At 41.3% G+C, this 72,089-nt stretch overlaps 1 protein-coding gene across 3 annotated transcripts; it reads right to left on the reverse strand.

The window, feature by feature from the left end:
* Nucleotides 1-3,477: 3,477 nt before the first annotated feature.
* On the reverse strand, nucleotides 3,478-53,498 carry runx1 (RUNX family transcription factor 1). 3 transcript variants are annotated; one of them, XM_053417044.1, is made up of 10 exons: nucleotides 53,033-53,498; nucleotides 51,760-51,843; nucleotides 28,770-28,899; nucleotides 21,311-21,462; nucleotides 21,067-21,177; nucleotides 18,318-18,474; nucleotides 13,392-13,496; nucleotides 11,592-11,789; nucleotides 5,731-5,877; nucleotides 3,478-5,642 (listed from the first exon to the last, which is right to left on the reverse strand). In XM_053417044.1, exons 3-10 carry the CDS (start codon nucleotides 28,855-28,857, stop codon nucleotides 5,095-5,097), a joined length of 1,506 nt encoding a protein of 501 aa, XP_053273019.1. In that variant the 5' UTR covers nucleotides 28,858-28,899; nucleotides 51,760-51,843; nucleotides 53,033-53,498; the 3' UTR covers nucleotides 3,478-5,094. The 3 variants fall into 3 exon arrangements, with proteins under 3 accessions (XP_053273019.1, XP_053273021.1, XP_053273020.1); XM_053417046.1 differs by lacking the exon at nucleotides 28,770-28,899; XM_053417045.1 differs by lacking the exons at nucleotides 28,770-28,899; nucleotides 51,760-51,843; nucleotides 53,033-53,498 and adding an exon at nucleotides 23,786-24,412.
* Nucleotides 53,499-72,089: the final 18,591 nt, after the last annotated feature.

Here is a 72,089-nt window from a genome sequence, read left to right on the forward strand (position 1 = left end):
CCTTCCGCACTGAAACAAATTTGGCGCGTAGAGTGCTGACGTAAGGGGCCGCGCGTGATGCGGATTGGCTCGTATGAAAAACGGAACTTCCGGTTTAAGACGTCAGACATACAAATAAAATGCCATCATTTAAAGGTTATAATAAATATTGTTTACCTCGACGTAACCACCCCTCGAAAAACTAAAATATAAATTAATATGGTGTGTTACAATTCAATTATATTATTTAAAAGATACTTCTCTTATCTACTGTTGAAAATTACTGAACAATAATTTCATTTTAACAAAATGTTTGAGAATATTTTGTTATTATAACTTCTGTAAAACAACACGATTCATTATTTTAAAATTTAAGTTAATACTTCTTCTATCTTCTTATCTGTAGGCTATGGTTTATGTGTGTGGGATTTATGCTGTTCTCCCTCCCTGCCTGAGGGTGGTGCTGTACACCGTGTCCTGTGTTTTCGCCTGTGTGTTGAGTGCTCTCCCTGATACCGATTTGACCTGATTCATAAAAAATATGAATTTGATAGGACTGCAATCTACTGGGGCACTGGTCATCCTTGAGAGTGGAGAAAAAGGATCCATTTTATGTTAAGCTCAGGTCTACCCTAGGCCGGGCGTAACAGGGTGATTTAACTTATGTTATGATACTTAACAAGAGTTGTGTACCTTTAATACTCACATATGAATATATATACACATTCCCAGTGTTATTGATTGTGTAATCATGTGTTAATTAAACTAAGCAGATGAGTTACAGGGAATTGGCTTAATCAATTGGGGGCGACTTTTCGTGATAGTTAGGACAAAGGATTCAATTTAACAATTTAGTCTGCTGAATAAAATAAAAAAGCTAAGTTGTTGCAATTAATTATTATTATTATTATTATTATTATTATTAAAGGTTCAGTGTGTAAGATTTAGGTGAAAGGGATCTATTTGCAAAAATTGAATATCAAATAATCCTAGTGATGTTTTCACTACTGTCTAATCATCTAAATTGTACTAATTGTTGTTTTCTTTACCCTACAATGGGCCCTTTATATTTAAAAATGTTATATTTACATCGGGAGCAGGTCCTCTCTACAGAGGTCGCCATGTTTTTTACAGTAGCCCAAACTAAACAACTTTAGAGTTTGGATAGGGATGGTGAGGTGATGGGTATTCAGCTGCAACATGCAACTTCATCACTAGATGTCACTAGATTCTACACACTGAACCTTAAAAAGTTTGTAATACAGCTGAACTTGCCATACCATTGCAGACTCCAGGGACACCCTGATTCACGACTGCACACAAAGGTCTCCGGTTTAACCATCGCCCACATATAAATAAATCATTTTTTAACAACTGGCCTGGTTTGTTGCTACCCCCCCCATTTTCTTGCCATCACCACCTCTGTCCTGCTGTCACATTGATTAATAGGATATTATGTAAATTCTTGCTCCCTGTTAATTTCTTCCACATTTGTCAATAAGCTGGGTCATCAATCACATCTGAAGCTCAGCCAGGCACCAAACGATGGCTGCTGTTGGGAAATCAATTGCTGTCTCCCTTGGTCGGCTGGAGGCAGGAAACTAGCGCCTTAAGCATCCAAAACGGTGATGGGTTTGATTGCTGATGAGTTTGAATGAAAGTATTTTGACCCCCACATGGACCTGCATCATAGCTCATGAACCGTCAATTAATAAGACTCAGTCGGAGGAATGCAAATTCCTTTTCTTCAACTTCTGGTTTAACCAGATTTGTCAGAATGGGAATAAAAAAACTAATTCATGAGAAAAAAGAGACCACATATTGAATTAGAGATATGTGTAAACTCTCAGCTTTACCTTCTTATCTAGAATACAGAAGATTTAAAGGTATTTGAAGCTGAATCACATTTCGGGACCAAACACTGGGATTGCAGTTTGACCTCTAGATGTCAGTGTAATCTAAGGCTGCATGGCTATCCCGTTCAAACTTACAGTTCCATTCTCCTCTCCAAACAACCATGCACTTAAATGTCAAGACGATTTTCTTTACCTTTAAAGCAGTGCTCAGTTTATTTTGAGAGGAAAAATTGAAATGAATGTCAGCAGCTGTCAGTTTAAGGAAAAAGTCAATTGACTGATTGCGATAATCCCCCCTAATATCCAGAGATTTTCCTTAATTTATACATTTTACAGTTATATATTTCTAAGAAAAAAGAGGGGATTTGGTCTTTCTCATGAGCTACACTTTCTGTCAAGGTTAAAAAAGAAAAATAATGAGAATCTCAGAATCTTGAGTAAACTTCTACTCTGTTTGAGAGCTTGATAAAATTCCAGCTTGCCCGTGGGGTTTTTTTTATCCCATAAACAGTCACCAATGTATCAACACACTGGGTCACTGGTAGCTAGGCATGCCAAAGTGTCCTTGTGCAAGGCGTTGAATCATCACTGCCCCTGATGGCTGTTCTGACAGAGGGTCAACGATGTGAGGAAAAACGTAACATTTATCAGTCCTATGGGTAGATGATTCGATTTTTGGTAATGTTTTTCCTATTTAGGAAAGGTTTTTCAACTTATTTATCCTCATTCGTCCTGTGGGGCACAAAGACACGGACGCCATGGTCCCCTGTCAGTAGCTGGTCAGAAGAGTCCATGCCAGGGGCCATCCCACTGAGCCACCTCTTTGTTATTTTAGTGAAAATACGAACTGACATCTGCGTAAGAGCCATTTTGGTTTTGGGAGCCTCCCACCATTTGAGGGGAAGGGGTGCTGATTTGAAGAATTTGTTGTTTTATATTTGTAAAATATACCCATTACAGGAGTTGAGTGTACTTTGGTTTGTCTGACTTACGTAAATATATTTTCTTTTGTTTATCATTGCTGCACACGTCAAAACAAAGCCACCAGTGGCTGTGTGGCCTTTTTGGCAATGGAGTCAATCCAATCTGTTTCTGGTTTATATCAATGTGACAGTCTGCTTCAAACAAAGGATCATTAGTTTCTCAAACAGCATCAGACCTGCTCTCATTCAGAGTCATTAAGGGTGGAGGGTCATCATTACAGTCTCTCATGAAAGGGAATTCCCAGTGATGCACTTAGAGTCCTGTGTAGTTCTGTGAAGGACAATGGAGACAGTTTGAGAGGATGTCAAATTCCAGCCCACTGTCTCACCTCCATGCAATTTGATCTCAGGTGGTCTGTCTCAGATGGTTAAAATAGACAGTCACCGCCAAGTCATCCACATACTCACCCTTTATTTATTTAAACTGGTGCCACAGGAGTTGTATAAAATGGTTTATCATGTGCGTCACCTGAGTTTTTGGACGAGGCTTCTATGATGGTGTCTGTGTGAACTGGTAGAGAGAACAAGCTGGGGCTTGTGTGTAGAATTCCTTCAGGTTCAGGAGTAGGAATTGTGTGTGTGTGTGTGTGTGTGTGTGTGTTTGTGTAAAATAGATCAGTATGAGACAAATTATCTGACAAATAACCACAGGACAACAGTTGCATTTTCCTCAAGAATATTTATATAAATCACAACCAAATGTGAACTATCAACAGTTTCAAAATAAAACACGTGTGTGTGTGTGTTTGTGTGTGTGTGTAAGAGAGAAACAGAGCAAACAAGGGATGATGAAACCTGTCCTTTACAGCAATGGCTATATACAGTACAAAAGTAACATACACATACTCAACCACACACACACACACAAGAACAAAGACATAAAACGCTACCAAAAATGGCATTGTGGGAATAAATTAACACATTGCAAAACTTCATACTGTAATGACTTCTCAGTGCAGTGAGGAAATGAGTCATTGAACATCGAGCAGAGACTGGTCTGCAGGCCAGAATACAAGTCATCTCGGAGTGAAGCTGCTGTTGAAACACAAACACAGTTTAAATTTTATTCTCATACCAAGTGTTGCCCCTGTAAAAACATCTGAGTCATCATTTAGAAACTTCGGAAGATGAACAATCTTCCTGGAATCCAGGGCCATCTCTGATAAATATGGAATTAATCAAGCTGCTTAACCAACGTTGGGCAGTTCAGCCAGCTTTTCTCAATGTTGCCAGTTTCACCCGGGTTCTTTACTCCTTGAGTAAGAAAGGATCTGTCGAATAAATGTAATGAGCATGTGGCAAATCTCAAACTGACCACAGTTGTTAAACATAATAATCCAAGCCTCGTCTTAAAGAGAGGATTTACTAGTTGTTTTGATGGGTGAGGCTGACGTACACTGTCCCCGTTGTTTTCTGTCCAGATTGGATTCAGAGGCCATTTGAACAACTTTAATGAGTGAAGTGATCATGTTTCATTCATTTCTTTAAAAGGCGATGGGCTCAGTTCTTCAACCATAAACCAAAGAGGCGTGGTAACAGCATGGGGGGAGAAAAAAAAATGGATGGAGGGGGGAAGGAAAAACACAAACAGGCCACTACAATATTCGGGATGAGCAAATCATCAAGTCACAACAACAACATGTATGAGGGAGAAGTCCTGTTAATGTACAAGAGGGAAGCTGAATTGAGATCAGTCCAGTGCTGCTGCATGCACCTTGTCAGTGTTAAACCAAAAATGTTTCCCTGCTGCTGTTCATGTCCATGGTTAGATCCTTTCTGTTTCATAGAAACTCTTCTCTTCCGCAGTCCCGTGTGTCTCTTTTTATCCTGCAGTGAGGCTGGGGTGGGATCAGTCCCCCCACTGCTAAACCTGTCAGTCACTCTGCTTGTTCTTCACTGACCTAACAGTGTTTGTCAGTAGCCTTTTTTTTAAAGTGGCCGCACCCTGCATATGGCGCCTGGTCATGTGATGACGCACTGTAATGTGGTTTTTCCCGCATAAATAGAAACCAGTAACCACTGTCCCAGTTTCGAAACAGAACTCCAAAAGTGTTTTCAATTAAGCTCAGCAAACCCAAGTTTGAATTTGTTCATTCCACTGATGTGCCATGAGTGTAAGTCTGTTGATATTCAATATTTGTGTTACTGTCAACAAATCACATGTGTTGATGGAAACCACGTAATGTATTCAGATTGGTGTGTATTCATGTGTTCAGTGTTGTTCAGCGTCTGCCATCACATGACCACTTCATTAAGAGCATCCTCCCCTGGCTGTGTCAGTACGGTCTCCAGACAGCTTCGGCAGCCGCCATGTTTGTCGGGGAGCTGCTATGGCTCGACTCCACCTCAACGCCCACTCCTTCATTCTGATTGGGCAAGGACGGGTGCAGGAGGGAGGAGCCTGTGGAGGCGTTGGTGCATGGTGGCAGGATCCTCGGAGGGGAGCGTGAGTCGCTGCTGCCGCCTCCTCCGGCCATCATGGAGAACTGGTACGATCCGGCAGCGGTGGAGTAGTACAGGTGGTACGGGGAGGAGGTGGACTGGAAATGCCCATTCTGAGCCTGGTGCGGCGTGTTCGCAGGATAGGGAGGAGGCAGGTAGGTGTGGTACCTCCCTGCTGGGGTGGTCGCCATGGCCGTCGCCATGCTGATGCCGAGGGCGCTGTTGGAGACAGGGTTGTGGGAGGGGCCGTAGGTGAAGGCGGCCGCCGTGGGAGGGTAGTGCACACGGGGGTCGGAGAAGCGGGAGTCAGGCAAGGAGGGAAGAGAAGAGAAAGATCGTTCCAAGGTCATCCTGGGGTCTCCAAAGGCTGTGAGGTCAGGGCCTGAGAGAGGGAAGAGGAAAAGGTTACAATCCACCAATCTAGTCACTTAGGTCTGCTTTCTGTTTGTGGGCGTGGTCGTGTGTGTTACCTGTGAGTCGAGAGGACAAGTCGCTGAGGGAAGAGCGGCCAGGCGAAAGGGGGTTGGCTGTATGGACAGTGGGTGCGGTTATCTGGCCAAGGTAGGGATACGACTGGTCGTAGGACCAAGATGGAGACGACTGCATCTGTCTGGAATCTGAGAGAGAGAGAGAGAGAGAGAAAGAGAGAGAGAGAGAGAGAGTTTAATACCTGACACTTTTAAAGTCTTAGAGCAGTCCGTCATCTCATGAGATGGCTGTTTCCAGTGGAGCCTAATGGGGAACCCCAGAGGTTTACTGTCACACCCCTATAAAGTTGGGAGACTCGTCATTTTTTATAGGGGAATGATAACATGTGAGGTAATGATGCAGATGACATCATCAGGCTCTTCTCCAAAATCACAGAAGACATTATTTAATTGTTCTAAGAGGCGAGGTGATGGACGCGTGTACAATTGTTGAAATGATCTGGGTTATTTTATTCTACTTTGACTAACTTTAATAAATGGGCTATTAAACCTTAACTTTAAAATATTTTTTTTAACTTTGTATGTAAAGTGACAATCTACTGATACCATGATTTGTGGAGAGTATGTTGTTTAAATAAAGGCTGATTCACATGAACTTGGTCGTGTGACAGAAGCTGTTGACGCTGAAAGAAAAAAGAAAAAAGAGAGATGGAGGAGAGGAAGCAATTAACTTGGTGTGGGGGTGGATGGATGAAGGGGAGGGCTGTGTGTGCGCATGCGTGTGCGTGTGTGTGTGTGTCTGTGTGTGAGTTCTTTCATTCAATCCAGCCTTTTTCCCCACAGTCTAATAAATGGCACTGATCATCCGCAGACTTGCAGACAAGCGTGCATATGTATGTGTGTTTGTGTGAGTATGTATGTGTGGATAGACGAGGAAGCAAATTGTACGCAGCAGCCGAGACGCCAGTGAAGGCTTTTCAAGTCTTGCCAAGAGCTCTCCCAAGCACTGACGTAAGTATGTGGTGTTGTGTGGGTGTGTGCGTGTGTGTGGTGTATCTGGGTGGTGGTAAGGCCTAGGCCCCGTGCCAGGCCCCCTTCCTTTCCTGGCTCCTCTCCCCAGGCTGAGAGCACTAATGTGGGCCAGAAGTCATCCAGTAGATGGCCGGGCTGTGTGGAAATTGAGGTAAAACATATAGCCGGCTGCATAAATGTCAAAAACAATGTGTCTGACACATTTATGTTATTAAAACTCATTCATTCCATGTGACTGAAGTCTGATATGATGCATGCAGGCTTATTTTGCCATGTATCAGGGCTGAAAACAGTGGGTGTGTAGCCCCCAGCCAATAGCAGCTCACAGTGTGCAACGGCGGGACACTATAAAAACAACCACCTCCACCTTTCTCCTCCGCACTTTAGAACATAACCACCATGAAACAATCAGCTCCTGGGGGGGGGGGCTCTTTAATGTTTCTCCCTTCGTTGTGGATTATGTTGCACTGCATGTTATCAGGTTTACTGTAAAATCTAAACTCAGAAAAATGCATTTGAAGTTCTTAATGCTAGATCTTTTCTTTACAAAAGATCCATTTTAAAGTCAGGGGTGCCAGATCAGGTGATAAAACCAGATCCACCGTATAGGAAATGATGATGTCGGTATATATTAGGGTTTAGCTTAACCTATGCTATAACAATATATAATGTGGCTATACAGAAAAACACCTATGTGTATGGAGATGGGGAATTTGCATGAGCTGAACACAAACAAACATGGAGGAGAGCGAATTGACCCAGAGGAGAAGGACTCCGACCACCTACAGACAAAATGAGGAGTAGGTGCTCACAGTAGGAGCTTTACTTCTGCTGCAGGGACATGAACCAGAAAACTGTTCTTTTTGCAAATTATGCTGCAGACCTCACAACAAACTCAAAAAGTCCCCGACCTCTTCTTTCAGCGGAGTAAGACTCAAATCAAATAGTACAGGGAGGGTCTATGTATAAGACAGAAGGTCAAGACAAGATACAGCAAGAGGATTTGATACTGAACCACAAGATGGAAGGAGGCAACAGCTCCTGTTGCCAGTTACTTCTACAAAGACTTTACTCACAAGCACAGCAGAAACTATATGTGCAGTATTTATAACTAGAGAAGTGAAGTGAGCGGTGACGAGCATTAAACGAGAATTGAAAGTTCAGCGGGGGCCAACGATTGGGGGGGGGTTCTCTAGAGTAAAGGCAACAAGGGAGGAAGAGAAAGAAAAAGATAGTAAGGTCTTGAATGGCTTCATAACGGTTTCCTGTTGCTGTTTTCATTTTGAGAGGCATCCGAAAAAAACCGAAATCAGGAAGCGCTGAGAGCTACCTCTCTAATTATCTTTCCATCAGGTATGTATTTGTTTTCACAGCCTTAATAGTAGTAACAGTTCGGTTGCTATCCAATGCATGCAACCCCCCGTGAAAGAGTTAAAAGAGACTAAAATATTATCCACCATAATAGATTCACATCTATGATAAGGACTAGGTAAGAACTCAGAGTTCCACTTTGAGTTACAAATCTGAAGATATTCTGCTTTGTTATGCAGTTATTATGTACTCACATAACCATTTCCATTACTACAATAATTATAAAAATCGTCATCTTATGTTCCAGAACTCTACTTTCTAACTGCAATAGCATTACTTGTCTGGATCTGTCCAGCTTCAGTTTAAATTGATGTTGATCTTAGCCTGTAGTTTCGACTCAGCCTTTCTGGAGGACAGGGTGGCAGCTCGTCTCAAAAGTAGCATGTGTTAGCGTCAGTACGTAGTAAATCTTAACAATGACAGTGTTCCAAGGCTGTGGTTTGGCTGTGTGCGCTGCCTTCACATGGAACCTTCGAGCTTGTGGTTACAACATGGGAAGTCGTGCTTGCTGTTCCAGTGAACAATGTTGCTAGGCGACGGCAACATGGATGCCACGCAGTCCTGTTACTCAGACTTATTGTAAAACTCTAAAAGAAAACTTCATACTACTGAAATTACAATGTATTGACGGGTATTGACATGCAATGAAAAAATAAAGTGCAATGGCCTCTATACCATTTCTGAAAATGTCAACAAGGGCAGGCAGTCCACTACCCAGAAGGTTGTTGGTGGTTCGATTCCCTCGTCCAGTCGAAATTTGGGATATTTTATACAAGAGTATAATTAATAGTATGTATGCATTATCCAATGATAGACTCTTAAGAGGAAGGAATTGGTTTCAAATTCTGACATTTACATTTATTTTTTTCTTGTAGTAGCACTTCCTGCCAGGTGACTCTCATTTCCTCCTGTCTTGCTTCCTCACTTACAGACACACACACATGCACAGATACGAAGGTGTACTACCACAGACGCACTTAGACGCAAAAACACTCACAAAATCGTCACTGCCGCTGAAGGCCGAAGAGGAACAGATACTGTCTTCTGGTGCCAAATAGAGTATCCACGGTTACACAAACTCTCACGGGTACAACACACAAGCATCGCGCACACATGTACACACACACACACACACACACACAGACCACAACCGTTCTCACTAAAACCACAAGGAGGAACAATGAGGTTGGATGCAAGCTGAATGCACAAGCTTGGGAACACAGTTTTGGTTTCTGCCTGTTAATAGATGATTGAGTCTGCATTGAAGCTCCAGAAATGTGTTAGAACAGAAAAATCTTTCTTCTCCACAGAAGATAAAAGAGGAGCACTTCATCCAATTGTTCTTAGCTTGAGCCTGATTTCATATTTCTGCATTAAAGGACCCATATTATGAAAACAAAAAAGTGCGTAATTTCACACCATACCCATGTACAGCTAAGTCTGAGGCATTAGCTCGCTAGCGTTAGCTCGCGAGCCCGGAGCTCAAGGTAAGCAACTAGTTAACACGCGGCAAAAGAATGAATGAATGAATGTAAATTTAAAGGGAGAAGATTTCAGGGTATGGGAGTGCTATCGGTTTCTATAGCAAAATGAAAAGCATCATATGGGTGATGCATACCCTGCACACACTTATATACCTAAATCCATTTCATAATGATGTCATCATGACATCATCTATACCATATGATGACAAATGATTGGTTAATCCGACTTAGCTGTGGATTGTTTCTCTAATCTTAATGGCTGCAAATCATAATGTATTACTAAACTATATGACGATCTATTCAGGCTTTAGGTCTTATAGTCACTCATCACATGACATCATATGTATCTCTATTATTTACAGAGACATCTTGGCAAATGTGTTATTCTGGATCTAATTTTTGGTCAACCTTGACCTTTGACTAATCGGCTCCAATAGTTAATCACTAGGAGACACTCTCCCAAGTAACCTGCTGAATCATTTGGTAAAACGACTGGGTCATCTCAATACCTATGAGATGTTGTTTCACTTCAGGAAGTGACAAGTAAAAGACATAAAACCCCAAAACGTCTCTTGCCTCTGTGACCAAGCTGCTTTCAGACCAAGGCTGAACTGAATCACCAACAACCATCCAATCACACACTGAGTAGACATGGCGTCACCGTACATGTAGTAATCCTTAGTCCTCATTTCTGGGCAGGAGTCACAGACAGAAGTTTCTCATTAGACGATAAATGACTGTAATTTGATTTGATATGTTCTCTTCGACTTATGCTGGTAAAACCTGCTATTCTTTGTGGAAATCATTTTCTCTTTTAATTGAAACAATGACCATTCATATTTGAATGGAACACAAATGCTGCATGACCCAAGCATTTAGATTTACTGTTATGGGAGCCCCTTCGGTGGAATTGACCATACTCTTCCAGCTTAACCATCTCGGCCTATTCATGCCTGTTTTACGCAACTGACCATTTGAACATAACCCGGGCGGCTGTGGCTCAGGAAGTAGAGCGGGTTGTTGGGCAAGATACTGAACGCCAAATTGCCCCTGATGGCTGTGCCCAGGATGTGTGAGTGTACAATAGAGAAAGTTCTGCCCACATTGGTACACAATGTGTCTTTGAATGGGAGAATGGCAAAACTGTATGGTATGCTGTGAATGGTCATCAAGACTAGAAAAAAGCAGGGTATAAATACAGATCAAATATCATAACTTTTTTTTCCAGCCCAGACTTCATTAATATAAGGATTCCAACCATGTAAATTCATGCATAGACTACAGTGGTACCTTTAAACTTTTCATTTGCAGCATGTCATGGCTATTTAAGAACCACGGACCTGGGACTTTCCTGTTCTCTGGAAGGACATGTATCACGGCCCCTGATAGTCTAGAGATGATTGCCGGATTACATCACATTTGAGCTCATAGGGAAACTGAAGCAGTAGTTCCTCAGTATGAAAGTTAGGGCTGTGAATAAAGGGTCTAGATGCTGAAGTGTCCTCGAGAAAGACACACTAAATCCAAAATAGATTGATGTATAACAGCTCTGCTAAGGATACAATGCCACTAATGTGGCCGAATGATTATAAATGATGGGAATCAACATTTTATCGCAGTTTACCTTTTTTTTTACTTCAATTCAGATGTTTGTGTTACTATGAAGAAACAAAAACATTACACTACAAAGAATAATCAGAAAAAAGTGCCTTTGCTCTATGAAATAGCTTAACTGAATGCCTAACACCTTACTGGGTTAAAGTGACACTGATAAATACAACATGTCCATCTCACTTTAATTTGGGTAATGGACGGTTTGAATTTGGTTAACTGAGCCGAAACAATGTGACGCTTTGTTTCAGCTTCCCTGTTGAACATAAGTGACTGCACCACGAATACAGGAAGTGTTTGACAGGAAAGAAGACCCACTTTTCTTCTTTGCTGTTTCTTTTTCTTGTTGTACTGATCGAGGCTGATTAGACATAAATGTAACCATTGTTTTTTTGGGGCTCTTACCAGCAGTTAACTGCGTGTGCGTGGGACTGGAGAATGTGGCCGAGCCGAGTGCTTGGCGGGTGTTGGCGGAGGGTTGGTGGTGATGATGGTGAGGCGGCGTCACCCTCATCGAGCTCCGCCTCAGCTGCTCCAGCTCAGTTAGCCTCTCAGAGAACGCCAGTGTGCCTGGTTTGACCTCGTCCATTTTCTGACGATGACCTGAGTTGAAATTGTCATGATTACCGATCAACGCCCTTAAATGTACAGCCCCAACACCAAAGTTCTGCAAACTCAATCCAGAGCTGGTAGTGTGCAACACAAAGCAACCGAGAGATATTTTGTCTGCAGATTACTCCCTGCTTGTAATCTGATTACATATTCCAAGGATTTCAGCAACAGATACAACTCAAAATAGGGTATAAATGTCCAGACTAACACGCTCTGGCTGTGAATCTGGCGATGGGCGCCGCATAGGCCCACATGTGTGTGTGTGGCGGTCTGTCACGCTGTCTGTGGTGTTGGCTGCACTTCAAAGCACTAAGACTGAGCTCCAGTTACAGGCACTTCCTCCCAATGGGGGAAGTGTGCGTGAATGTGTATTTATACTGTGTGTGTGTGTGTGTGGGCGAGTTAGAGACGAGTGATGGTTATTAACAGCTGAGCGGAGCTGGCAGGAGTCTTCTTCTCTTTCCGTCACCTCCCGTCTCTCCTCACTGTGCTGACCAGTGTCGTTCACTTCACTTCACCTCCATTTAAGAGTACTTTTATGCGTGTGACATACATGAGTTTTGGCAAAATAAAATCGCTCTGCCTTTTTTTACTGCGCCTTATTCTGTCATTAGAAATCCCCGTGTTTCATCACACACGGAGTGGGAGAGGAACTCGGTGTTGCATCAGGTTCCTCATTGACTCACTCAGCTGAGTCTTTGTCTGAAGGGATTTGAGCTCATGTCTTCATTGTGTATCTTCTATCATACTCTAACTTTCTCAAGCAGGGATGTGCCATAACATGTTCTTATCTTTGCTTATAAAAAGTGAATTAAGATCAAACTGCTGACCTCGATGAAGCTGTTTAACTGGCCTTGAAAATGTATATTGTTGTCAAACTTATCAGCTTCTCTGCTGGTAAGGTTGTAAACACTATTAATATCAATGGCAACAATACCATTGAGCATGACAACACGCGTGGTTAGGGTTAGAGAACGATAATAAGCTCTGGTTAAGGCTGGGAAAATATTGTGGTGGTGGTTCTATATGCCTGTACTTTATGCTATAACCCTTTGTCATTATCCAAAATATTCTCAATTTGGCATCTTCCTATTTGTCTGTGCAGACATAATCACAACAGTGTCATTTAGTATCATCCATTCTATATGCAGGAGCCTGTAACTCATGGTCAGTCAAAGAACAAATGAAAAGAGGCGAGAGGAACGTGTTCATATAAACAGTAGTGTAACTCATTAGGAGTAAAAGGCAGCATTAAGCAAGAATTAGTGTGTCCCTTATGTTACAAGGTAAAAAGTTACAGGTTGGGGTGGTAGATGGACATATAGCACGACAGTCTTTCCTTTTGAAGGTGTCCTAAACCTCAATCATTGGTGTATCACAGTGTTCTGGTTTTGGTTAGCTCTGGAGTTACATTGAAAGTGTATACTGTGGATGTAACTATAGCTGTGTTTGTGGCAATCCATTTAAATAGGGAATTAGATGGGACCCACAACTTGACCCTGTGGGACTCCAGATGTTATCTTTTTCTGAGAAGGATGATGTCAACATTTGTGTGTGTGTGTTTGTGTGTGTGTGTGTGTCAGTGCAACTCACGTCGTGGCTCTCTCGGACCGTCCACTGTAATTTTAATAGCTCTTTGGTATGTGGCCACTTGAGGAGGGTTGGTGAACACTGTGATGGTCAGGGTGAAACTCTTCCCTGAGAGAGGAGAGGACAGGAAAAGAGGGAAAGTGGAGGAGGACAGAGAGATGGGAACAGAATAAAAGAGATGATGAGCAAATAAAAAGGCAAGGGAATAAAACCTTATAAAGCTAAATACTCTCCTATTGCTTCCCTATATCTCTCCTCAGCTCCCCCTGTGCTCCCTAAATATCCCCTGGGTCTGCTTAATGCATTAAGTCATCTAAGTCATGGACCCCCAGACAAGAATAAACCAGGAATCACTCTTTCTATCGCTCTCTCCTGACCATAGCTTTGATTATGTTGTCCTAGCGTATGACTTTAATGGCTACATGCCCTTAAAAAAAGTAATATTAAACAGTTTTTGCAGTAGACTAGTACATACTCATATATTAACACAACACAGTATTATGTATGGTCACTGTATCAAGTGTTTTGGACTATGTGGGTGTGTGTGTGTGTGTGTGTGTGTGTGGGTGGAGGGGGGTGGGGGGGTCACTGCCAGCCTTAGTTTTGGAAGTAGCGCTCACTCAACACAACGCTTGCTGTAAACACACACTTGCAGACCACCACTGTTGTCTGCCGGGGCCGAAGGGAAGTTACCACGTGCAGACAGTCTGATTCAGACACATAATATGAGGGTAACGCCAGGTGTTCCTTGCTTCTCTCTAACCCTGCTCCCTTTTCTCTCTCTCTCTCTCTCTCTCTCTGACCATAACCACAAACTGCATTTGGACTGTGACAGCTTGTACCCATACTAACTGGGCTCCACTTAGCCGTAACATAAGGGCAAGGAAACTTGCCTAAATTGAAAGCAGGCTACCTACTGAAGGGAAAGATTGTGGTACAGCTACATTTAGCATCAGTTAAAAGGGTGTGTCGCTGGCTATGATGCAGTTGATGTTGGCCTCTTTTAGCGGCTGTGGAGAAACCAGTTGTGAGAGGCTGCTTGTGTGAAGCTCACAGGACTGGTGGGGAGTTTTTGCAAGTGAAAATTGTGTTTTTATGCTTTTTTAGGGTTTCCCTTTCCGCTAGTGTGAAACCGTTTTGTATATTAATAGACTGCCAATTTAAAAAGACTGAAATTCACTTTAAAAGGAGCCGAAGAGAAAACACTGCTTGAGAGGCTTGAGAAAGTGTTTTCTGAAATTGGAGCGTGCAAACCTTTTCAAGTGATAACCCAAACAAAAAGTGTGACAGTATAATATTTACTGTGCTTAAAGAAGCTATATGTAACTTTTCATTCTCCAAGGGGTTATTATATGCAAATCTGAGCAGCGTTACCTCTGCTGTGCATTGTGAGCATTGTTGCACAGTGCTTTGGATTATAGATCCATCTTTTCAGTTTGGACTGAACCTTGACAAGACAGGTTAAAGTCTACTCACTGTTGTTTGGCAGTTGTTGGTCCATGTGTGACTTTGTATACTTTCCTCATATTAGATTTACACAACTGGGGCATGAGTTGTTGCCTTTAAATGAAATGTAAACCACACTTTACTGACACTGGCACTGTGCCTGCTTGTTATTGATAGTTGAAAAGTCCATATACCATACTGACAGCCACTAGAGGGTGTGTTGTCACCTCAAGCCTTCCTTCTCCGACATATGCACACCCACCACATACTGTATATTCTGCTCCACTCACTGCTACTACTACTTTGTAACCATTACTGAATAATACCACATCGTTTTGAGGGAAGATGGATTGTGTTTCTGTGTAGGTTGTTTACTCAGAGAGTTTACAGTAAGAGATTTGGCTGATAGAGAGTGGGGGGAAGGAACAGCTGAGGTCTTTGTGTCTGTTGTGTCTATCAGCCAGCCGGTCGCATCCTACTACACACACACACACACACACACACAGATGCACACACAAACACGATGACTAATTCTCCAAGGCATATGCCTAGGACTTTTCTTCTAGTCACCCCCATGTCTCCCTTCCTGTCTGTAGATAAGAGTGCATTTCACACATGAGGTGAATTGTGTGTGTGTGTGTGTGTGTGTGTGTGTGTGTGTGTGTGTGTGTGTGTTAGTGATAAAGAGATAGTTATAGAGATAGAGTGTGCATCATGTCAGGGCTTGCTGGATTGGGGTACAACTTCTTCAACAAAGCTATGTGTGTGTGTGTGTGTGTGTTACCGGAACAATAAGTTAGTGTTTATACATTTGTGTGTGTGTATGCTTGTGTGCATGTGCATGTATAATATTGTGAAAGAGAAAAATGATGGTCCTGTGTTTAAAAGAGGAACTAAAAGAGAGACTGAAAACCGGTTGCAAATTGCACACACACATACGCACACACATACGCACACACACACACAGACACACACACACACACACACACACACACACACACACACAGAAACACAGCACAGGCGTATGGATGTGAAAGGTTGAACCATCATATTACACTGGCCATTGTGCAGATTTACTACCCTCCCAATGAGGCCATACTGGTGTACATCACCTTTACTTCACATTTACAATTATTGATTTTTCTTATTCAACAACTCTGCTGTCACATCTGCATGGAAACAACTATAAACAGTAATTTCCATGTAACGGATAGATGTTACATTATAGACAGGTGTTCCTATTGTATATATATAACTTTATTATCAATACTGCCATATATACATGGGACATAGGAAGGATTGAAACGCATTTATCTCTAATCCCTTGAGACAATTAGGAATATATATAATGTACAGATGTTAATTGATGAGAGAAATAGCTGCATTTACATAAAAAATGGCTGCAGACTTTAGTTTTTGAGAACCACACTGTTAATATTTTGACTATGTGGGTTTGGGAATTTAGGTGTTTATTAGTGCTATCAACGGATTCAGGTTGTGTAGCTTCAGGTAAAACCTATACTTATACTTATAAAACTCGTAAAATTGACAAATCAACAGGATTAATTCACCCTCACTCTTTGAAATGACTGCTCCTTACATGCAAATCCACAGAGCGGCTCAACGTCAACGTAAGCCCTGTGTAAATACTGCACAAATCACGAGTGTCTCACTACCTGTGTGTGAGCGAGTTGTAACTCAACGCCTCTGCAAAAAAGGGAACACTGACTAAGTTTGAGAACTCCCACCCACACACACAGAAACACATAGGGAAACCACTAGTCAAACCACTAAACCACCTCATTGGTGTCGGCTGCTGAACTAACCACTTCCTGCACGGACAGTTGATGACAGTTCGGGGTTGTAGAATCTCTGCACAACATGAGGGCCGATGTGGGTGGTTATCACTCAACACCGTAAATGTTTAATGTATTGACAGTTTGCTACACAAATCATGGTGGAAGAGCTCTTGAAACTAAAAACGTGGCCATAAATAAAATGTCATCACACCCATCACTTCAGGCCAAAAGATAAAGGATAGGTCTGCATTTTTCTATAATCAATAAATCCCATGTGCACGACCCAAACCAAAAAAAGATTTGATCTTTTCATTACAATGGAGCAATATAGCCATATGAAGAAAAGATGGGAATGATGTTTAGAATAGAGTCTTGAAATGAGTCATGATATTTTGAGGGAAAGAAACAAAACTTTGATATCCTTGCATTTGAACACTAACAGACCTTTCCTCCTCCACAAGAGGCAAAGTCTGTGTGGTTCTTTCTTTGGAATAGACAATTCCTTATATAATATTTTAAATTCTTGATACTGAACTATTTTTGCATTTTTTAAACCATAAAAACTAACTTTTTCAGAAGTCACAATTTGTCCCTTAGGGTTTATTAAGAAAAGTATAGAATAGTGCCAGGTCAGCATAACCTTTAACAAATACAGCGTGGTGCATTTTGAATGCAACTAGGTCATAGTAGTATCACTATTGTTATATAAAGACAGCGATATTACTAAATGTTATCACTGCCTGATGACTTTAACCAAGCTAGCAACACAGCAGTCACAGCGGTGCTAATGACGTTGGTAACCCCCTGACTTTACCTGTGGCTCAACCATGATGATTCTCTGTGAAAACAGTTCAACCGATATTAGATGGGGTGCCTGGGCAACCTTTATGATCTTTTGCTATGTGTTCCTAATGAACTGGCTACATAGCGTATCGCTAATTATTGCAGCGAGGTTATGTTTCTGAAAGGTTTGGGTTCAATGTATGATCCACTTTTATCCAGCTGTAAATCCACTACAACAAAACCAACACAATGAGTTGTGTATCTTAAATTACTTCTGCAATGAAGTGATGCTGGTAGAATGCACCTCATTGTTCTCTCGGCGGTTACATTTGCATGAAAGCAAATTCAGGCTCCTCAACTTTCTTCATTTGAATTTTTCTGCAGGACTGTGGAACCTGTCAAATATTGACAGTTACTCCTATATGAAATGTTTTGCTGGGGACAACTTGTCATTTTCTTGCACATTTGTAAATGTGTGCATGTGTGTGTGTGTGTGTGTGTGTGTGTGTGTGTGTGTGTGTGCAAGCTAGCAGAGCTTGTGTACACAGGACTAGTGTTTTAAATAGATAAGTTGGGACATTTGCCTGCAACCGATTTAGAGTAACTGTGGTGTAGTGTGTCCGTTGAGATGAGGGGGGGGGGGGGGGGTGAACGGGGTGTTACGAGGAAGCTGCGTGAATACTGGAATACTGTTTTTATTCACGTGTACTTCCCCTAATTTATCCCCGCTGTATTGTGCGCTGGTGCAAAACACACATATTAGATTTCTATCAGTGCGAGACATTTAAATGGACCATACCACTCTCCCTCTCCCTGTGTCTAAACATAACAAAATCTGTATCGATGTTTTCAATATCTTTGTATATGCTTGTTTTCCATGCGTGTGTGCGTGTGTTTTTACCTCTTCCGCTGCGGCCTACAAATCGCAGGTCGTTGAATCGAGCCACCTGGTTCTTGATGGCCGCCGTGGCGTTGCGAAGCTCCGCCGAGTAGTTCTCGTCGTTTCCGGCCATCACCGTGACCAAGGTGCCATCGGGGATGTCGCCCAGCGCAACCACCTTGAGAAGTGAGGGAAGACAACAGAAGAGAAGATGGAGTTTTGCTTGTATATACAAGAAGGCCTGTTTGCCTGTTTTTTTTCTAAATTTCGGGTTGATTTTCCATTGGCGTTGGTCTCAACATTGTACCTCAATTGAACTGATTGTACAAACCAATAAGCAATAGAGATTATTCATGGGTCTTAAGGTGCCCATTATACCATACTCCCAGTTCTTATGCCACAAAGCAGCAGCGTATCTTGTTTTGACTCGTGTTCCAAGTTTATTTAAAGATTAAATCCAGGGTGAAGCAGGACATCCATATTTACTGCACATCTCAGCCTAGTGCCTTACTGACTCCACCACTGCACATGCTTTGTCCCGTACTATCTACGATGTTGTGCAGTTGAACCAAAGCCCTGCTGACTTCACAGTATGTTATTAACTGTAAAACTGCCTCGCGGCAGTCATAAACCACAAGGACATGGCGGTACCTTCATGCTTTAAAGCGGCATAACAGAACCAGTGTTTGTTTCATTTTCTGTTCTCGGCTCTAGAACTACAGTTCCCATGGTACTTTGGGGTATAGGCTACAGTAGAGCAAGGGAACTGTTGACTTTATGCAAAAACAGTTTTTAATTGGCTCCACAAAGTGCTGTTCACCAGTTTATTCAAAGTTCATCGAAGTTTTTTGTTCGTAGGCAGGAACCTGAACAAGTTGGTTGTTGTTGCCATTGTCATTAACGTGCTGTTGTTGTGATTGCCGTAACTTATGCTTGCGAGTCCTCAGTCAGATCTGTTGGTCAGTGAGGGCCTCCCTCAGGGCCTCACCTATCGCACGTTGGAATTTGCATCGGCTCGTAAAAATATGTCCACCTACAACCACAGCTACATGACGGTGGACATGGCTAGCTTAGGGGCTAGCAGGGTTTTCTGTCTGCTCATGGCCACAAACAAACACACACAGGGAGAAACAAGCGGCTTAAGGTCTGAAATGTCATGTCAAAGATGCAAATGAAACAAAAGGTCAGTCGGTTACCCTGCAGGAAAACACTCCCTGAGCACATGTGGAATGGAAATGTGTGATGCTCAGCGCACTAGAGAGCACATTCTCCTGCACCTACGCAAATGTAGCGCCAGGCAGGTTGATTTCCATATTAACGCTAATCACACCACACCATCAGTGTGCAAATGACTGCTGTGGGTACTATGGATGGCATATCTTTTTTTAACCCTGCTATTGAGTCATCGCAGCTCACAATCCCGGTGTCAGAATGGGACACGATTGATGAACCTGCTGGTTACACCTCCATCTCCTCCTTGCTGTTTTCCCTAAAAGTCGGACAGTAGCATTGTTCACTCCTTGTACTGGTCTTCAGGAGATTAAATCTCAATATGTTTAGCTTCCAGTGGTCGAACAGTACTGAGAAAAGCCTACAATTCAATATGATAGGATAAAAACCTTCTGAAAGGAAGTCGCAGTAAAGCAGGACTGACTCTCCAGGCCCTTAAAAGATGGGTCTTGACCTGGAAATACTTAATAATCCAAATAACTCACACACACACACACACACACACACTCACACACGCACACACACACATATGTCTAGCGGATGAGAGAGAGACTGGCAGCAATGGAGCATGAAACCAGCCCAGCAGAGTAAACAAGACTAAGGAAACAATTATGACGTTCTCAGTTCAAGAGCAAAGTGTGTGTGTGTGTGTGTGTGTATGTGTGTGTGTGTGTGTGTGTGTGTGTGTGTGTGTGCTAATCTACAGTTTAAGTGTTGTCATGAATGTACACTGGAGCATGTTCATGATAAGTGTATACATTTGTGTGTGTGTGTGTGAATGCATGTGTGAGTGTGTCTGTGCGCGCACATCATAACAGTCATCCATTATCAGTAAGAGGCAGTGACATCCGCTCATGATGCTCCATAATGATGCATAATGCACCAAACTCTCCCTCACACACACACACAAACACACACACACACACACACACACACGGGCATGTGCGAACACTAATGTGTAAAACTCAATAAATCAATCACTTGTGTGTTCTGAGGCTAAAAGCTGCTTTTCCTCAGAGGCTTTTGGTCTCAAAGTGCAGGAAAGCTGAACACATCCACATACATCGATACATAAGGGAAGACCACATGAATGTTCTCCTCAAAGAGTGTGCTTGATGATGATGATGATGATGATGATGATTATTAATATTATTATTATTATCTGCTCACATGTTCCCCTCATCCGCTCCCCAGTATACAATCTGTCCTTTTCTACTTGCTCTCCGCCAGACCGCCTGTTGTGATCCTGATAGTATTTTTGACCTTGCATTATTATTATCATTATTGTCATTATTATTATAATTATTATTATTATTATTAGTAGTAGTAGTAGTAATTATAGAAGGTTTTTTAAGAGTAGTAAGAGTTGAGTAGTGGTAGTGTGGATGAAGTAGCAAACAATTTAAAAAAGCAAGTCAAAGTGACTCAATATTGATTATTATACAGTTCTAAATGTACTTTTCTCCAATGTGAATGTGTCAGATAATGGATAAAGCAACAATGGTTGATGGGGACTGCATGAGGCTACTGAGATACACACCTTGAAGGCAATGGGCAGAGTCTTGTTACACCTCCAGTGTGTCGGCAGCACCGAGCAGAGGAAGTTCGGACTGTCTGACTTCACCAGCTCTCCTGGATGATCTGAGATCACCTGTAAAACCATCATAGTTACATTTCAAACTGGTGTTTCCCAGCAAGGCACCAACTGGGAGCTGGGAGGAGGCTTTAGGTTTGGGGACACTCTGGACTAGATGTGATAATAGATTGAATTCATGCTACTGTACCTCCACCATGCCGCGGTCTGCCATACGCAGTTTGCCCATCAGAGCGGCCCCGCCTCCGGCCTCCTGGGCCCCCAGGGGCAGGGCCTCGGCCATCTTCCCCCCGGAGGCGAGGGTGGTGGAGGGGGGAGTGTAACGCCGGCCAGGGGCTGGGTCTGAGGAACAGAGACGATCAGATTAATTCATAGGCGTTTGGGGGTAAAATCAATATTGACAAAAATCAGAGGAGATGAAACATTAATCAACTGGAAATAGTAAAAGAAAAATGAATCCACACATTTTTGACCGTTGGCTGTTTAGTTAAAATTCATTGGCGTCCTGTTTCCGACTTATCTTCTATGATAATAAAAAAAAATGTATAATAATCATGGAATCATTTGAGGTTCTGAATTATTGTTTAGACAAAAGAAGATACATATATTAGTTTGAGCTCTGGGACACTGTGAAGGATGATTTTCACTACATTTAAAGAATAATAAATATTAAATTGACAAAAATCCGTGTGAAATGAACAAACAGGATGTATCAAATAAGACTGAACACACCACACTGATGTAACTCAACCCCACACACACACCTATATACAGTGCATGATGACACACAACATGGTCACAGTGACTTGAATACCAGAGTGTGGAGTCATGAAACTAAAGACAGCAGCGGCTGCTGCCGCTCCTGCACACACTCTCCTTTAAATGAGTAATAGTGAGAGAGTCGGCACAATTTTAAAGAAAACGCAAGTTAAACAGAGGATTTACACAAAATCCAGTGATACAGTGTGTGTAACATGAAAACAGCATAACTTGATCTAGTCAGAGAGGTGAATGTTGCAATGGGAATATGGTAAATAAGTAGGTTAAAAAGACCCACTTGTCTGTTTGTCTGTATGTCTGCCTGTCTGCCTGTCTGTCTGCCTGCCTGTCGCTCTGTAGTTTCAATGGGCCTGTTGCATTGTCAGTCAGCCAAAACCCACAATTGAAGCCACATGCTGGCGGTGTGGAGTTTGGTTTACAGTTTGAAACCTTCCCAATGCTTCCACACTGTACTAATGCAACCTCCACCTCTCAGTGAGGCTGCTGATGTGAATGGCTTGTGTGTGTGTGTGGGTGTTTGTGTGTGTGTGTGTGTGGAGCCCACAGACACCAGCAGCAAATCATCATATTTAAATTAGTCAGCAAATCTGAAGCCAATTCACGATGACCACAAACTTCTCCTGTGAAGTCTTGTCGTTAGATCAAATCAAATTAAAGGACAGAATTGAGATGTGGAGTCACATTTACTTAGCAAATTTTTTTTGAAATTTCAAAGGAAGATCTGTTTATTTTATTATACTAACATCACTGCTGTGTTCTTTGTGTATAATCTACAGTGTGTAGAAATTTAATTTGTCAAGGACGCAGGGGTGTTCTGTATTGCGTTCAGCCATAGTCGGCCTCGCACCACCGCCTGAGCCTTCAGAATTTGTGCTGTGACTTTTCAACTATAACTGACTGGAACGTGGTTTTGATCACACTCTAATAAATCTGTAAGGCACATTTCCACAGGATGTGGCTCTTAGTGTGTCCCGTTACTATAGAAAAACTTAATATTTCAAATTGGATCACTCTCATATTGTCATATACGAATTTCAAATGAAAAAAAAAATACTTTTGTTTATCATGGATGTCTTGATAAATCATTTCAAATGTAGTATTAATAAAAAATGTAAAGGAAGTTTGCTTTTAATTAAAAAACAATATGATCAAATATCAGTACATATTGAGGAAGTGACTCCACATGTTCACAACCAAGCTTCCAGCAAAAATTCTAAACATGGTGTACTACATGTTAATGGTGATGTCCTAATAAGGCAAAAAATAGTTATTAATGATTAAATATTTGTCTGATGCGTGGTTAAACAAGGATGAGAACAATCTTAACATGATACTAAACTGAATGCTATAGAAAAATACCTTGTTTCTGATGTATAGCCCATTAGAAAGCATTGCACGTAGTTCAAATGAGGTTTTACAGTGGAGAAGTAATTGAGCCTGTGATTGATGTGACTGTAATATGAACAGGGGAAGTTGCACTGAGCTGGATTATTAGATTCATAAAATACCTGCAGTTTAAAACCTCCCAACAGACTGATGCCAACACATCAAGTACACAAAACACGACATTGTCAACACACAGTCTTTCTTTCTTTCTCTCTTTCTCTCTCTTCTTTCTTTCTTAAATGAAAATAGATCAAAGGAACCATGAAGCCGTCATACTGAGGGGCAGATGACTCGCATATGATGACTTAAAATGAAATTTCCCAGCCCCGGAACCGAGCGCGTAATGACAGAGAGGATGGAGATTATCAACGAGTGAGTGTTTTATTTCCTATCGTTGTACTCATAACGCTTTAACTTCATGGAGACGATGTTTGTGACTCCAACGACACACATTCTTACTTAGAGAAATGAAAGAGGGAATCAGAGAAATGACTTGTACCGTATTTTGCGTCCCACAGAAACACCATTTGTGCGCCACAGTGCGTCCACAGATACTCAACTTCCCCGATCTTCTCTATGATCCCGCTCGTCTCCTCTTTAAATCACTTGTTCTCAGCACAAGAAGCTGTGGGACGTGTCGGTAAATTCACACGTTGTCCACTTCTTGTTGTGTGTCCTTTAGAAAAAATGCCAAGTTGCGGCGCGTTATCCAGACGCAGATGCCAGTCCTTGTGCGTAAAAAGCGCTTGGGGACGCGGTCTCAAAATCAGCTCTCCAGCTGTTCGCGGAGTTTTGCTCCTGTGCTCCGTGCAGGGTGGAGACAGCAGTCACTTTGAAGCATGTGGTACTTTTTGAAAAGTCATCAGAGGTCCTTCTGGCACGGCTGAAATTACGCGTCCACGCATGGCTGGCGTCGCGCGTAAAAAGGAAATGAAACAAGTAGGAGGAAAGATGAAAAGTAAATAGAATTAAATTAACTTTTCTTGTTGTTTTTCTTGTGATTCCAAAAGAGCAGCTTAGAGCGGATATACCGTTACGCACTCTCTTTCTGTTCACCACCCCTCGCGTCTGGATGAGTGGATATCCCTGTGCACAGCGGCAGCCTTTTACTGGCAGAGCTGTGGATTTGCATCTCATCTGTGCGCCGGGCAGCTGCTAGCCAATGGAAGGGCTTGCCGCTCGCCGTCACTAGAGGGGAATTAACCAATCAGCGATGCGTCCGTCCGACAGGAGGCGGGGTTTAGGGGAGAAAGAAGCGGAGAGAGGGCAGAGGCGCACTTCCTCCTGCGCTGCAGAGGAACGGTTCCTCCATGAATTTAGTACGTGAGGTCGAATACGGAATACTGTGTCTAAAAGTTCCACAATAAATCGTGTATGATAAATAAATGATAACGTTTTCAACTTATGGGGGGGAAATTATTTCCAAATATCCCCAACCTCTTTATATTCCTGCAGAAGCTTTTCTTATTTTGCTCATCCCGATTTTTTTTACCCCAATATAATTTAAACTCTAACGCTATCCATAATTTTCATTTAAAAAAAAAAAAGTCTCATACCATCTGATTTCCAGTGAATTCGCTGTAACAAAAATCCACAATAACCAGTTCAGGCTGCCAGTACCACATATGGACAATAGGGGGCAGTAGGTGATCTAAATCATGGCACAGTCTTCCTGCCTCCAGAAGGAATGACTGAATGGCCATAACTAACCAAATGAATTAAGTAGTTGTTTGAATAAACGTTGTAATTTGAATACCATCCGCTTACAAAAATTGTACAAAAATAAAATAATAATTGTAAACTTTGTCCCCTTTGTAGATTCTAGTCCTTTTTGCAGAAAACGAGTCGTCTTTAATCTGGCTGCTGATTTGTTTAGCATATTATAAAATAATATAATTTCTTATTCAGATTCTTCTCTATTGTTGTCGGTGTTTTTAAAGTCTTGGGCTGTTTATTTAGTCTCTTTAGGTTGATTCTGAGATGCAATCTTATCTAATTGTAAAATACTTTTTACTCACATTTTTATAATTGCATTATAAGTTTAACTCTGATATACACATGTATTTAGTCAATGTTCAAAAAAGGCATTGTTGATGAAGATATGATAATTCCAAAAAGATTCAAAATTGCACGATTTAAGAAACACATGAATTGGTTGATTTAGTAAAACATCTTCATCATTTGTATACTAACAGTTAATTAATTCCTTAAAAAAGATTCCTTATTTATTCACGATTGTTATTATTGTTATGATTAGTTTTGATTCTCCTTCATGCAAACCCACTGATATCGGAATTTAATAATTGTGAATTTAGGAGTGATAACACGTACTGATTCCAACAACAAATATGGTCAGAGTTTTTTGTTTTTTTAAGCTTCTTTTTCAAATTATAATAATAAAATGAAATCATGACATTTGTGAATGGGTTTGGTAAAATTCTATCCGTATGGAAGAAAAAGCGAGCCCTGTTTACCTTCAGACAGCTTTCATGGTGGAATACTTTTTAACAAATAACAGAGAGATGAAGATCCGCAGTGTTTTTTCTATCTCTGCATCCCAGAATGCATCCTGATACAGCTCGGCCTCCATGTACATTTAATCCATTGTTGCTTCAAGTCATACATTTGATGCAAATGTACATTTTAAATCACTTTTACCACCACAGCTGATGTTATTTATCAACAATATATGTTGGACAAACTATGCCGGATATTCATAGTTCAACATTAGAATATACTTAAAGTCTCAACTCCATGATTTACATCGACTCTCATCGACAAACCTTAATCAAATGCTGCAAGAGTCTAATGATAGTTTAATGAAGATGGAGTTCCTACAAGTGAATCTTTAACGGCAAGTTTTTTTTTTTTTTTATGAATTATGTTATTGTGTATTTTAAATGTGTAGCCACTTGCCAAATATGTAAATTACCAACACATGCTCATCGTTTCTTCAGATTAAGACAGATTCGTGCAGAATTTTAAAACTTGAAAATGAATAAATATATTTAAGAAGACACATTTCAACTTAATATCCGCTTTCACCGGACCTATCAACCATATCACATGGTCTTCCTCAGCACATATAGTTTTCTTAGATGTCCTTTTCTAGATAATGGGAACTAGAATTTGGTCTTTGAACTTGTGAATCACAACAAAAATAATCAAAGAAGAGAACTCAAATATGTATATTATTCCTAATAATCAAATAAATATAATATTATAAAGATGCTTTGGTAATGTTTCTTAACAATAATAATCAGAGCAGCTTTGTGTGGCCTTTAGAAGAAACATAGGATTTGTAGCTCACCCTGGCTCTAAATTAAAAGCAGTGTTTGCACTTCCCATTACCAGCAAACTTAACAAACTGTTACTGGTTATAGGTTAAGTACCCAGCATACTGTGCACCTGCCTGTTCTCAGCGAGGCCCTGTTGGGAGTCAGTCGATTTGATTTGAGTTAAATCAACAAGCTGTCGGATGGGTTTTAGGGAAATGCCAGTCTGCCTCCGCATGCGTCCCTCTTGTAGCCAAAGGGGGGATGATAAAAAATGTAAACGCCTCCACTCTCACATTGGCCTGAGATGGACTTGATGTGATTTGCCCTCGGAAATATCCTTTTTTCACTTCCTCGTCAAGGGGCCTATTCATCCTTTCTTATCTCTTAATCTGAAGAAGATGTCTTAATTCTTTTCTTTTTTTGTCTAGAAAAGATACAAATTCTTCAAATGAATAAAAAGCTTCCTCTAAGATGAATGGCTAAACTCACACTTATATCTTTTCTTTACATTCACCACGTTGCTGTGTTTCCTTCTACGAGCCCAACATGTTAAACCTGCAGCGAATGCTAAAAACTGCAATTTCATGAAAGTAAGCGTCATTAGATCTGACACTGGGCAGTTATTCCTAGTATAACCATTATAAATAATTCAAAAACCGAAGGATGCTTTGTAACTGTATATCTATGGAAATTTCAGGGCCTTACGCCAAGTGTACACACAACAGAGACAGCAACTCAAAGAATATATTCACTTATATATATATTTTATGACGGCCTGTGTTTCCACAGAATATCAATTTTTTTTATATTGAATTTAACAAGTATAATAACAGATTTTTACCACTAAACGATTGAATAAAATGCTCCAAATGGAAATATTGTTTCGGTGTATAGAGACCAGCGGAAGAGAGAAGAGAGAAAGAAAGAAAAGACCTCGACAGAGGGAGAGGAGTTGGATTTCACCCAGCGAGCATTTCCCACTGACTGCCTCGTAATGGGAGCTGCACCGTGTCCCCTGATCCATAATCAATACCCTGGCACAATCACCTATCAAAGTTATTGATACCAGCTTTGCTTCATGTTATCAGGGGCTGTAGAAATATGGCGTCATCAGGGATTCAGTCAGATAAATACCAAAAATGCCTCAAATAAGAAAGATAATAATATGATGATGTACTTGCTACACAGATATAGAGACAGTTTTTGTACCAATCTGATATTTCTGTAACTAGTTGTTGTTATTGTTATAATTCAACTCACTTACTAACTTTTCCTTTTCCTTATCTATTTGCAGCTTCAGTTCAGCAAATATTAACCTCAGCCCTGCAAAATGTGGGATATTTGATAAATTTGAGAGAAGATCGTTTTGTTTTCATCTCAGCATAAAGTCACACACAAAACGCACACAATAATACCAATATTCAATTGAATCAAAAATGCACTGATTGTTTGACCGTCGATCAAAAGACAGAAAAGATGTGTTCAGGTAAATAGGGGACATCAGGCTAGAAAAAAATATAAATCACCTCAAAAGTCAAACATCCTGAAACATAAATTAGAAGCCTCACGTTAAACAAAATGTCACGCTTTGTATTATAGTGTTAAATTCTCTGCCAGTATAACCTACATATCAACAACCCAGTACAACCAGACAACACATCTCCAGTACTTGAACAGCACTTAAAACTCCTGCAAAGCCTCCTGGATCCCTGCATACAACTCCTCAAAGAAAACTCCCTGTTTTCAATAGCGAGTTCCATTTTAACCGTTTAGTATTTGTGTGTCCAGACTCTGAGTGTCGGTCAAGAGCTGCAAACAAATTTGATTCGATGGCAAACACACAACGCACACAGGAGTTGTGCACCTCTACGGCCGACAGAAGACACAACACAGCGATGATTCCAAGGTATCTGAAAGCAGCGAGTCGTGAAACAGTGAATGAGGGAGTGATTCCTGCAGTGGGAGTGTAATGGGAGAGTGAGATGATGATGGGTGACCACGACGGTTTAGGTATGAAAGAAAATCTGAGAATAAAATGCGTTTTGGGTAGTTCATGGTCCCAAATGAAGTAAACACAACATTTCTCCTCCAAATATGGGAAACATGACAAAAACTTTTTTGTTTTTGTTTATGCTCAGTGCAATAATAAATAAAAACGTAAAAAGTTGGTGACGACCACGAGGTGCTAAGAAGAATTCGCTTTACCAAAGAGTCCGCTGCCTGTCCGGCCTTTCCTCATCAGGTACATGGCCCAGGACAGGGGTCCAGAGCTGGAGAAGGCCCCAGGGTTCATGCTTCAATCCTGGGTGTAGGAGCAGCAACAGCTGGGGCCAAACTTCCAACGCCCAGAATGGAGAGAAAAGAGGGCATCAAGGGAGATAATAATAATAATAATAATAATAATAATAATAATAATAATAATATGGAGAAAACGGAGAAAGGGGAAAAGCAAATAGGAAAAAAAGAGGAAAAAGAAGGTCAAATATTTTCTTAAGTTGTTTGTCCAAAGTCCAAAACTTGAAGTCAACGGTAACCCCAAAAGAAGGGTCAGAAAAAAACCAGCCAAGACGAGCTCCAGCCTGTCCTCACCTTCACGATCTGCTTTTATACCCCTCATTCATCTCCTCAGCACCCCCCCTCACCCCATCTCTCCCCATGTAGGCTATTAGTAAAAAAAACAGAGACGAGCAAGGGAGTGAGAAGAGAGGGAGACGAGGAGGAGGAGGAGGAGGTGAAGAGGCAGGAGAGGATCCAGTCAAGCTTGATTCATTCCCTCCTTCTTTAAAGCGTAGCCATGGGGGACACGACTCCACTTTGCCCTCGGGCTCTTTAAAGCTGCTAATTTTCATTTAGCTACTCAAATGATTTTCTCCTTTTTCCTCTCTCTCTCTCCCTCCCTCCCTCCCTCTCGCCCTCCCTCTCCCTCACTGTTTGGAAGTTCTACTTGAAAATCGAGGTCACCCGCTTGACTGATGTGAGTTTTTTGTTTGACAGGGCCGTAAGACTCGTTCCCTATGCAGCGCCATTTTTAACTGTCCCGACAATTTTTTTTGGAGTGGGACATGTATTCACTAACTGTTTGCTCAAAAAGTCCAAACTTGGCTGATATCTTAAAAGTACCTATACATCTTTTTTTTTACAGCAGACTGATTGATTAATCGCAGTAGTACTGGGAATCATGGCCCTGGTCCTTTCGAACCAGCTCAGTACCAATGTATACGTCCAAGTCTGAATACCCCGGGCCGATGCTGGATGAAGAGGAATACTTCTCAGGCCCAATAGTGAACAGCTCACAAGTACAACTTTGTCCCGAAGAGAACGCAACAGCACAGCTTAAGACTTTTTATAAAGTATAACTTTTACTTTTACTGAAACAGTTATTCAAGTTAGGTAATTCCAAGAGGCTGTTTTTTCTTCTGTTCTGTTTTCCTTATATTTACTGTTTAATTCACTGACATTAGAAATGCAGAGATATGTATTTGTATGGAGTTAATAGTGACTATTCAGTAGAATGTAATTTCTGGCATCTTCTTATCAAACCTCAACTTTTATCAATGAAAACTAGTAAAATAACCAGAAAATAATCATCCTCACGTCAGTCTACACTTACACTACAACAATGGGACATTTCCATTGAAATGTCCAACTAGCATGTTAGCTCACAGATCCATTGCTCCCTGTTGGTAGGGACACGGTCAAACCTCAAGGTGACCACTATGACACACACACTGGTGGACAGGGAGATTCCCAGAGTGACTCTCCCACAGGCCCTTTGGCTGGTGATATCGCCACAGAACTGTGTGTGTGTGTGTGAGAGAGAGAGAGGGATGGAGTGTGGATGTGAGGGATGGAGCAACAGCACCATGCGACCCTCAGTGACAACCTCAGACCGACTGTGTGTGTTTGTGTGTGTGTGTGTGTATGTGTGTGTGTGTGTGTGTCTGGGTTATGGTGAGCCACAGTGGTTGTCTGAGGTGTGTGTGTTCTTACTGCGACAAAACCAAGTCTACATAAATGTGTGTGTGTGTGTGTGTGTTTTGGTTCGGCAGAATTTAGCCCTTTTTCCCTCATTCTTGTACAGTTTGTATTTTTGATGCAAAATACCACTTTTGATCTTGGTTAAAGTGACAAAGAGAAAATCATAAAAAAAATTTAAGAGCAGCAAAAAACTTTCTTTTGTCTTTAAACATTTCCTGGTAACTCCATGTCATCAGCTGTTAACATCTTCTTTTGTTATATCTATCTTCAGACTCAACGCAAAATTCAAGTCAGCTGTGTTTGTTCAGTTTTTGTTCTACTCTATATGTGTTAGTATAATTCGAACGATGTCAAACCAAAGTTAAATTCTGAGTATGTGTAAACTTACTTGGCCAAAAAAGTCTGTCACATTAATTTGCATTTCCAAACAAACCTTTTCGACACAGGGAAATCTTAAGTCCAGGCCATGCAGCCACAGGAAAATACTTTTTATTTTGATGATCTGTTAAATTTTCTGTTTAATTTATTTTTGTCTATCTTCATCCATTTGATAATGAGTCCTAAAATGCCAGGACCATTCCGGAAATAATCTGATGAAAAAGTAAGCTTGCACTCTATAGTGGTGACATGTCTGATAACAAGGACTTTGTATACGAACAGGTTTATCAGATTTTAATTGCATCAGAGATAAGATAAGATACATTTAAGTGTAAAAATGAGCCTGCACCTCCACCTTCATTATCTTTATTAGCTTTCTGTCAGACCCATTTGTGCTGATCTCGCTTGTCACCAATAATAATATTAATATTTTAAATCTCAAATAATAATATTTGAGATTTAAATTCTGGTTTCAATAAAAACATGAACCAGTGAACCGCAAGCACATGACAAATATGACCAATGAATATACCAACTTTCTGTAAGGATTGTTTTTTCACATTCAGGTTTTCCTTGTGAAACTGAGCATATCTCGAATATATATATATATTGTTTTTAATGAACCACATGTTTGGATTTAAAGTTTACAGATGAGTCTCTCTCTCTCTCTCTCTCTCTCTCTCTCTCTCTCTCTCTCTCTCTCTCTCTCTCTCTCTCTCTCTCTCTCTCTCTCTCTGCCAGCGGCTGTCTGTCCCTTTCGTCCCCTGAGTTAAGGCCACCCTGAGGCCAGTGACAGTGGCATGGCGAGGATCAATGCCACACACACTCGCGCACACACACTCGCGCACACACACACACACACAGACTCTGCCACCCTGAGCGAGGGATCAATAGAGGTGAGGAGCGAGTCTGGGGAAAAGGAGACGTCCTCTGGTTTTATCTCTGGTTGCTCATCAGCACCTTTCACGTCTTCACTCTCTACCAATCCATCCACACATGTTCATAGTCTGAATGTAGCTCTGTTTGTCGTTGTTCATGCAAAAAACGATTCACTCATTTAATTGAATAATTGAAAAATGTATGAGAGAGCTAAATAGAGAAATAAATCAAAATCATTCAGCAATGGTTTTTTCTCCCTTCTTGGTAAAGCTGTAAAGGAGCATTAGCTCTGAGTTGGTTCAAGGCCCAATATACAGACGGGTTATATATTTATAGAGACATTAACTACTGTTAACTACAGTAAAAAGAAGAGTGGAATTCCAATCTTTAAGTTGGGAGTTTATTTTTGATCTATGCATGTGCTGCAATTATCTTGCAACACTAGAATTAATAAGTTAGTATCAGTAAAGTAAAGTTTTATAATGAAACCGGTTAAATTCTTAAAATGTCAATACTTTGAAAAACCTAAACATAAAGTTTGTCTGTGACAACGTTAATTTACCTGAATGCATCGTTGCTGTAAAATCTTAACAAGGTTTATGAAATCTGCTGTTCTAACGTTTTAATCACACACACACTCACACACACACACACATACACACACAAACAGTCAAAATGCTGTGAGTCAGTTCAGACACTTCAGTAGATTTGTATCGAAGTGCTCACATCAATTGATCAGTGACGGAGGAGTTACCAATTGTCTCTAGTTAACAGGGCGGCCAATTCTATCTCTCTGTCTCTCTCTCTCTCTGTCTCTCTCTCTCACACACACACACACACACAATATATGCACACACACCTCGTCTATAATTCATGGGGTGTATTGTGCGGATGCAGTTAACTGCCGCTTAAAAGTAATTAATTGATTTTCTGACATATCAGTTAGCAGCAGCCCCAAATGACACACAAGCACCCGCTCACTTACACAAACACACACACACGCACACACACATCCAGGATAAAATGCACGTTTGCACAAGGACATGCACTCACGCCCATAGACAAAGAGTGATATTCATGCACTGCAACACTAGAATGTTACATGCACACACATAAACACACACACACACACAAGCCCAAAGTTGGATGGTGAAAAAGACACTTAACCAGGCTGTAATTAAAATGCTGAGATGAGAAGATCATTACGTCCATGTGCACGTTTCACAACACACGGGACTTGATTTTTAACTTTGAGTTACAACGAAAAACAAAACAAAAATCCAACTCACGATTTTTCTAAGAGAACCTGATGATTGCAGCATTAAATCAAAAAATATCAAATCATTAAATATCTTTATTTTTTATCTGTAACATTTTTTCAAGCAGTTACAAGTCCTGCATTATCTGACATATTAGTATCCTTCACCCTGCCTGAGTCATTGGTTCATGAGCTCTGATATATCATCATGAATCCTCCATTGAGATGAAGGAGACTGCATTAAATGTGGTGCTATGTGCTCACAGGCTGTTGGAGGACCTTTACGGCTCAAAGGGACGTAGCTTTACAGCAGGTACTGCGACCGGCTGCTGTTGTAAAGCTTTCAGAGAGAGCGAGGGAGCAGATGGAGGAAGAGGGGACAGGGTGATTGTCAGCAAAGGTCAGCAAAGGTCACAATGGATTCCTTCATTTCTCGAGGCCATTTGAAGAATAACTTCACGGAGTTATGCAAATCTTGAAGAATAGATAACCACTTATTTTGAAACAAATAGTTTACAGAGCTGTGGACACAAGCTTAATTCGCTTGAGCTCATTCCGGAACGATGAAATAAAAATGAGAAAAAAATTTGTCAAGATTGCAGTGTTCAAAATGCAGTTTTCACCCACAAGTTAACAAGAGCAGTGTCGTCCTTTTGTTTTGTACTGTTGTACGTTTTTTCTTTCTTATCTTCTTTATATTCAAGAGCAGGGCAATTTAATATGTCATCAATAGTCTTGGCATTCTATTGGTTTGGGAACACCTGATCTAAGAGTATAAAATTCACGATCAGAGGAGAAATCTGAGATTAGATGTGTCAGGTGCTTTGAAAAAAAATGGAAATCGCTTCAAGCAGAACAAAATACAGTAAGGACACCATTTGAGCACAAGCAGAGCAACTCTTAGCTCAAGAAGGGGCTATTTGAGTGCAAGCGCGAGTGAAAGCATTAAAAAATCTGAGCGTGATATCAATCAAGTCCTGCTCTCACATGAAAAGACCACACTATAAAGACTGAGAAACCATCCTGCTGGTGACTGATGCCTGAGTGGAGACGTGCAGAGATATAAAAGGAGACTACAATCTCCACATCATCAGCTTTGCAAGGCAAACGATTTGTCGAGAGTCTCATTGTAATGTATTCCTGCTTTACTTTGTTATCAATGAGCAAATGAAGCTTGACTTCCATTGTTCACCGGCTTTGCTCTCTGGAGTGCAGCTCCCTGTCCTTGTGCCTCGTCCCAATATTGATTCCAGTGGCACCTGGTGCTTCCAGGATGAGACTGTACACATGTTGTACACTAACTCACTCTGTCTGTGTAACATTTCCTCAATACAACACTGACCAGGTGTTTGAGGAAACAATTGAGCAAAAATGCTCAGAGTGTCTTGTGTTTTGCATTCTAATGATCTTTTAACAAAATGAACAACACAAGCAGTGCACACAAACACACACACACAAACACACACACACACACACAGTCTATCTGCTTTCTGTAGTTGTGAGGACGTCCCTTGCTCCTTACCCTAAAACTGAAAAATGATCTGGCTTATATGTATTTCTATTAACCAATCACAATTATCACGAGCTGCATGAAAGTGATCACTGTCATAATAATGACAAATTTCCATCGAAGAGAACGGCACAAAAAAAAACTATTGTGTGATTGTGCGATCCTATAAACGTACTGTTTTCAGTGTGTGGGTCGAGTCTAAGACATTATTGTTTATTTTGAAAACAGTAACAGGCCAGACGCCAGAAGATGTTTCTAACTTGACCCTTAAAACCAAGGCTTGAACCTCAAACAGACAGATCAGGGCTGATCAAGATGTCCTCACAACAATGCTTCACACACACACATACGCAACGTTATCAGGAAATGACATGGTTAGAACATATGATATAGCATAGTGGCTACATCCGACAGGAAGCAAAATACAAGAAATGTCAGTAAAGAAAATTGCATTTAATGCGGAAAAGAGGAATTTGTGTTTGTTGTGTGTGTGTGTGTGTGTGCATGTGTGCTGAATTATTCAGTCGGCCTCTGCGATGAGAGAAGACTGGCTTTATCCTTGCTAAACTAAAAATTGATTTTCTGACACAAGAAATGAAGGACAGAGAGAGAGAGAGAGAGAGAGAGAGAGAGAGAGAGAGAGAGAGAGAGAGAGAGAGAGAGAGAGAGAGATAGAGAGAGAGAGAGAGAGAGAGAGAGAGAGAGAGAGGTTTACCTATTCAATCATGCACTCAGTCAAAGTTCGTAAAATGTTCATTCTTTCAGCGTGGAAATGGAAATAAAATGGAAGAGGACAGAAATGGAAAAGTGAGACAGTGTGTGTCTGACAGAGGCAGAGAGAGAGACGGGATGAGACAGAGAGACAGTTAGAGAGAGGAAGGGAGAAGTGCCTCGGGCTGCGTTTAGTGCAGTTTGAATGGCTGAGCAGATGCATTAGAGCAGAAGTTCTTAACTCACACACACGAAAAGGACAAACACACACACACACACACACACACACACTGCAGGCCGGACAGTCCACTGCTGCGCCCTCTGTGTCTGAGCCGTCCGTATGAGACTGAACCGTTAGTGTGACGCATCTGTCAGGATTCTGAGGCCGAGTGAATGTGAAAACACTTTTCTCTCCATCTTGGCGCTCGCTTCTCATCAAACCGGAGCTTCTCTGAAACGCTTTTCCAAATGCATCCCTCGTGATTTGTAGGAGGGTAAAAGTTACTTTTCAGAAAGGTGTAAAAACAGTAAGATGTGTCAGTAAATCATCGGTAACATAAGAAATTTGTTTCCAGTATGGATAAAAGAAACATTAGAAGTGATCGCAGGAGGGAGAACAGAGCTGCTTTGTTGATCCATCCAGTGCAGCAGAACAGGTTTTTGTCTTTTGCCAACCATCCGAAACAACTCATGAACGTATGAGAGTCACACGCTGAGCTGAATCAGACAGATCCGGACACATCTCATCTCGTCTGACTTTATAACGGCAGAAGCGCTTGGTTCACTTGTTAGATAACGAGGCCTTTAAGGAGAGGCGGTGGACTAGTGGCAGAAAAACTTGGACTATGGGCAGAAAAGGTCTCTGGTTCGTCTCTGGTTCGACTCCACGGAGAAACAACAAAAAGACGAACCTGGATTGATCTGTCCAAAAATCCAAGAGGATTCTCCCTACCCTGTCTCATGCCCCTGAGCAAGGCACCTTACTCCCCCAACATCTGCTCCCTGGGCGCCGTACATGGCTGCTCACTGCTCTATGTGTCCTGCACCAGATGGGTCAAAAGCAGAGGTTAAATTTCCCTACCTGCATGAGTGTGCCTGTGCATGTGTGTGCATGTGTTTGGGACTAATAAATGCATCTTAATCTTAATCTTAAATATACAGGAACAGACCCATAACCCCATCCCCGATGTTTTTTTATATATTTTGTCCAGTGGTAAAGTTTATGAAAAAGTTTGCTCAAATAGTTCACATCCAATCAAAAGAGCACCAAGGGGATACAGGGCTGGATGTTTTGAGTGTTTTTTTGTGCTATTAATTTACATTAATAAATTAATATGCATGTTATTAGTTTTCAAAACAATAGGCAAGGCAAACTTTCACATAGGTAATGGTATTATTCCTAGGTTTCACTTCCGACATGTACATGAATCTGAATCAATCAGAATGTGATATGGGAAGCATCTTGAAGCTGTAGTAGTAGAATAATAATAATAATAATAATTCGATTAAGAATAGGTGTGATGCTTAGGGGTCATGCTTTTCCCGTCGGAGCTACATTCACAAAGTCATCGTTTGCAAGGCTGATGAACATTCTGCTCGTGGGAAAGGTGAAATGTATTCTGGGAAATGTTGTTTGTTTGTTTGTTGGAGCTCCGTGGTTTCCCAGTCTTCCCCATCATCATGCTGAAAGTGTCTTTGGCCAAGATACTGAACCCCGAACTGCCCCTCATAGACAACATGCTGCCCATAGATGCAATGTATGAACGTGTGTGTGAATGGGTAAATGGCAGCAAACTCACAGCTATTGTTTGTCTGTAAAAGGATGTAGCCTTCTTGATGCAAAGGATTAAGCAACTCGTGACCTAACTCCTGTTGAAGAAAATTAATGAACCAGATACACACAGCTCGTGTTACGCTTAATGTGAATAGTCAGGTGTGTCAATATTACTCTTAATTATTTACTATTCTGAGCTGTTTATTTGCCTGGCCATTATTGTTCAAGGCTTTAACCCGAACCCTGCTGCTAGCTGGATAGAGCTCTACACAGTTCCTCCCTGATCCTGATATTTAGATCATATTCAGCCTCATTGGTGTCTAGTTTAATTCAACAACATTTTCTGTAACTGTTTTTAAATTAGAGCCTATGTGTCAGTAAGTGCAGAGTGAGGCGTTAATCTGCAAAGGCCACTGATACTATCTGTGGCTGGAGGATTTAGAAGCAACAGGATTTCCTGTATATAAGGGTGTGAAGATGTCACACTAAGGGCCAAAAATGATATGTGGTCAGAGCTAATCAGAAAGTGTTGTTTTGAACTGACTCGAATGTGGGCTAAAAACCTGGCGTTCTTAGAGATGTGGGAGATGATCATATATTTTTGGACAGTCTCTCCCAGAGGACATCTTAGTCCTCCCTTTTTTCTCTGAGGTATATTCAGAGGAATTCAATTCTCAATTTGATTTGTAAATAGCCAAATCTCAAGGCACTTTCCATAGAAGGTCAGGACCTTAAAAATGTATAGAGAAATCCAACAGTTCCCACAATGAGCGACACTTTGGCAACTGTGAAGGGAAAAAAACGTCCTCTTTAACTGGAAGAAACCTCTAGCAGAACCAAACTCAATGTGGGCGGCCATCTGCCTCGACCGGTAAATAAACCTTAATTGGGTCTGCTCTAATGGATGACTAGTTGGATGAGTCCACTGGGTCTCCTTCCTGGTCGACGGGTCCACAGTGCTTAAGGTGATAACCTGATGCAGCACTGAGACACCCGTGAAACATCCTGATCAGATGCTCAAACAACCTCAACAGGCTGTTTTCAGGAAGTGTTAACAGGAAGTGCAGTTTCATCACATGCACTGTGCATAAACTGTGAAAATTGGCACAAAGGTAAGTACAGATGCCTATACAGCAAATTACATGTATTGGCAACCATCGGGTGGTTCACTTTGAAATTTGGTCAACACATGCCTTGAGCCCAGAGGATGAATTATAACAACTGATGTTTAGTTTGAGCATCACCCTTATCAGGCTCAGTTGTAGCCTACTTTGTGTTAAACGAACTTCAAACTAATTAATCAAAGCCCCATGAAAACCGAAGAATGAGGGTAGGTTTAGAATTCCAGGAAAGTCCATTCAGAAAATTTGCTAATTTAACATTCTAGTGTTTTTTTTACCAGTTCTTAATGGTTCATTATTCACACCCTCATACTGGAGACATAACCCTCTATACCAGTCACTATAGACTGCTACAAAAATCAATGATTGTTGGCCTACATTGTTTCTGACAGTCAGAGAATGACACTTCCAATCAACTAATTAACTATTAACACCCCTCAGGCTTCAGTTACTTTATGTCTTGTTTGCACGTATGCAACTCTTCAGTGTGTGTGTGTGAGTGTGTATGATTTTGTGTGTGTGTCTGTCTGTCTGTCTGTGTGTGTGTACGGACACGTTTGCATGCTAAGTAAGGTCGGAGACTCCAGAAAACACAAATGGATCATCAAAGTGGAAGGAGCCAGCAGAATCAGCCAATCAGACACCTTAAGCCCGACCACACGGGGTGCATACAGTCCCAAATGAGCCAATGAATAAATCAGAAGGCGTAATCGCTGGGTGGAATTTACAATACAGAATAGAAGGGTGCTAATGGGTACAGGCCACACACACACACACATGAAGACGACTCTTTGCATTCACTTGTTAACCACAATGTGGGGACAAATGGGGATGGAGGGAGGAAAGAGGGTGAGGAGGAGTTAGAAAAAGGGCGAGATGGCTCTTTGCATGACTTCTTCGTTAACCACAGGACTGAAGGGACCTCGCCTTGCCTCACACAGGACACCCATCCCAAAAGACTTCACAAACATACAGCCGCCATCTCGCCCATTAAGGCTGAAGGCGAACCAGTGTGGTCAGGAGAGAAATGGGTTGGGAACAGCGTAAAAGTGCTGGATGATCAGCGGCTTCATCGATCGCCAGATGGCTGTTTGCTGTTGGTGGCTTTGCGAAACTTCGGAGGCGGTTAAAGTCAGCGGGGAAGTGTAGCGAAACAAAGAGGGCGACTGAAAAGACGCACGCGCAACATAACTCTTTAAAATCCAGCAATGTCAATGTAACGTTGTCGTCATTTTGTGTTTGTTTGTGTCCATAGGTACAAATGATAATGTTGATGGTTTGTCTATGAAAGTCCATCTTAACATGTGCTTGCCACAAACACACACACACGCACACACGCACACACACACACACACTGAAGGGTTGGAATTGACAGAAGTAGCTGCGCATGGCTGCTGATAGTGGATTTGGTGGCACACTGTGGTAAGGTTTAGCTTTACCATTATTATGGGTCTGTGGCCTGGTTGGTGGTTTTCCTCACACACACACACACACACACACACTAAAACACACACACTAAATCACACACAAAATGGAAACTCCAACAGACACTCTGCTAATGCCAAAGACAAACAACAGATGCAAAGGACCAATCATATGCCCATTTTACCACAGTTGATATGGTTCCTTGGGGTCCTAATGAAATGTCTGTAACATATTTTGGTCAAAATAACACAAGGATCATTTAAAACAGCACCTTTTAACCCTGTCTAAAACAGCCCTCCTCAGATTGACCTGTTTTAAGTGCCCTGCCCCCCTCTCCCCCCTCCTTCATGAGATACAAGCACCCAGATTTTTAGCTATCCATTACCTCTGTAGAAATATGGCTACTGGAGACGAAGATACAATCTTGCATCCATATCGTTTTGAACCAGAGTCAGGTGGGCCGAAGCCTGGCTGCGAGAGCCCCAGAGCCCCAGCTCCCGAGCTCCCCAGCGCAGCCCCGCAGTGGGAGCAGTGGGAGCAGTGGGAGCTGGAGCTGGCGCAGCAGCATCCTTCCACACTGTTGAGTCAACGTTTAGAAGTTTCCCGGGGGATCGGCATGTTTATTCGCAATTAGATGTCTGACGGGTAGCAGCAGCGAGCTAACGCTAGCCGGGGAGCCTGGCCGTCTCTCCCCGGAGCCGGTGAGATGATGGTGGGGGGTGGTCCAAGGCCATGTAGCGAGACTCTCTACATGGGCATGGTTGGAACATGACGTATTTTTCGGTCGTAATCCCATTCGACACCATCTAGCGTATCGTTTCTGACATAGGGGAACCACAACAAATCGCGGGAGTTGTTTTTTTCCAGAGTTTTTGGGACGGTAGAAATGCCAGATACCCAAATTGACATTTAGAAGCACTACAAAAGAGGAATTTTCATAATATGTCCTCTTTAAGGTTTTAAAAGTGATCCCACATACAGAAAGGGGGGTTTACAGACAAACTCGAATCGATGTGTACATGGACGACATGATATCACATGTATCCTAATATTCATATATTTGGAAGGCTGCAAAACATTCTGATTTGATAGGATCCACATCTCTACCTCTTACAGAGCAGCCAATTAAAACGTGGAGACCACTGTTAAATCAAAGAGTTGTGTCAAGGATTACAGTGAATTTCCAAATATATTCAATGTCTTTCTTTTGTAAACAGTAATGGTGCATTCAAACAAAATGATTTGATCCTTTGGGAATTGGGTCCTAATGCAACCAGTGAATAGAACAAGAAGTGTTTAACACCTCTGGGGAGTTTTTTTTTGCTTTATACCTAAAAATTGCTGCACATGCTTATTAGCAAACATATTGCAGACAATCATGTAACAGTCTTTCACAGGATTCTGTTCCCTGACAGGAAACAAAGGATCCTGGTAAATCGGTTACATCTGCACCGAGCCTGAGAAGAAGTTCTGCCTGACAGACAAACTCTGGCGACAAATGACTTACTTTCCATTTCCACAAAATCTACAGCTACAAAACAACTACAATGAAGCTGAGCAAAACATCTCTTATACTTTAAACATATATGACAGTGAGACTGAGCACTAAGCAGTGTGTCCTCCCACAGTCTGACTGTAATGATGGAGTCAGACTCTGACTTTTAAAGGTGGATCAGGCATCTGCAATTAATTACTATATATTTCTCCTCCTGGGCAATCCGGTGGTCAAATGGCCCCCAGACGACTATGAAGTCTAAGTAGGTTTCCGTGCATTAATTATGTTTCTCTGTTCATGTACTTTTGATTTAATTATTCCCTGAAACATTATCTTTCAAATATAAAATATTTTCCGGGAACCAGAGCACATTTTCAATGTACGATAAATGTTAAACGTTTTAGTCCACTTCAAAATAAAAACTACAGGACTTATTACAATGTAGATTCTATTATGTTAAGTCAATAATGCAACGCTCATGGTGAATTACTCATCGTTCTATGAATGTATGGTGAATAGGAATCAAGAGCTGATTATCCATTGACAGTTTGTTTTATAAATAGTTTTCACCCAACACTGTCATAAAACAAAGTGGGACGGTGTGGGAATCTGAGATAAAACCACCAGCTGAGTGTTGATACTTTTTGCAGCGGAGAGATCAAACAGTAGACAGACATGGCCTGTGTGATGTGTGGCCAGATCTCCACATGGGAGCCACTGTGTGTCTGTGTGTGTGTGTGTGTGTATGTGTTTGTGTGTGTAGTAAAGACAAAAAAGACAGACGGACAAATAGGAGATGAATCCATAGAAGGCATTTGCTGCTCATTCCCATGCTTCAAGATGAGAGAGCCAGAGATCACAGCTGGACAAATGGACAGACACACACACACACACACACACAAAAACACATGCAATCCAGACAGAGAGACTTAAAATAAAGGAAACATCTCAACAAGACAATAGACAAAACGGAAGACTTAATTGAGACCTTATGAGACCTTTTATGTGTGCATTTGCGTGTGTGTGTGTGTGTGTGGTTCCAAAGCGCTGATTCATCATGATTATAGCAGACAGCTCCTCAGTGAGACTCTGGTATAAAATCTTACCGTTTAACGCACACTCTCACACATTCACCCACATTCTCTCACCTTCATCGGCAGTTGAGTACAAGGGAAACACAGTGTTGTAAATTTTTAGATCTGCTCTTCAACCGTTCTTTTTTTCCATGTAGCTATTTGCAGGGATGGAAACTTGCCACCGAAAAGAGACGAGTGTGAGAAGATTTGTGTGATGTCGTAGCTTCTGGCCAGAGGTTTGCTGAGGATATTGAAGGTCCCCAGAAGATGAGTCCTGATTATTGTGGCAACCCCATGCCCTTTGCAGATTTTTGTGACATTCACTGAATCTCTCATGAAAAAAAAAATCTGACAATATGCATCATAACCAGATGGGCAGATTACCAAGAATCGTACCCAGCTTGTTCATTTGAAGTGGTTACAGATGGATAACACAGATATTAAGAGGTTAAGACATCTTTTACTTCTTCCCATTGGTAACCAGTGGCCTCTTACTTCCTCTTTCTTGAAAAAAGATTTCTTATTCTGTCACCATCAAAGTTGTAATAATAAAAACAAAACAAATTTATAGTGACCATGTCACTGACACACTGGCCCATATTCTAATCCCCACCCCTGGGTGTGAATTTAATACATCCCTGCCTTTATGGACAGCTGGCAGAACCTTATTTGTACTGAATGCTTACACGTGATATATCAATATCTACCTCATAATTTCACAAACATCTGTCTGCAGCTGTTGGTTAAAACTCGCAGCCAGATCAATTGATCATTTGAATATTTTTATGCAACTGTATCGGACTGATACAGACTTTCCGAGGGGCTGGTCTCCATCATGGCAGCAACACTTATGTAATCATATCCCTCTTTAGCAGTTCCTCTACAAAGTAAAACTTCAATGTCTTTCATTTCAATGGGATTTATTTTGAAAAGTCTTCTCAAATAGCTGACATGCAAGGTATGATAAAATAGTAGTTAAACAGTAGTTAAAAAAATGATTCAAACTTATATATGAGACACACATGTAAACAATAATGAAGCTAAGTCATTGTAAGACAAATATTGACTATACAATCTTGACCGCAGACAAACCAGGTAAGATGGACACAAAATGTTCGTTTATCCCTCTGCACCATAGACTGTATGTAAAAAGCCCTGTTACAATGTATTGGAGGCTTGTTATGTTTTAATGATTGGCATTAATGCTAAATAATAAGGAATAAAGTGGCTCTGGAGCGTTGCCACAAGTAGGTTTAGAAAGGGCTCTGATTTTCCTTCTCTGATTTTATTTAATTTAAAAAAGATCATTACGTGGCTGTTTAGTCATATATTTCATTGAATTGTCTTTAAATTAAAATCCTGTGTAAAAATCACTTTATGAACTTATTGTTTAATAACTGTGTTGTTTCTGTTGGAGGGAGATTTGCTTCCCAACCCTTTTCTCAGTTGGGCCAGCTGATCCCAGGAGGATACACATGGGGAAAAGTGACCATTCAGACTTGTCACCTCTGCTGTGCAACATGCACAGTCACCCATTGAGAAGCAGTTGCAGACTAAACTGAATGGAGAAGGAGGGGCTTCTGGTAAGACAACAGTGCTAATTTCTCATAAGTCCTTCCTCTCTTTCATTTATCCCCTTTTTTCCGTCTGTCTCTCTGACTTCCCAACATTAGCGGCATACTGGAAAACACATTTCTATCTTCGTGAAAGCTGTGTGTGGGAATCAAATGGCAGGACTCTGCTCTGGCCTATCTTTGGAATAATTTTCCGTTTTATGGTATTTTTTTTAAAGAACCAATCTAAATCATGCATTTCGGCACCTAAATCTTCATGTTGCATTATTTTGCACTTCATGATATTCTTCTTCTTCATTCAGTGTAGTGAGGTAAAATGTATTTGTTGAGGTAAAGGTGTTGGATGGGGCTGTTTCATTTTTTATACAAAGATATGAGTCTGACTATTTTTTAAAGGTTCAGCGTGTAGAATTTAGTGACATCTAGTGGCGAGGTTGCATGTTGCAGCTGAATACCACTCACCTCCCCCTCACCCTCCCCCTCCTAACAGGCAAGTCGTAAAAACAGAAGGATTGTTTTATATTCAATTTCTACCAATATCCCTCTCAACTAAATCTTACACACTGGACCTTTACATGCAATGTGGAAGCAACGCTTAAACACCTGCTTCGTTGAATTGAACAAATATAGGATTGTCAAAATTGTCAGTTTCGGAAAGCTATTACAATTTGCCATCTCTACTGATCTGACAACACTTGGCATGCAGTTAGTCAATCTTCTCCCATCTGGTTTCGGTTTCATTTTTTTTTTTTCTGTTGTTGCACTTCAGCAGAACACATCCTGTGAAGGTATCTGCTGCAGGATCCTTCTCTACTCTTGCAAAAATCATACTCGTTTCCTGTAGCAATCTGCTCAGGTCCAATAACAAGAAAACATCTAAACTCCACATGCATGAATTATTTCATTAGAGAGAGATCCAAGACCCGAAATGTGGTGGAGGACGCAATACTGCAGAGTAAAAGAGACTTATTGTGTTGCCTGTATTTAATTGAGTCACTTTAAAGTTAGTTTTATCTCCCCTAACCCTGTTGGGCGGTTGACCAATCCTTTATACTCTGTGTGAGATCTAATTTATTAAGTTAATCTTTGAGGTACTTCACGCTATCCCACAACAGAGTGGTAATCTTTGACCTCACAGTGTCTTTCTGCAGATCCGATAAACCATTTTCATCTCTCCTCACACTGTTGTTTTTCTCCAAATCGTTTTATTTTGTGAATGTAAACACACACACACACACACACACACACACACACACACACACACACAAACACACACACACCAAAGCCACAGCCACAAACCAAGCAGAGCTTTACAATATATAACCACAACAGAGGGTAGACTGGACTCTCTCTCTCTCTCTCTCTCCCTCTCTCTCTTTCTCTCTCTCTCTCTCTCTCCGTGTAGTGTGTGCATGACACAGAGATAGAGTAGTGGCGTGTGTGGTTTACCAGACTGGCTAACCAATACACTGTGAATGCAAAACTGGATACCACCCCTCTCTCTCTAACAATTCATCTACCTAAGTTTATACAGTTAAATCACGAGAAATAAACTATTTGCATTGAACATCTACTATATCAGTGGTTTCTAGTGTGTACCCCGCCGATCGGCCAATGTCAGCTGGGATCGGCTCCAGCCCCCGCAACTCCTCATTGGATAAGCAGTATAGATAATGGATGGATAGATCTGCCATATCTATGCAGCTGTTATCCCGCTCAAGCTCCGAGATAACGTTATCTACTGCCTTCTGCTTAGAAGTGATGAAATAAGAGAGGAGAGCAACTAACTCTGATATAGTCTCCTGCTTGTGTTTGATATGAAGGGGTTGGCACAGAAAGAAGACTGCATCAACTGTGAGCGTAGCTAGCACTCATTCTCTGAAGGACTAATTGGGCTGGGTTTCATTTGTTACGAAAGCGTCGCTGCACCTTTAACGTTCCACTGAACCCTGTAGTTGATATGAAGCAACAGTATTGCTCTGCTGTTGTGTGTGTGTGTGTGTATGTGTGTATGTGTGTGTGTGAGTGTGAGAGGGCTTGTCTTTTTTAACGGTCGCTCTGTCGCACGCATCCTCCTCGCTTCCTTCTTCCTTCATTATCTTCTCGGTCTGTTATAGCACACACACACACACACACACATAACAGACATTTTGAAATAGTGAAACAGCTTCTGTTAGTTAAGCAGGATTGAGTAAACAGCACACTTTTTGTGCACTTTTCTTCTGAACTGGCAAGATGCTGCACAAAAGCATATGTGGTTATGATTTATTAATTATTTCTTTCACTTCTTTTGGTTGCAAACATTTCCCGACACTAAGCTCACTTCATCAGCACAGCCATTACTCTCCAGAATTGCACTAATATGCACTATTTATCTACATGCAACAATATATACATATATAATAAAAAAAGTTAATAAATAATAATAAGATATAATACTGATAATATTTTATTATGTCATAAAAAAGCACTCATGAGAAATTGTGCTTACAGATACACAGATTAATGATATAACTGAGAAATTAAAGTGTCACCAACCAGCTGAAGCATTTAACAAACTAATGAATTTGATGAAAATGCATTATTGTATTTTATTATTGTTATCATTGCATTCCATTATCGTATTTATTCCTGACATTTTATCAAATGAATTTATACTGTGTTCAATTGAGACTTCAATAAAACAATGGCTTACCCCTTTGAATTTTTTTTTTTTTATTGCTGTCTTAAACAATATGATTCTGTACATTTTATGGTCAAACTAGATCTTATCCATCATTCCAGAGGAGAGTTTAAATTAGAGTCCAACATCAGCTTGATAATATGAGAGTAGTGCTGCCCTGAATGGAAGTGGCCTAATACCGGCCCTCCTAGTTCACAAGTGTGCTTTGACAGTGCAATAAGTTATGGATGTGAGAAAGTTCATTATGTCTCTGCTCCGCGGACACGTGAGTGATGTCTGGACGCGGGGACATGCCAAGAGTCAGCATCACCTCTTTTAAAATCAGCCTGAAGCAGACCTGTAGAGTTTCCTCTGTTAAACTTTGCCTCCTACTGATAACACTCACACTTTCTGCCTCTGTGCAACTCACACACACAGACACACACGCACACACACACACACAACAGGTGTAGCCTCCAGATAACCAGAATCAGCTCTGGACAGGCGCGTACAATGTGGCCCGAGAAAGGCGAACAATGTGGACAAGTGGAAAGTGGCTGGTGAAGCAGGCGGGCCGATGGGTTTCGATCTGATGAGTGGTGTAAATTAAGAGTGACAGAGAAACCACAAAAACAAGCTTCAAAGCACTTTTGATATATGAAGCGGAGGGAGGGGAACAATGCAGTTTCGACGCTCACGTTTTTTGGAAACGCACAAAAACAACTTGAAGTGGCTCTCGTTTTCAGACAAGCGTCCGAGATATATAGACTGGGAAAGGAGGGATGGGGAAAAGAGGGAGGAGGTGAGGTGAGGAGGGAGGATGGATGGAGAGGATGGAGGAAAGAGTTGAGAATCATGGATTATTGAACAACATGTAGGTAATGAGGAAACAAAGTTCACATGAAGCAGCGATCAGATCATAATGTGGACTCTGAGACACATATTCATAAAATCATATCTGATACAATGACACACATTTTTCATACCAATCGCAGTAACAGTCAGAGCAATAATGTGCATTAAACACACACACACACACACACATACACGCACACACACACACACACATACAAGGAGTGAGCTGATAAAGCCGCAGTGTGTCCGTTAGATTTGATCCGAGACTGCAGGACACACTGACAGACACATGTCGATCTAAAGAACACAGCAATGTGTGTTCAGCAGCGATGACTGGTCGATGACATGACCAGTGACCGACGACCACTGGGACAGCAGGAGATGAAAATCAGAGGTGGAAGTCAAATTGATTCCGGACACCTCGTGGGTGGGCCGCACGTGATTTGATCAGCTCATGCGATTCAGAGTTTACAACTTGGATTACAAACCCACAAAATCTGTCACGTCTGGCAGGTCCCAGCGACTGACAGGGGAAAGCAATGCACCCGTATAAGGCAGGCAGATGACGTGTGCATGTGGCAACCATGTACCCACTACACGCAGGAGGGACACACGGGATCTGATGTCTCTTAGCGTGTGCGGCATAGGCAGTTACAGTGTTGCAGAGGAGGGAAGGCCCACGCTGACACACAACATGCACAGACAAGTTTACTTTGGTCAATTGTGAGGACATTAGATAGACATACGTATATTGATATCCTGGAGACTTAACCTTCACAACCAACTTCAATATTTGCCCCATGAGGTGGCCAATGAAAAACAAACACCCACATGCACTCTTACAAAGGAATAGCAGGAGCACCTTGATTCCCAAGATACTGAATCCCAAACTGCAACAGCAATACTAGAGATATCAATGCAGTCCATTTATGCTCACCTTTAATTAATGTTAGCATGCTTACATCTGCCACCTAGAACTAAACAGAAAACAGATGAGGCTGATGGGAATACTGAACTAAACAAATAAAATGTCTGGCTTGATAATAGCACGAGATGAGAAGACATCATAAGGAAACAGTTGCATTGTATACCCTGAATGTTTGGGCCTTATTCCACTTTGAACTTTCGATTACACAAAAACTATGTTAAAGGGGAATTTAGGTGGCCAACACAATCAGCCGACAACATCCAAACTATTTCTTGGGGTAAAAAGTCCATAGCTTATTTACATTTATATTCTTGCATGCTCAAATGTCTTATCCCTTGTATTGTAATTTTCTACTATCGCTTTCAGTTTCCTCTCCTGTCATATTCAGAACTGTATTCATGGTTCTTCTGATGTTGCTCATCACCTTCTCCACATGAATGCACTTGCGGCTGGATGAGAAACCCCAGGGTTAACTGAGGCCGTTGATAACCAGTTGAGTAGGACAGGTTATCAGAACATCACATCTGAAAGCACATCCTGGATAAGTTGAAGTTGCCTCGCAGTACACGTGGTGTGTTATTCTGTGTGCTCTGATGGAGCGACAACTCTTGCTCTTAAACTGTCATCTGGGTGCGAGGAGCTTTTGTGTCAGCAACACAAGTTCCATTTATAGAAACAGCAGCAACATGCGATGATGCTGTCGACGGCCTGAAAACACCGCGGCTAGGAGTTGTCCTGTGAAGCTTGTAAAACACCGAGAGGCTGGAAAAAGGAACGTGGATAGATATTAAAGAGTCACCTAAACTTTTCCTGAAAACTTAAACTGAGTAACTTGGATTTATATTTATGATGTTTATCCATTTCATCGCCATCAGTTTTAGGCGTCTTTCTGCCATTTGATAGTAGCGATTTTTCGTAGAAGTAAAAAGGACACGGTATCACAAGTACTTTTACATTTCTTTCACGAACTGCGACTTTATCCTATCAGCATTTCATCAGTGACCTGGTTTAGCAAAATGCACATATTGTGCGAGTTATGGGCGATGGCACTGCTGATGAAGGAGTCTGTGAAAATGCAAACCGTGATGTCAGAAGTGTGAAGCGGTCGTGAAAAAGTGCACTTTTCTGTGCAAACTGCTTGATGTGCTGAAACAAGAATTGACAGGAAACTCTCTCTCTCTCTCTCTTTCTCTCTCTTTCACACACACACACCCACACACACACACACACACACAGAGGAGCAGTCACAAAGTGTTCTCGAGAATTTCCGCTGCAAAGACAGCCACCGCTGGAGACGTGCATCACAACATCAGGTTTCAGGAAATGCATCCTCTCAGACTATCTATTGTATCAACCCCTGCTGTAATGATATTAATTCAATTCAACAGCTAAAAGATCTCAAAGGAGATTATTATCAAATCGTAGATGAATCCAACACGTCTCATGTTACAGCGCCGTCCATGTTAACTGTAATATAATCAATACGTTAAGAAGCGGAGACTTTGATTTACCCATGTATGGATGCCTTGTTGTGTTATTATCGTATAGGTACAAGGAATAATAGGAAATACATGGTCTGTATGAAGTGACAGTATGCTGGCTAACTAAGTATTTATTTTTATTTTGTTTAAGTGTTTCTTGGTACTTGATACTGCACCAGAAGACGCTGACTGAAATTTGGAGTTAGCTTTAGATGTCTAGTGCTCCACCATGCTGGGTCTGTACTTCTTTGTTGTTAGGCAGACTGTGCACTGGGATTATCATTGAATGAAGCAAATGAAGATGATGTGTGTAGACTGGAAAACCAAAACAATGAGCTAAAGCTAACGCTCTGCAGAGCTGAGGTACATCGCAGAGCTATTAATAATCCTCTGTGAGTTCATCCTGCAGGTGACACCTTTCACAAGTCCCATTGATCAAGTGTAAATATATTAAATCATATCGATCCATTCAGCGTTTGATCAATAGCGGCAACTCAGCAATGAGCTTGACAAGCTAATCTTCAAACTAAATCATCTATTATTCCACTTGTTCCTCCCCAAGAGTGGTAATGACACAAAAGCTATATTGAGTGTTCAAATCCGATGCAAATGTTTTCTATCGTCCTGAAATCAGCATGCACTGAAGACGTTCTCGCTCAGCTCCTCTTTGAAAATACAGATGTGCAGAACTTTGACTTCATTATAGTTCCTCTTGTGCCCATGATGTAATAGTCCCCATGGACACCAACTCAGGTTCCTGCACGTACAAGTCGGTAATAACGGTAAAGCTGATTTCAGACATGCACTGAACTCAGGAGCTCCTCCGCACATTCTCTGGAGGAGCTGTATGAGTGAACGCAAGTCTCAGAGTGAGAGCCTCCCGACCAAATGTCCGAAGGTGATGTCGATGACATTTCAAACATGCGACAGACGCAACAATGAAAGAAACTACGAGAAAACGAATTGCTTCAGATGAAAAGCAGAGGCACCAAAGTGGCTGACACAGATGCAGATGTCTAGATTGCGTTTGGCGATAAGGTCCAATGTCAGTTTCGATGTGTGGCAAACAAAACCACATGATCTCCACAGCGGAATTACTAGGTTACATCCTGCCTCCGCCTGCTGCACCACCCGTCACCGCAGATTTCTGTGCTGTGAACACATCTCAGCGGAGAATCTCCGGCTGTGTCGTTCAGACCAAATTATCCGGATATCCTCCGGAGGATGTGTCCGAAAATCAGCCTATGTGCGAGTGGTTGGGGATCATCCCTCTTCACACACTCAAAACATTATTAGATAGGTGGATCATAGCAGCAACTCATCATCAGAAGACGTGGCTTATTGGTTGAGTAACACGGAGACAGCCGGTGCTGGGAAAATGAAGCAGGCGTGTGTAGTCATTCACCCAGCTGCTGGTTGATGAACCAGGAAGGAATGCCTGCTACATTCCTCACTCTCCTTCCTCCTGTCAGTCTCCCTTATTAGCTGGGGGGGGCCGTGAGGGAGTTGGGGGTAAAAAGGTTAATGGTATGTTCACTGCTTCAGAGTGCTGTTTTTTTTTTGACCATTTAACAGCACTTTTTCTATAAGAACGGCACAAGTTTGGGTTCAGTATCTTGCTCAAGGACACTTGGGCATGCAAAGTTGGGATCAAACCACTGAACTTCTGATTGGTGGGTGACCCTCCGTCCCCTGCTTCCCAAAAAAAGCAGCAGGTAATCTCGACGGGTCATTGGTAACTTTGTTAGAATCAGAGAAGTAAATAAGGTCTTAATTAAGGAAACAACTGAACCACAATGGTAATAATTACAAATTTTACAACTACATTTTCCTTGCAATTGCTTTCTCTCATTGGGGATTTTGACATTTGTTAGATTTCTTAGTTCATAACGTAAGGTGGGCACCAGACTCCAGATGCTGAGCCCCTAACAATCAAACCCCATCATATATTAAAGATAAAATTATGTAAACATATTTTGATCAAGCCACAGGACTGAACAAAGCAGCAAAAAAACACAGTTGCATCCACACAAAACACACACACACACACACACACACACACACACAGAGCAAGAATAAAATGAACTTACCTCGTACAAAAGCTGACTGATTGGAGGTCAGAGACTCAAGGACACAATGCCATTAATACACTTCCTTTCCACCCTTCTTTTTATCTGTAAATCAATTTAAAGAATACATGCACATAGTCAACACACACACACACACACACACATTAGAGTTAATAGAGGTCCTCCAAAAACCTGGAGGATAACGTCAACATATGTGTGTGTGCGTTTTTTTTTTGTGTGTGTGTGTTTGAAGGAATGCATGTAGATATAGCTCATTGGATTCTCAACGGCGTTAATAAGCATTGATTAGGGCATCGTACAGTTTACAACTCACACAAAAGTACAGCTATATCAACTTACGTGCACGCATAGCAAAAAATACACAATATAAATATATCATGTATGATATTTTCTATCACCTAGATAGTGTGTCATCGTCACCGAATAATAAGGTAATTTCCTGTTTGTGCTTTTTGAGGTTTTGAAAATGCCAGTGACCTGAGGTGCAGTGATAATGAATAGTTGAAATAATGTGAGTTCAATCGGACAGCTCACATTTGAAATGTCTATTGCAGCAGCAGAACATATAGTTAGTGTTTGGCATCTAGCCCCCCCCCACAGTCATAGCCCACAGGTGGATGCTGGGGTGGTGGAGGGACTTACTCATCCTGCAGCAATGCTGACACAGCAGCAGCAGCGAGGGGCAGGCAAAGGGAGGGATGGGATAAAAAATGTGTGGGTATTATAGAGGATTGTGGAGAATGAGGTGTGTCACATGAATGGAGCAGCAGTTTGAGTTGGCTGTCTGAACAAGCAAGGGTTTTTAGCTGACATGGGGAATACCCAGCCAGAGGCCGTGTCCATCGAGAAATTAGCCAAATTCACGATTGTCGGAAGTGTTCAATGTTTCCTGGAACACAAACTGATAATATTTCAGTTTGACGCGGTTGCTCACAGTTCAACACTGCGAGTCCCCTGGGGAAAAAATTGGAGGGAACTCTGCAAACAAAGTATTGAGCCTATGTAGTAGATGTGTTGAGTATGGCGGTTGGCAGGAAGGAATGAATGAGTGATGAAATGATGCATCCGCCTCTCATGGTCCGTTTATTTAGAGTGAACACGTAGAACTGAATGTGGGTTAGATTTCTCTTTATCAATTTCGATATTTAATGTTAAACCTTGTGTTGAAAGCAGTAAAAGTTTAAATACAAAAAATAGTCTGCAAAGTACATGTTTAAACTTAATTAGAACATAAATACTGAAGGGGAGGAAAGTGTGGTTGTGGTATTCTTACCCCAGCAGAGGTGTCCCAGTCCTGGACAGAGGTCGCTGTCAAAGATCTCTGTGATTTCTCCCGTCGACCACTGTGTTAGATAAATCCACAGACCTTTCTCTGCTTGTGGTGTCTTTCTCTGCCCTATTCACTATTCACGGTTATTTTCTGCTTCCGCTCTTTCTGTGGCCACGCGCATCTTCCTTTATCTCTCGGTGCGCTTCATGACTGCCTCTCTCTCTTGTTTTGGTTTGCGGTTCTCCGAATCCCCTTGCTGATGACTCGTTGTCTTTCGGAGTTGACTCTCTCCCTTCACATTTAACGTTACTGACCAGGGATAGTCTTTCTGTCCAGATCAAGAGCCACCTAGTTTGGTTTCTGTTAATCCAGCATTGTGGCTTTGGTGTGTACGTGTGTGTGTTTGTGTGTGTGGATTGTGTGTGTATAATCAAGCTAACCACCTGCCCCCCTCAGCCAACAGTTTTCACTGAGGAAGTAGCTGTGGTTAGAGCGAGCAAAAAAGAGGGTGAGGTCGTTGCGGTGTGTGCTTCTGAGCGCCTAAAAGTGCGTTTGTGGTTTGTGTGTGTGTGTTTGTGAGTGTGTGTGTGTAGCAAGGGTTAGAGAGGGTGAGCGAACCACCTCTACTCACTCCTGCAGCAGTGAGGCTTGGTGGTCAGGCTGTTAAACACCTTTGACCTCTAGTGTGTGTGCGTGTGTGTCTGTGTGTGTGTGTGTTTGTGAGTTTTAGAGAGGGAGAAAAAGAGACCATGACATGAGAGCTTGACATTGTTAATATACTATAAGTAAAAGTCATTTTTTCAGTCTCCCACGTTTATTAAAGTTTTTGATTTGTTTGAATACAATTTCCCCCCCAAAAAATAAGAACAAATTTATTTCCTATTCCTGGAGAAAGTTTTTATCTGAATCCATCGCCTGGATTTTTTGGCAGGCTCCTTTAGTGTGATAGTGTGTTATTACATGTTTATAACATGTTTTAGTTTAAGGGTGCGTTAACAACCATTTTCAAATTGGTTTGGTTGGAACCTACAGACTTTAGAGTTAAATTTGAACTTTTGTGACAGGCTGGAAAAGTTGCCCTCTGGAATCAACGGACTAAAACTTTAGTTTGAGCAAGAGGTGGTCTTGGTCCGGCTCAAACAAGAAACCTAGTGTTTAAATAAAACACTGGGTCTTTCTTCCACCCTGAAATAACAGCTTCAAAATCATTTGGATGATAACTCCGGATGTAACTCCGGAGTACCATGGGGGAATATTACAACCTGTTTTACGGCATATGTCACATGCAAACAGCCAGAGCTAGCTAGCTATTAGAGACAACTGCCTCGGGATTTCGGTGCGGACATCGTGGCAGAGCAACCGAATAAACCAAAGAGGACATTGTCGGAAGAGAAGTAAGAAGAGGAGAAAGTGACAGACAAGAAAACAAGTAAGAGTGAATATCAAATAGGGATGAGCGAGTACAGCATTATCTGTATCTGTATCTGTATCTGTTAACCATATGAATTATCTGTATCCGTATCCGTACTCGGAGTGGGCGGGGCCTAACCCGGAAGTGGGTGTGATTTAACCCGGGAGTGTGTGTGTGTGTGTGTGTGTGTGTGAGTGTGTGTTTGAGTGAGTAAGAGAGAGACATAGAGAGAGAGGGGGAGTGTGTGTGTGTGTGTGTAGCTTAATTTGTAATATTTTTTATACCACTACTACCTAGAATGTGTCAGACACTCAGTGCGTGAAGTAAAATAAAACTGGTTAGAGCCAACTGACGGTTTAAAAAAAAAAAAAACTTTTCCAACGACTGGCAGAGAGAGGGAGAGAGAGAGAGTGAGAGAGCGTAGCCAGACGCTAGAGAGTAGTCAGACACTTAATGCGTGAAGTAAAAAAAAAAAACTGTTTAAAAAAAAAAAAAAAAAAAATCTCCGACAGGCAGAGACGCAACGCGAGTCGCTTTCTACCAGCACCACGTCTGAACGAACCCACGTTTAACAGAACTCTACTGGTTAATCAGTAAGTACAAACTGAAATAAAAACAAACTTCAAGCTGAAGAAACCCTAAACGTTAACGGAAAAGACCCGCGAACCTGAGTGACTGAGAGACAGAGAGCTGTTCTGTGAGTGAGTGAGCAGAGCGGTGTGTGAAGGGGAGGAGCGCTGTGACGCTGTGTGAGGATTTTCATTCAGTCCGAGCACAGATATTGACTCTTATTACTCGTATAATACTCGTGCTCGGCAAAAGTGCTTTATCCGTACCGGATACTCGTTTCAGCCGAGTATCCGGCTCATCTCTAATATCAAAGCATATTTCATTCATTGGCGAGAGCTAAAAGTGGCCAAAGGCTTTAGGACAAACTAGCATTGTTGTTGCCTTACCTTGCCCTGTTCTGCTTGCTGGACATTGAGCTGTGTAAGTCGTCGACTCACTAGTTTTAACCCATTTCCAATTGAGATTTACTTTAGTAAGTTAGCCAAACAATTTGATTAATTTGAAAACCAGGTTTGCCACTTGCTAGCTGTCTTAGCTTGTGTGCCACTCTCTTACTCCGATTTGAGTGTGGGTAATGTGCAAACTGGCAGACCGCAAAAACCCTATCAGTCAAAATGGATCTTTGACCTCTGAGGTGGGTAGGTATAAACATATATATATATATAAAGGCTAGGTGTCTCGGCCAATCGCGTAGAACGTCCGCACATGGCGGCCATCTTGCCACAGTGGGCTCGCTCACCCATAAAATTGTGTTGTAGTTGTACGTACTTTTTAAATAACCATAGCTAAATTTTCAACCGATTTTTAAACGGTTTGGTTTGTTATAAACGTCAGAGATGTAGTTATGACACTGCATACTTATGAATAATTATGTTATTTTCTAAAACATAGAATAATGTTCTTTATAGGTACAAGATTTCCCTTTACAGATATTTATCAAGAATTATTTTATTTTATTTTATTTAAAAAGTACATGTTCCACTACCAACACAATGTTATGGGTTGGCGAGCCGCCTGTGGCAGGATGGCCACCATGTGCCGACGTTCGACTCCGTTGGCCGGCAACGCGGACAAGACATCTAGCCTTTATTTATATATATATATATATATATATATATATATATGGGTATAAACAACATCATCTTTAACAGTCTATGATCCAAAACAAAGTCCCTGATAACTGCTGGGCATCGTTTTTTTGCCATTTAAAACATTATAGAGGAATAGCAAAGAATTCTGCAGGGACAATGCGAATGTTAAACATCTGCTTGTTAAGTATCTGTGATCAGTCTTTCCAGTGGAAGGTTAATGGAGTGGAAAGGCAGATACAAACAGACACACGCCCACAAGCAACTTGACCCTCAAGTTCACGCCCCCTTTACGCCCGAGCACCTGCACCGACACACTTCTACCTCACCTTAACTCCACCTCTGCCACCTCGACCCACTCGCACAAACAATGTCAGGACAGCTGCTGCCCCACCTCAGCAGGTTTGAGTTTCTGACACACCCTGACCCTAAGAGCAGCCTACACACTCGCTATTTACTGTGAAACCACAAAAACACTTCATGAAAGGCTTCTTTTTTAGTTTTTTACACTGGTGACACCCATATGCACACGTGTTCTTTGTTAAGTTGTTTTGCGCTTAAGATCCAAAAAGAGCGGTATCTATAAAAAGTGCTTACTTTTTTTTCTTTTTTGGGGGGGCGGGGGAAAGAGAGTTTTCCTTCTTTCTGCAGCATAGACGTTTGCTCAGCCAATCAGATCAGGATCAGGTACCCAAACCGCCAGGACACAAGATACTTGAGGGCCGGGTTGGTAAACACACTAGAAGATGTCCTACTGTGTGTCCTGAGAGAGCGCAGTGGGAGACTGGTCACCCATGGACCTCTGACCTCTTACAGACACAACATGACCTCCAGCTGCAACTTCCTGGGCCATGATCGGGTCAGACACTGACATAGACAGCTACTAGTAGCCTCTTTTACACAGCCCGTTCAAGGCGGCAATGCGATTTGACTAAACGTCCTGACCTACAGATATTCATGGTCCCCACAGGAAGAACCGTTACCTGTAACATTGCTTTCAGGGAAATGTCTCAAAGGCTGCTAGATGTATTGTCATGAAATCCAATGTGAAGATTCATGTTGTCCTAAGGATGCAATGAATTCACTTCAGTGATCTTCAGAATTTTCATCCGGCTCAACGATTCAGGTTGTCCAATAATTTGACTTATGAGCAAAAACCTGCAGAAGTAACCAGTCTCCTTTTTAAGGTCAGTTGTAAACTTGCAGGTTTGTTCATTAATGCCAGACTATTGAAAATGAGTTGTAAACATGTAGTTATAAAGACTCAAAATGCTTATAACAGGTTATAACACTTGAATGACCTGCCAGGATTTAAACGATTTAACCGTGATTGTCTTCAAAAATCATTTCATGTGCAAACAAGAGTGAGGAAATAAGAGTGAGGCCCCATCACAAAATGAGAGCATCACTCAACTGCAAGATGGGAAACAAGGCACCGTGAACAGGATTTCAGTACAAACAACTATTCCATTCAAGCCGGGTACCGTCTTGCCGTTAAACGCAAAACATGGCTGAGAAACTTGTTTTTTGTACCGTATAAAACAGGTTGTGTAGTTTAATTCATGGGGAATGTGAACAATAACTCCTGTGATTAACAGCCTTAAAGATATTCCAGATCTTCCTGACATTTGAACAAACCTGAAAGGAAACACAAAAAGAAGAGAAGTACCTCTTTTTATTAAACTTTTTCCATCCTGCTGCCTCTGCTTTCCCTCCCCCTCTTTTCCTCCCTCCTTCCTCCCCTCTCTTCATCCTCCTCTACACCCCACAGAGCTCCCACGACATCAAACCCCATCATGTCTAGACCCTTCGTGTGTGTGTGTGTGTGAGAGTGTGTGTGTGGCCAGGTCACTGTGTGTGTTCTTACCAGCTGCTAAAATACAACAGTTGAAGTGGCCTTTGAATTTGTCAACAAACTAAACCTCCAAAAAAAAGTGGATTAAAAAGCTGGAGTCTGGATGATATCCAATGGCAGTCTTTCTGTGTTGCCTGCCACTCACATAAAACAGACTGCCTACATGAATTGCCTACATGGCCAGACTTTGAGTCATCACACTGGACTCACTCATGTGCTTTGAGCATCAGTGAGACGAAGCCCGCTGGCTCCATAAAAATGAAGAGTATGATTCCTGTGCAGCTGTCTGTAAACGTTAGAAAGGCCTCCTCAGTCTATGCTCGGCCAACTTCAGAGCTCAAATGACCATTACAGGATAAAGCAACTTGCAAGAACACATGAGTCAATGTGCTACACTGTAACACATGTCGTTTAGTTCAAACTAAGAAACTAAAGGTCACCTGCTGCCTTCAAAATCGCTGGATCTCAACGTGAAGATAAGCTTTGTTTCCATTCAGATACTTAAATCCTTATTATTTGCTGTTGAAACTTCCCTCGGGGTAACTTGACATTCACTTCCACATTGTTTGAATGCATAATTTCAAGTCAAGGCAACTGATGTTTCACTCAACAGGGATGGCACCCCCCATTCCCTTTTTCTTTTTTTTTCATAATGTTTTGCAGATATCAGTTAAATGAATGTTGATGACCTGAGTTTACTTAACTTTATCATGTTTTATAGGTAAAATGTAGAGAAGAGTCATTAGAGCAGTGGATTTACTGTATATTACGTTAATTTCAGCCTCCAAGTAAGACTACAAAATGCAAAAGTGCCAAGCATCGAACTGACTTATGAATTAAATATGTCATTTGTAAGACAAGGAACATGTTAATTATTCTTTTTAACTCTACACAGTCCTCTTTTACTAAGCATGGTCTAAGTAACTGTTATTTATTAGGTCTTGCCCCTGTATACTGTGTTATACATTTCCACTTTGTCAGGGTGAAAAGCAGCTACTACAACCAGTGCAGACATTCTTTATTAAGGCATAAAGCACGGGTTGTTAATCTGGACATATATAATTGTAATACATTAGAAAGGACTATTCCAGAAACAGCTTACCAACCCTACCTTTAAAGCTGCAACTCATTTATCACTGCTCGGAACCTAGGCTCAAACTGGCAGATGAAAACACGGGATTGACATGGTATCACCTTGTAGGGCTGTTCAGGCAGATACTGACTCATGTAAACATCATTTAGAGTCAGCATTGTGTCCATGTGAAGTCCAATACGTGCCTCGATGCAATCTCTCTTTGTCATTGATGTTAAAAGGGAGGTGCCTTTTTCTCCCTAAGTCTCCGCTTCCTCTGTGTCCTCCTCCTGATTTCTCGGTATAGGCATGTCTGTTTTGATCTCAATTTCAAGCTGGTCCCTGGTATTAACTATATGGCCTTGGAGTTGCAACATTAACACCATATTTCCTACAAAGAAATGCGGGGAAAAACAGACCAGAACTTTCTCTACAAGCAGGTTTAGAGTTGCTCTAGAGTTGGAAACATGTGCAAATATGCAGAAGCAACGGCAGTGGGCTGCAGGCTTGGTCAAAAAATCCGTTTGAACTTCTGCTTCAGCTTTTCAGGCACATCCGACACCCTCCTATTTTAATCACACCATACGCCCCCATAAACGCAGCATGAAGAGTCTTTTTTTTCCTCAGGTCTGTTTTATTTCCATTGTGTGCACATAACTGCAGGGAATCCTTGCGAAACACAAGTGGCTTACACTCAATAGTGTTTCCATACACCTCCTGTATTTAAAGAAGAACGCAGGTCACATGGGGCCACTGCTGTTTTAATGGAAATGTCAGGTTCTGAGCTCAGAATACCATTAGCTTGGAACTCCTTCCTTACAAGAATCGAATAGAGGGATATACTGTCATTTAAGAACAAATATATTAGAATCAGAGCTGCAGAAAGGCTCAGTGCAAACCCATCATCACCATATCATCCTTGCAAAACTACTGACTCAGCCTCACTTGATAATTACTAGTTATACTTAAGTATTTCAAGCAAAACCAAGGTTACTCTCGTAACTCTGCTTGGTGATTTTGTATGTATCTGGTGTCACATGGACTCCGTGTAAAGGATGAAGTGAGAAGACATGGGAGGAGAGGAAGGATGGTGGGAAACTGTTAAACCGAAAGAGGAGGGGATGAGGCCAAGAAGGGACAGAAGTGAAGATGTTCTCCCAGTCGGCCAGCTGTCCAGTCAGTGTGAGAAACTCCAGGAAGCACAGTTAGTCACCCCCTCACACCCAAACACACATGTGCACACATACACAAACACAAACACACACACACAGCTGCCCTTATTGGGAATTTGCATTAACTTCCATTTATTGTGGACAACCTCATCCACAGACTACTGGTCCTGACAAGGTCAGTGTTTTAAATTATTAAACACACACACACACACACACACACACACACTCTCACAGCAACTGTCCACTGACGACACCCTTTGTTTATTGAGGTGGACGTTAACTATTTGAACTTGATCATATCAAAACCAACAACTTGGGGAGCAAAGATTAGACATCACTGCTGCAATTATTTCACATGCATGGTTTAGAGATTGGTCACCTCCATATCATACAAGAAATGTTTGCAGGAAAATGTACTTCTGTTTATGAAAGGTTTAATCAGTAATTTAATGGTGTTAAAAGGGAAATGGGGTACCTCCACATTGACAGACTGTTTGTTCTCGTTTCACTCTGGAACTTTTGGGAGACCATATTATTTTGTTATGAACGTGGAAACTGAAGCTTAACACTACTTATCAATTTAATTGAATTCTGTTTAATTTACATTCTATCAATCTTTACACACACACACACAGAGAGAGAGAGAGAGAGAGAGAGAGAGAGAGAGCATTTTATTTGTATTGCTCTGCTCCAGTAATTTTGCCATTCCGGTGTGTTGTGTGTGTGTGTAAGTCAGTCTAACAGATGCTGTTGATCGTCTGAACAATATTGTCCTCAAAGGACCAGTTAGACCTATTTGGTTAATAGGACAAACATGTACAGTTTTCTCTGTGTGTGTGTGTGTGTGTGATGTCTCATCATGAGACACAGAAAGGACTTGTGTGAAGTGTTTGTGTTTCACAGGAATATGTGAAGGAGATTCCATCGCCTCCATTCGATGATTCAGCAGCAGGAGGGGGATTCTTCCAGTAAAACACCTCCTCCTCGACACACACACACACACACACAAACACACACACACACACTCACACACACATACATACAGACAGTCTTTTGTCTGCACACAAACACATACATGCAAGTGGATCAGTTAAGTCTTGGAATATATGACATCATACTCAGTGAGTCAAAGACACCTGGTGCTGTCATTCCACAGACATGTGTTGTGTCTGTCATTGTGTTCAGTCTGTCAGCAGAACATGGACTGTCGGTCAGGTTCTGAGGTAAAACTGTTAGAAGCCTTTCTTTATGTCTTTGTGGTGTCATGACAAAAAACCTAAAACAATATTGATCCCCAGGATGTGTACTAAAGTTAATTAAACCCTTTAAATAAAACTGGCTGAATAAAGTTGTTTTTTTGTTTATGTACATCAACCCATTCTTTAGGTACGCCAGCTGTAAGTTTTTGACTTAATGTAATATTGATTTACTATATTATAAGTAAAAGTCCTGCATTCAAAAAACTAGTAAAATACAGAAATATGAATATAATATACAAAATGTACTCATCAGAGAGTGTATTCACTCTGCAGTAAAATAACTCTATATGATATCTGATTATATATTATTACATTGTACTCATGCATCAATATGTAAGGAGTGTTTTTTCACAGATACACTCCACCCACCCTACCCCTGTATCGAGGTAATGACTCGAATAAATATCATTGTAAAAGGTTTTTGAGGTTTATTGAGAGAGGGTGGAAAATGATCCTATACCCCAGTTTCTTTAGTGGTGCACGATTCTTATTGAAGAGGGTGTGGTGTAGGAGGGCCCTGCGATGGAGCAATACTTCTTCTTACAGTCACTCATCACCAAAAGCTCTGGGACCACCTTTTTCCAATTTGTCATTTTTCATTGATGACTCGTGTTTGTTTGTTTTTTATCTAAAAAGTGTTGAAGGAGCCAAAAGCTAAGTCTTGACCTTCAAACAGAAGTCGTGAGGACCGGCCAAAATGTCCTCACAACAATTGCTTTGAGCAGAAAACCCCAAACACACAGGCGCACACAAACACACACAGCTTTAAGTTATTTAAGGTTAATGAGGCGATGACTGTCTGAACGCTTATTGTATCTCTCTCTCTCCCCCCCCCCCCCCCCCCCCCCCCCTCCCTCGCTCTCTCTGTCAGCGGAGAGACTGGGGGTTGGCAAACAGAGCACGGCAAATGTGATAATTGGTCCCCTGTGGTCTTCAGGGGTGCATTTCTGAGTGTGTGTGTGTGTGTGAGAGTCAGAGAGAGAGAAGAAGAACAGAGAGAGAGAGAGAGTTTGTTTAAGGATATGTTTATTTGTTTGTTTGGTATTAAAGAGACTTTTTAAATACCCTTGTTGAATAAAAGTTGACAAAGTTCGCAGTAACTTGCTTTAAACTAAATCTTATGGATGTAGAGTGAAGGGTATACGGACAAGTAGATGAACGAACAGAAAAACAGTGGGAGCAGAAACACATTTAAAACAGCAGCTAAATACAATAAAGGGGTTACAATCAAAAAAGGCGGATGGGTTATTTGAGTTAAAGTTGTTTGTAATTTTATTTTATTAAATTACTCTGGAGGAAATTTCAAGGAAACATGTACAAAACCAAATAAACCTATAAAACAAAAGTAAAAAACACAGTATTTGCTGTAAATTAGATAATCTGAGATGTTCAAATATTTGTTTCTACCTATGTACACGCTTTTAAGTTTAAACCCATGAGCTTATTATGCCAAATGAGTTTGAGGGCCATGTTGAAGACATAAAAATTCTGAGACTTCAATAATAAAGTCATAATATCATAAGAATAAAGTTGTAGTTGAGAGTAAAGTGGAGGATATTATGAGAGTAATTATTTTTTCTGTTTTTATATTGTTCTTTTCTAGTTGTGGTGATCCTCTAAAGAGCTTTAGAGGACAACTTTTGCCACCCACCCATTCATACTGTGTATCTATCTGCAGAAAGGGAAATCTGTGGTTTCAGCCTCTTGCCCACTCTTCACCATGCATGGGGAAGACTGGGATTGAACTGCCAACCTTCTGGTAGACCTCCAGCCGCCTGAAAAGGAAAGAAACAACATGTCTTGAGAAAACAAGCAGGACGTATTCGATGTGTTTCCATTGCATTTTACAGACAGAGATGAAGATTGGAGTTAAACAAGTTTAAAGTGCGGTCTCAGAATTGGTGCGTGTGGTCTACTGTGAGCAGAGCTGGTGTTTTACACTCTTACTGTAGCAGGAAGGATCCACCTGCAAGGGAGGAAGGGATCCTCCTTCAGACACTTTGGGTGGATCAGTCTGTTGCTGAAGGAGCTGGCCAGTGCTGTGATGGTGACCTGGTGGGGGGGACATGCTTGTCCATCAGAGATCACAGCTTCGCCATCATTCCCCTCTGTCCCACCGCCTCCACTGGGTCATGGGGGTATCCCAGGACAGAGTTGGCCCTCCTAACCAGTCCAGTCTCCTACAGAAGATCTTCAGGAGCACCCCTGCACTCCACAAGACCTCAGTCTCCTGAGCAGAGACACTCTGCTCTGACCCTCTTAAAGTCTGAGAACCTGTGCTCTCTGGGGTTTCACTCGTCCAGTCTCTTGAACCAATCTCATCATTAAACTAAGGAACCTCGTGGAGAACACATGGTTACTAACGGCATCGAGTCGGACCACCACCAAACATTCCCTTCAAGTCTCAGTGGTTCTGTGACTCACCTACATGAGCACTGACTCTGCTCCAGTTCTCTTTCATGACATATTCTGACAAAACAGTTCACAGATCAGTGTTTCGGTGCAGCGTTCGGTGACCTCTGTGTCACTGTACCGTTAACCTTACTTCATGGTTTCAGCTCGAGGCCTCTGCTGAGATCAAGAGCAGCTCGATTAATGAGAAACATGAACAGCGTGTCAAAGAACAGGGAGGGGAATGAAGACACTGGCATTAATCTTTCCCGTGTTTCTTAAGCATTGATTACTTGCAGATTACCAGTGAGTTATGAATCATTTTCGTTATGTGCAACCCTGCGCAGATGTTTGGCTGTTCCCAGAACAGACACGCTTCCCTCTCTGTCTGTGCTGACAGTAAGTCTGTGGGCTGAGTCCTCTTCCACGTCCGGAGCAGCGGTCAGCCACTGGGTCAATCCGTGGGGCAACATCACCGTCAGATGATTTTGATAATTACATTTTTATGAACCATATACCATTTGCAAAGACATTCACAGGATCACTTCCTGTTTCGCAAATTGCCTTCAAATTTAAGCACAACATTCATTTTGATGCTGCAATGCTTCATATCACGCTTATACTTTGAAAAGCTGTAAACCTGTGTCTGAAGATTGTGTCAATTACTTATGAGACCTCTGAAATAGAGAATATGGTACACGGTTTGTATTCATACAGTTTGCCATCCACCCATTCAGCCACAGCCGCAATATATAAAAAAAAAAGTATAAAGAAGAAGTATAAAGTGTAAAAGTACCTGACATTTACTTCTTTACATGCTCCTCAGGATGAAAAGCTACGTTGAAACCTTCCTGACCTCCAGCTTCTGCTTGGTTTGGTCACAAAATGACACACTTCCTCCCAACATCCTCTGACTATCAACAGCCCCCCTAGGAACCACCAGCATGATGGATATATGGCTCAGAGAGAGGGGGGGGAACTTTATTACTGCGGCACATGTGGCCCTCCTCCAGTAACGAGGACTAACGCTGCCGACGATCCTTCCCTGACGACTCACTGAGGATCACAACACATTGTGTGTTTGACATTTATGACATAATTGCCAAATTTAAAGGCCGTGCAGATTGGATGACACACTTGCAGCATATACATATGCATGTGTGTTTGTGTGTGAAGGCTTACAATGTAACGACCAGGTTTACGGTGTGGGGTCGGACTGCACTCTTGTTATGGGTTAAATTACGACTTGACCTCTTAAATGAGCAAACAGTATTACGAGCTGATTATTTGACGTGAGTGATAAAACATCACTAATGACCTAATTGTTAAACGACACGCAGAAACACCCACTCGTAAAGAGACAAATAAAACTGAGGTAGTAAAGAAAATACAGTACATCCTAATGGAAGGACAGTATATAACTCATCAAATATGCAAGGACAGTATTGAGCTCATTAAATATTAATTTATATATTTATATATATATATATTTTAGGTACATTTTAGTGAGGTTAAAATGAAATCAATTTTAGCAATTTTGATTAATAGCAAAGACAATATTAATTATTGATTTATAATTGTTTTAATCACAGAATTAATTTGAGCGTAACCCAGACTAGAGCTGTGAAAAACCTATATCCTGATTTTAGACAAATGGGATTCTCCACACACTTGACACTGTGATTTATACCTGTCCTATAAAAATGTCTGACTCTTTATACAGACCTGTAAACATCATATACAATCAGAATGAATAATAATTTGATTACTAAATATTAGGTAGTAATGTTTTAAATATTATGTATGGATGTGTTTGAGATTTGAATTGAATTTGGCAGATGGCGCTGAATTTATATCCATGAAAAAGTCCATGACAGAAGGATATATCTTTGTTTTTTATCTTTGAGAAAATTGGAAGCAGGTCCTCTCAAAGGTGGACGCCTTGTTTTTTACAGTAGCCCAGTCTGGACAAACTAAACACCTTTTGAGTTTTTATGACAACTGAAGGCTACACTTACTTCTTGCTTTGGAAGGTAGGTTGAGGTGAGGGGTATTCAGCTGCAACATAAAACTTCACCAATAGATTCTACAGACTGAACCTTTAATTGAATGCACTGTAGATTTTAGAAATATATATGGACAATGAAACCACCACATGCATAGTCGGGGGTGGACCTGGTCAGTTGGAGCTCAGGGCCAGCCAATCTCAGGGCTTTTAGAAAACTACAACATCAAGGAAAGAGGTAGTAGCTCATTGTTTGAGGTATACATACTGTATAACCGACATTCACTTCCTGATCACCCAGTTGGACTGTTATCAGGGCTGACATTTTCAAGCGACAAGGTGGAAGTGGGAAATGTAATGTGTTAAGAAACTTGTCCTTATGGACTAGGTGAAGTCATTCGATTCCTGTTTCAGGTTGTCTGCCTCTGGTGGGCTTGATTCTAACTATTGAGCAATTTAGTAAAGTAGAGTCGTCTAATATTTGCAAATAAACAAATCTAAAAAGGGGTATAATTTTTGTTTCGGGGGCAGTTAATTTGGGATATAATCAAAGTGGTAGAGTGGGTTCAGGACAGATGGAGCCACAGCCAATCTCCTGGTTCGTGTGTAAGCGGGCTGGAGGGATCAGCTCTCTTTCTCCTTCCTCTCAGCCAGCAGGGCTTTTGGTTTGAATTTAACTTTAAAATCCTTAATTATAAATGTGGTCTCCCTAATTTTTTGTCCTGAATTTATCACTCACAACTTGACTACTAGCGATAATGCAAAGTGTTTTGTATGGATGGATATTTACAGGATTTTAAAGCTAAAAGCAATAAATATGTATGAGACCAATGACTTGACTCATGATTGGGACTTTTACCCATAAGCCATCAAAAAATGTGAATGCAAAACAATCCCGTTCAAGCGGTGTAGGTTTGATGACAAACACAACATGACTTGAATGAAATTAAACACTTAATCTACTTCTCTGTGCATTCAACTACCAGCTGCAGAGCCAGTAATTACCCCAAACACGGATCAACATTATACAACACATGCACACGCTTACTCACGTACACACACCCACCCACAAACACACACACACACACAGGCGGTCAAACAATAGTGGCGTTGTGCGTAACGCTTTGGTTTTCTATATGTTTGGCGTGGAAAACCCCTTCTGCATCTGTTCACTCTCTCTCTCCTTGTTTCCTTGTGTCCCCGCATCCAATCTAATTACCAAGTGAACAAGCCACACACACACACAGACACACACACACACACACACACGTGCACACTTGCATACCATGTAATTACAGGTAAGAGGAGCCAATGTGAGCAGCAGGTGGCTGCGATATCAAATAGTCCGTCCTCTCTTGATTGGACATTTGAACACACCTAAGGGACCCAAACAGAAGTGAAAGGTTATCAGAACCTGCTTGATTGGTTGAAGGAGGTCACATGGGTCAGGGAAGAACCCTTTTAATTTTGGTGGCAATTCAACGTCCTCTAACGCTGTAAAAGTTCTTTACCGACATTTTCACCATTCGGGTATTCCTTATTTTTCTTTGCCTTTTCGAACATTGTGACATAGGACATGTTTCACTATTTTCATAGATTTCTCAGTGAATATTAATTAATGGATAATGAAGGGGGGAAATCTGGCATTAAAGGGGAATGATGTCTATGACTGTCGGGCTCTGGTAAAGTAACTCTAAGTGCAATTCTAATCTGACCTTAGTTAGAAGTTATATCAGATATCTTCTTCTTACCTATAGCATCTTTAAAACCTTCCTGAACATTAAACCCATTCAAGCAAAGACTTAGAACAGAGTGTCAGGGAAGTGTTGAAGAAAAAAAATGTTAGAGATTTCAAGAATAGTGTTGTAATATTGTGAAATTAAAGTTGTAATATTTTGAGAATAAAGTATTTTAGGACATAAGCACTAAGGAGGACCACATGCTTGCTGGAGTTTCCCTCTGACAAAATCTTGATTGCCATCATGGTTTCCTCGAATATCAGGCAGATGTTACAAGTGATGTCCTACCAGTCCAAACATTTCCTCCACAAAAAGGGGCCATTTCCTCCCAGTCTCTGTTGATCTTTCTTTCAAATAGAATGTTTCTTCCACAGTATTTCCTTATGCCTTATTCTTGTGGTGCTGACGTGACAATATGTATATATAAGTACTCATTCATTTTGAAACTCATACTGAACTTAACAAGATTAAGATGCAAGATGCTCCACATTACTCATTACACACAAAGCCAAAAGGCTGATTCTCAGATATTTCCCCTTTAAAGTGATATGTAGCTTCTGACTTTATTTTCATTATATCATGACCTTACTCTCTTAATACTACATCTTCATATGTGTAAAAATACAACTTTATTCAAAAAATTTCAAGATGTTAATTTTCTCTTCAATATGGCAAATATACAGTACAGTTCACGTAATGAATAGATGGTTTGCTGCATCACGATAAATGCCAGGTAAACCAATGACAATGCTAACACAGACAAACCCAGACACATGCATGCACACACACACACACACACACACACACACACACACACACTCATTTCTTTGTAAAGTTACCACACACTCTTCACCAAGAAGGAGGTTCAACCTATAATAATTCTAACCCTGACCCTAAAGCAAGTCTTAAAGGGATAGTTCACCCAAAAAGGAAAATTCACTCATTATGGATTTAGCACGAAGCTGATGGAGGGGTGGGTGAAGGACCAGAATATCCTCACAAAGGTCTATGCTCAAAATCAGCCTCACAAAGCAAGAAGTACACGCCCCCACACCTCAAGGATGTGTTAAATTAACACATTATATTATATTATATTATACTGCATTACATTGCATATTGCAATCTGACACTGTTCACTGTTTAGCATTTCACTTTTTACTTCACTTTTTATATCTTTTATCTATTATATATATTTTATTTAGATATGTTTATGTCTAAATAAATGTTACTTTGTATAAATATTAGAAAAAGGGAGTAAATAAGAAGTAAATAGTGAGTAAATATATATTGTTTCTTTTTATTGCTTTTCTTATGTGTGTTGTATTTATTGTGTTTGTATGTTTTTGTGTTCTATGTTCATTGTATGCACCAATAACCAGAGCAAATTCCTCGTAGGTGTAAACCTACTTGGCAATAAATACATTCTGATTCTGATGCACACACACACACACACACACACACACACACACACACACACACACACACACACACACACTGCATTTAGACCACAGTGGTGAAAGGAGTTTTTAGGCCACAGTGAGTCTGCCAAGAGGTCTGTGGTGTGTGGCTTGCCACAATTCTGGTCCAACCCAAACACACACACAAATAATGTGGTATTAATAGTACTCTTCCTTGTGTCGGTAGAGGTGTGTGTGAGCTTTCGCAGTTTTTTAATGCAAAACATGTCCTCTAGATGGACAGCATCCACCACAGAACCAGCAGTGGGCCAGACATGGGTTTGATATTAACTACAGCTTCTGTCATCTGACACTGTTGCATTTCATCCAGCTGTAATGTGCGGTTGGTTCCACTGCTTTTACAAATAGGTGAATTATAATTGATCCATAAAAGATGTGTTTTTACGTTTTCCCCTGCATCTATCTAATTGATGGCAGTTCAACAACAAAAGTGTACTTAACAAAAGGTCTGGATGTCTATTTCATCTCTTTCCCCCACCCCATCAGTGGGGTTAATAGTTGGTTTAGAGACCTAGACAAAGTCCACGGAGGATTGAGGGAATTAAGATCCTGGAGCTGTTTTGCATTTCCTGAAGCAACTGCAGGGTCCTGGCAGGGACTTTACACATTACTGGAATAACCGGTGGTTCTCAAATTTGAACATCTGCTTTCAATATTGTGTCGGCTGCTACTAGCTAATTGTTAAGTTACCAAAAACACATAAACACACACGCACACACACACACACACACACTTTAATACATGTGCTCAATACAGCATTCAACAATATGGCTCCTTTTAATGATTGTTTATTAGCCCACAGCTCATCTAAATGTTTTAATTTTAATGTGATTTCCCCTTTCCATTCTCTCTCTCTCTCTCTCTCTCTCTCTCTCTCTCTCTCTCTCTCTCTCTCTCTCTCTCTCTCTGGTATTCTTTTGGCCAATAACCTTGTTGTAAGTTGTTACTCATCACTGATTGGACTAAACACACTGATTAGAAGGGAGGAAATCATATGTTTCCCAACAGCGTTTGTGTATGTGTGTGCACATGTGTTTACGTGTGTTTGCGTGTGTGTGTGTGTTGACTCATGTTCAGAGTATGGTCATGCGGAGTAACAGCAGGTGAATCATCCCATGCTTTACTCACCTCGGCTGCGAGGATTGGGTTAACAGTGACCCCTACAGGTGTGAGACAGCACAACACCCCAAACACCTCGCTGTGCAGAGGAAAGAACCCCAAAAGTAGCACAAAATAATAAAACACAACAAAGCAAGACTGGAGAGCACATTTTCACGAATCACAATTTGCCTCATGGTGCTTAAGGTTCAACATCCTCTGCCCTTAACCCCTCAAACACACTTTTATGGGAGAGCCTTAGCTTTCTTTAAAATTGTCCTTTAATTTATTTTATTGAGCGTTTTACGTGACACTGGTATTTATACTCAAATTACTTTTCCTGCTTTCTCCTAAACCTCATGTTTTATTGCCTGTCTGTTTTTATTCTGCTGCCTTTGTGAATGCAATTTGTATCGCATGTATAAATAAAGATTATTATTATCATTATTATTAAAAACACAGAAGCCTCAGAAAGAGGTGCTAGTAATGGATACCTCTCCGAGAATGGACAGAAGTGCAGTAAATGTCCTTTTTTAAGAGAACACATCATCGAAATAACAGAATTTACAACATTCACGAGAAAAGACAGTGTCTTACATAAATGGAGAGGTGTATCAATGTTTAAAGAATTTATGCAGAAGTAGAAGTGCAATAAGCAGTAATAGTAGTTTATGTGAGGAGGCATATTGTAGAGGAATGCGATCTAGTTGTAATAACAATCCAGGATCAGAAGGATGAGGAACACCATGTTAATAAAGGCCTCACTTGCCTCAGGTGGACTCCAGAGCGAGCCATTCCATTGAGAGTGTACAGCCACTCAAACCAGTTTGGCTGATCAAAGCAGACCGGGCCCAAGCAGATACAAGATAGAGATGAAGAAACAGTCAAGCTGCCAAGTAGCTGCTTTCCCTGGGTAAGAGGAAGGTAAGCAGCTCAAAGGGCCTAGAGACAAACCCATCTCACACATTTGCTCTTTTTTAAATATTTCTCATGTACGTATATATTTTGTCAGAAGCCGATTCTGCACGCAACCTCCGAGATGAAGTGTGCAACGTCTCTCGGGTTCACACAGGAAGAGGAAAAGAACTCAGAGCAGCAAACAGCGAGGGTGTTTTTTCAGCAGTGAGAGGTGACTCTGTCTGCCTATTGTGAGCACTGACAGTTATATTATGCAGGCTGAAAGGCAAACAAAAAGAACCAACAGTGTGTGTGTGTGTGTGTGTGTGTGTGTGTGTGTGTGTGTGTGTGTGTGTGTGTTTATGTGTGTGTGTGTGTCCGCGTGCACGACCACAGACAGCACGTCTCCTTGTCTGCTAGCCCTCAAATGAATTCTGTTCTGTTGTTTTTCCACTAATACAGCTACTGGAACAATCAAATATATTGACCAACACACACACACACACACACACACACACATACGCATACACACACATATGCATACACACACACATACGCACACACACAGAGAGGGGGGAGATACAGATAGGTCTCGTCATGCACTTGAGATGTGTATTGGCTGAGTTCAATCCAACTGGTCCGACATGCAACATTATCTGGTCCCATACTGGCTCCACTATGGACACACACAAACACATGCATATTCACATTTAAAGAGAAGCAGTGATGTACAGACACACACTTGGATATACACATAAACATAAACACACACACACACACACACACTACACACTTGCACAAACTGCGTCTCCTGGTCTAGGCCCATTGATCCCAAGTTCGGTGCCACAAGGCTTGGAACCCAGTGCAGATAAGACACACACACACACACACGCACACACACACACATACACACACACGCACACACACACACCGGACAGACACACAGACTCCAGCTCTAGTTGCAGTTTATTTCATTGTTAACAAGCCGGCGCTTTCTGTTTTGAGGAGGAGATGAAGTGTCACAC

The sequence above is a fragment of the Pleuronectes platessa genome, chromosome 24 (genome assembly GCF_947347685.1).
Source record: "Pleuronectes platessa chromosome 24, fPlePla1.1, whole genome shotgun sequence".
NCBI lineage: Eukaryota > Metazoa > Chordata > Actinopteri > Pleuronectiformes > Pleuronectidae > Pleuronectes > Pleuronectes platessa.

What these genes read in the sequence shown, in the direction of transcription:
- runx1 (XM_053417044.1), bottom strand. Translation starts at nt 28,857, where the DNA reads ATGAACCCTGGGGCCTTCTCCAGCTCTGGACCCCTGTCCTGGGCCATG. An exon ending in CTCTGCCCATTGCCTTCAAG is followed by an intron (nt 18,475 to 21,066) that starts GTGTGTATCTCA and finishes TCACTTCTCAAG; the next exon opens with GTGGTTGCGCTGGGCGACAT. An exon ending in GCACACGCAGTTAACTGCTG is followed by an intron (nt 5,878 to 11,591) that starts GTAAGAGCCCCA and finishes TCTCTCTCTCAG; the next exon opens with ATTCCAGACAGATGCAGTCG.